The sequence below is a fragment of the Impatiens glandulifera genome, chromosome 2, assembly GCF_907164915.1.
Source record: "Impatiens glandulifera chromosome 2, dImpGla2.1, whole genome shotgun sequence".
Taxonomy (NCBI): domain Eukaryota; kingdom Viridiplantae; phylum Streptophyta; class Magnoliopsida; order Ericales; family Balsaminaceae; genus Impatiens; species Impatiens glandulifera.
In genome coordinates this window covers 53,208,023-53,278,850 of record NC_061863.1, presented here as the reverse complement: position 1 = coordinate 53,278,850, position 70,828 = coordinate 53,208,023, and the positions used below count along the sequence as shown (strand labels likewise).

The 70,828-nt window shown below is 30.5% G+C and overlaps 8 protein-coding genes across 12 annotated transcripts; all 8 read left to right on the top strand.

Annotated features, from left to right (window-relative positions):
- Nucleotides 1–783: 783 nt before the first annotated feature.
- LOC124925899 (F-box/kelch-repeat protein At1g22040) lies at nt 784–3,813 on the top strand. The gene is made up of 2 exons (XM_047466026.1): nt 784–909; nt 2,121–3,813. Exon 2 carries the CDS (start codon nt 2,228–2,230, stop codon nt 3,557–3,559), a length of 1,332 nt encoding a protein of 443 aa, XP_047321982.1. The 5' UTR covers nt 784–909; nt 2,121–2,227; the 3' UTR covers nt 3,560–3,813.
- Nucleotides 3,814–9,333: 5,520 nt separating this feature from the next.
- LOC124923745 (BRASSINOSTEROID INSENSITIVE 1-associated receptor kinase 1-like) lies at nt 9,334–15,851 on the top strand. The gene is made up of 11 exons (XM_047463709.1): nt 9,334–9,824; nt 10,108–10,240; nt 10,323–10,394; nt 10,534–10,677; nt 11,724–11,795; nt 12,087–12,158; nt 12,237–12,313; nt 12,727–12,858; nt 12,941–13,282; nt 13,925–14,319; nt 15,239–15,851. Exons 1-11 carry the CDS (start codon nt 9,731–9,733, stop codon nt 15,554–15,556), a joined length of 1,851 nt encoding a protein of 616 aa, XP_047319665.1. The 5' UTR covers nt 9,334–9,730; the 3' UTR covers nt 15,557–15,851.
- A 6,705-nt stretch (nt 15,852–22,556) lies between these two features.
- On the top strand, nt 22,557–28,614 carry LOC124926463 (regulator of nonsense transcripts UPF3-like). 3 transcript variants are annotated; one of them, XM_047466693.1, is made up of 13 exons: nt 22,557–22,986; nt 23,171–23,277; nt 23,550–23,645; nt 23,731–23,829; nt 23,923–24,002; nt 24,464–24,562; nt 25,080–25,224; nt 26,042–26,109; nt 26,610–27,024; nt 27,201–27,293; nt 27,401–27,519; nt 27,601–27,653; nt 27,935–28,614. In XM_047466693.1, exons 1-12 carry the CDS (start codon nt 22,847–22,849, stop codon nt 27,637–27,639), a joined length of 1,500 nt encoding a protein of 499 aa, XP_047322649.1. In that variant the 5' UTR covers nt 22,557–22,846; the 3' UTR covers nt 27,640–27,653; nt 27,935–28,614. The 3 variants fall into 3 exon arrangements, with proteins under 3 accessions (XP_047322649.1, XP_047322650.1, XP_047322648.1); XM_047466692.1 differs by having other exon boundaries at nt 22,558–22,986; nt 27,940–28,614; XM_047466694.1 differs by lacking the exon at nt 27,201–27,293 and having other exon boundaries at nt 27,940–28,614.
- Nucleotides 28,615–32,874: 4,260 nt separating this feature from the next.
- LOC124926464 (shaggy-related protein kinase kappa) lies at nt 32,875–40,007 on the top strand. The gene is made up of 13 exons (XM_047466695.1): nt 32,875–33,197; nt 34,141–34,386; nt 34,628–34,711; nt 34,825–34,884; nt 34,954–35,226; nt 36,298–36,372; nt 37,380–37,436; nt 37,537–37,677; nt 37,763–37,813; nt 38,210–38,305; nt 38,523–38,606; nt 38,723–38,825; nt 39,629–40,007. The coding sequence occupies exons 2-13, from the start codon at nt 34,225–34,227 to the stop codon at nt 39,715–39,717; spliced, it is 1,275 nt and encodes a 424-aa protein (XP_047322651.1). The 5' UTR covers nt 32,875–33,197; nt 34,141–34,224; the 3' UTR covers nt 39,718–40,007.
- Nucleotides 40,008–41,197: 1,190 nt separating this feature from the next.
- LOC124927135 (nifU-like protein 2, chloroplastic) lies at nt 41,198–42,594 on the top strand. The gene is made up of 4 exons (XM_047467489.1): nt 41,198–41,452; nt 41,529–41,625; nt 41,800–42,110; nt 42,189–42,594. The coding sequence occupies exons 1-4, from the start codon at nt 41,342–41,344 to the stop codon at nt 42,378–42,380; spliced, it is 711 nt and encodes a 236-aa protein (XP_047323445.1). The 5' UTR covers nt 41,198–41,341; the 3' UTR covers nt 42,381–42,594.
- A 1,721-nt stretch (nt 42,595–44,315) lies between these two features.
- On the top strand, nt 44,316–53,364 carry LOC124926473 (probable magnesium transporter NIPA4). 2 transcript variants are annotated; one of them, XM_047466704.1, is made up of 9 exons: nt 44,316–44,790; nt 45,343–45,399; nt 50,378–50,468; nt 50,542–50,702; nt 50,788–50,915; nt 51,007–51,144; nt 51,952–52,044; nt 52,767–52,875; nt 52,985–53,364. In XM_047466704.1, exons 1-9 carry the CDS (start codon nt 44,613–44,615, stop codon nt 53,095–53,097), a joined length of 1,068 nt encoding a protein of 355 aa, XP_047322660.1. In that variant the 5' UTR covers nt 44,316–44,612; the 3' UTR covers nt 53,098–53,364. The 2 variants fall into 2 exon arrangements, with proteins under 2 accessions (XP_047322660.1, XP_047322661.1); XM_047466705.1 differs by having other exon boundaries at nt 44,751–44,790; nt 45,343–45,412.
- Nucleotides 53,365–54,768: 1,404 nt separating this feature from the next.
- Nucleotides 54,769–58,204, top strand: LOC124926768 (zinc finger transcription factor YY1-like). The gene is made up of 6 exons (XM_047467059.1): nt 54,769–55,009; nt 55,285–55,343; nt 55,795–55,994; nt 56,385–56,474; nt 56,547–56,690; nt 57,495–58,204. The coding sequence occupies exons 1-6, from the start codon at nt 54,921–54,923 to the stop codon at nt 58,074–58,076; spliced, it is 1,164 nt and encodes a 387-aa protein (XP_047323015.1). The 5' UTR covers nt 54,769–54,920; the 3' UTR covers nt 58,077–58,204.
- A 7,637-nt stretch (nt 58,205–65,841) lies between these two features.
- On the top strand, nt 65,842–66,788 carry LOC124927815 (probable inactive histone-lysine N-methyltransferase SUVR2). Of its 2 annotated transcripts, XM_047468297.1 has the most exons (3): nt 65,842–65,921; nt 66,211–66,439; nt 66,549–66,788. In XM_047468297.1, exons 2-3 carry the CDS (start codon nt 66,236–66,238, stop codon nt 66,741–66,743), a joined length of 399 nt encoding a protein of 132 aa, XP_047324253.1. In that variant the 5' UTR covers nt 65,842–65,921; nt 66,211–66,235; the 3' UTR covers nt 66,744–66,788. The 2 variants fall into 2 exon arrangements, with proteins under 2 accessions (XP_047324253.1, XP_047324254.1); XM_047468298.1 differs by lacking the exon at nt 65,842–65,921 and having other exon boundaries at nt 66,205–66,439.
- Nucleotides 66,789–70,828: the final 4,040 nt, after the last annotated feature.

Genomic DNA, 70,828 nt, shown 5'->3' with positions numbered 1-70,828 from the left:
TTTGCATTGTCGATGAATGACTAGTATTTAAAGATTTTTGTGGAGTAATACTGAGATTCATTGGATGATGCCCACATCATTAGATAATTACTGAAAAGTTTGGAATGATACGACTATATGACATACCTACATATTTAAGTTACCATCCTAATTATTTTTTGATGAACAATTTAGTTGAAAATAAATCATCAAACTTTCAATGATCGTAGTCTTATGACGTTTTTTTAGATTCATTCAGAAAAGCCAATAAAGTCTGTCGGAAGGAGTTAATCGTTTTTCTCGAAGATTTATGATCTCGATAATTTATTGAGTGCCATTTTTTATTTATTTATTAATTTTATGTCATGCTTTATTCATTTTGATCATTTTGATCCATGATGTTAAAATCTCGAATTGACTATTAAAATATTAAGATTTTAGAGAACGTTAGCTAATCTGAGTTTAAGTAAACTCTTATATAAGTAAATTTTTATAATTTTAAATTTACGATAATAAAATCTTAATAAAATAAATAAATTTATAGTTATAAATTAAAAAAAAAGTTAATATTTACTCAAATAAATAAATTAATATATTTTTTATAGTGTTATTTGTTTATTATTATATTTTTATTATATATAAATTTTTAAAATAGACTATGTATAAAATAAACTGAGGAAGTAAACTCACCCGTTTTGATTGCGCTAAATGGACCATACCCAAAATAAAATTTGCGTGATTGAAAGTAATCCAAATTTTTATGTGATCGTCATTACAATGATTACGGAATAAAATAAAATAAATAAACAAATTGTCAGTGTCTAATAAGATGAGGCTTTCTTCTTCTTCCCTATCACTCTGAATCAACAATCTCTCTCTCTTGATCGAAGAACCCTAATTTCACTCCTACCATTCTTCTTCCGCCAAAGGGTATTTTCTCTTCACACTTTCCTTCCTTGAATAGCATATCAAATCTTCATCATCCCCCTTTTCTAATTGTGTATCTTTGTAATGTTCTAATTCAGTTTCACCTCCAGCGATTTAATTGCTGGTCTTTTTTAATATATATTCTTCCTTGTAGTTTTTTCTAGGACTTTTGTATGTCTGAGAGGGACACAGAGAAATTGTAATTATTTTAATCTGGACTGACTGAGAAGTGGGAAAAAGGTTCAGCCGTAATTGTTCAATTTTCTCCAGGGAAATTACATGAGAGTTTCTTATCCTTAGCTTTTAGTGGAGCATATAGCATTGACTTGGGGTCAATACCCATTTTTTACTTTCTTCCTACTGGTTTGGTTTTTCCACGTCTAGCGGCTAAGACAAGGAATAATAAAACAAAGACCAATAGGTTTTTTTAAGAAAATAAGGTGTGTTTGTGATTGTTACTTATAGTGCTAGGTTTAGTCTTTATCATAATATGGGAGGAGGAAGAGGAAGAGGAGTCATATGATATTTAGTTTTTATCAAGGTCAGTAAAAAAGATTGTTTATGAACTTTCAAATTTTGATCTGTCTTTCCTTTTCCACCAGGTATTTGCTTCTTATCATAAGATAGTCACTGTCTGATTTCATCATTACATTTTTGTCTCCTGCTTTGCTTACCATTTGTCTATGATGAACTTTCTTCAGGTGATTTTGTTGTTTTGTTTTTGTTTGGTTTCAGTTATTTCAGTGTCTATGTTTACCATATATCTGACATGGGAATGCTTTCCCTTATGTATTCATTGATAGTTTTATTTTCCTACATTTTTTGCACCAAATTGAGTATGGACCTAGAGGTATTGTGTCTGAAACTGATCTAGAGACGGGTGTTTTCTAAAACTTGAAGCTATGACTACCGAGTAGGAAATGTCTTGTTTTGTGGATGATTCATTTTGATTCTGTTTCTAAAACATGAAGCTAAGTTTGCAGTGTTCTGCGGGTGATTGACTTTAGCCATTGTTTGTCAATGCTCAATTAGACTATTTTCAACTTCCGTGTTTGCCATGGTAGTTAAACAAGATGATCTGGTGTCGTTTACTTGGTTTTTCTTTGAATCTGAGGTTATTTGATCATTTGACAAAGTGTGATGAGATTTCATGGACATTTGTTTGAGTATATTACCTTTTTGTTCACTCCTTTAATTTACTCTTATTATTTCAGGCTTAATGTTGATAATTTCAAATGAATGGGAGTAGATCCTCTTGAACTATTCCATTGACTTGAAAGTGTCTGACATTTACATTGTCTAAGGTAAGGCTGGATAAGTAATGGGGACTGTACTGAGCTTGAACAGAGGTAGAACTGGCGTGCACCACGAAGTGTTAGTTGGTGAAGTCTGTAAGAGGCAGAAAATAACTTCGAATTCTTTTGAGGCAAGTGAACGTCTCATTCCCAGCCTTCCTGATGAGATATCCATCCAGATTCTGGCAAGAGTCCCTAAAGTTCACTATTTGGGAATGAAGTTAATATCCCAGAACTGGAAATCCACTATAACTAGTCCTGAGCTGTACAAGTGTAGAAAAGAGCTCGGCATCACAGAAGAATGGCTATACATTTTAACCAAAACCTCAGATGACAAATTCAGGTGGTACGCTTTAGATCCTATATCAAGAATATGGCAAAAACTGCCACCTATGCCCATTTCAACGCGAGATGAAGAGTCTAGAAAGGGTCTAGGAATCGGAGACACCATAAGGGCTTGGCTGGGTAGAAAGGATCTATCCACATCAGCTCTATGTGGTTCTGCTGTAGGGGCAGTTGATGGTTGCCTATACGTTTTAGGTGGATTTACTAAAACCTCGTCTGTTAATTCCGTATGGCAATTTGACCCAATTATGAATAGATGGAGTGAAATAAATCCTATGATGACTAATAGAGCCTATTGTAAAACCGGGGTATTGAACAACAAGCTTTATGTTGTCGGAGGTGTATCTAGATGTCGCGGAGGGCTGTTTCCTCTCCAGTCAGCGGAAGTTTTCGATCCAAATACTGGCATGTGGTCCAATTTACCAAACATGCCCTTTTCGAAAGCTCAGATGCCGACTTTCTTATTGGCGGATATGCTCAAGCCTATTGCTACAGGTATGACATCATATAAAGGGAAGTTGTATGTGCCCCAGAGTTTATACTGTTGGCCATTTTCCGTGGATGTTGGAGGTGAAGTATACGATCCCGAATCTAATTCGTGGGTCGAAATGCCAGCTGGCATGGGCGAGGGTTGGCCAGCAAGACAGGCAAGTAATAAGCTGAGTGTTAATCTCGATGGGATCATGTACGCATTGGATCTTTCGAGTTCTTCACTGGAGAGTAGAAGTGTTAGGATAAAAATGTATGATCAAGAGAGCGATGCGTGGAAAGTGGTAGGAGATGATGTACCTGTTTCCGATTACGATGTATCTGAAGGTGATTCGCCTTATTTACTAGCTGGCTTTATTGGGAGATTGCATTTAATTGTTAAAGATGCAAACCATGGTGTTACGGTTATGCAGACTAATCCGAAAGGGTACGAGAATCAGAATAGTGATGATGTTTGGAAGGTTATTGCGTCTAGGGTAGACGATTCGGAGGAGCTGGTGAGCTGTCAAATGCTTGATATTTAGAACTCTTCTGGTATGTATGTCTATCTATCTATTATAACTTCCATATCTCGAGTTTATTATACAACAAATATCATGATCTTGTATATATATGTTTGAATAATATATTGAAAAAAAAAGACCTAGATATTGTACTATGTAAGACAACCGGTGGTATGTATTTTGTTGTCTTAAATATATGTAAGAAGAAAGTTCAACATTTTGTTTGTATTATTACTGGCTTTTGAGTTCATATATTACAAGTGCTAGTTTGATGATTTTTTCACTGAATTTCCAAGGCCTTGTTTAGCCTTGACAACAAAAATTGATCATAAAAGAATATTATCCATGATGAAATTTGCAATATGAAAGAATATAATCTTAATCCAACAAGTTATTAAAACAATCATAGTTATTTAAATAATTCAAATCCCCTTTTTAAATGTTTAATTAATAACATTAAAGTTATACAATAGGAAATATTTGTGTTTCTATGACAATAAAGATGAAAACAAATAAGAGAAAATCCAAATACACGTGTCAAGAATTATTCAACAAACTAAACAAAAACAAATAACAATTTATTAATGATGTATTAAGATATACACATGTTATTTGTTAGTTTATATAATTTTAATCAAATTTATAATTTAAACAACCTGAACTTCATTTTGAATTTACACATACAACTAATCTTTATTAAGCTGAGTTCTCCTGTTGGACTGTCTGTAATTTTAAACAACTCTGTTACAAATAATAAATTTGTGTTTTATCTTATACCTAAATTAACAAAAGAAAAAATTATAACTAAAAGTTATATTGAATCATGACAAAACTAATAACTTAAAATGGCTTAAAAACTAAAATTGGCTTAAGAGTTGTCTTCACCCGTTCTCGGACAACGAGCTCTCCAATCGAGTGTAGCTTCAAATTTGTTAGGGTTCGAACAAATAAGAAGACTTCACGAATGAGAGACAATAAAAAAAATTGTTTATATCCGAATATTTCAAATCGATTTCATCACAATAAAAATAATAGAAAGAGTAATGAATATATTTTTGTAATTCCTCATCTTTGAATTTTTTTTTTAATTAAAACTTGACATGTAAAACTAATTATGACAATTAATTATCTTTGAAACTAATGATGATATAAAATATTCTTCCATATATAGAGAGAGAGATGATCTTCCTTAATTCTGGCTTACAGCTAATGATGTTGACAAAAATAAAAAAACATTGCTGACCGTTATAACGTAAACATTGTGTCCTAATTGGCGGCGTGGTGTAGACTGTATAGTTGACTAAACTTTAGTTATTTTTGTTTTCTTATTAATAATTATACATAATTAAAAACTAAAAAAGTGGAATCCACAATTTTATTTGAAAATGAGAGGAAAGGAATCGGTCAAGTATTAGGTTCTGGGCAATTTTGTTGTTTTCCAGATTATATCATGTCTACGTAGGTGTTTTCTGCTTTTGTTTTGCTTAATTTACACTTTTGATCATATACTGTATGTTAAACTCATGATAATTCTAATTCTAATTATAAGTTTTCTTTCATACTAAATAGGTGATGCCTTGAATGCTCTAAAGACAAACTTGGCTGATCCTAACAATGTTCTGCAAAGCTAGCTGGAATGCTACTCTAATCAATCCCTGCACATTGTTTCACGTCGTGTCACGAGAATGTACGTTGTCACTAACTCCAATGTTCGTATTCAAGTTCCCATTCAAGTATTCGAGTTGCTTACAGCCTAATGAGTATGTCTAATTTTACAATATTAGTGATCTTGGAAATGCAAACTTGTCTGGTCGGCTGGTACCACAATATTAGTAATACTTGTAAGCCTTACTTCTGCAAAGCACTACATATAGAATTCTGTTATTTTTTAAGGAATTTATCTAGTATCTTTTTAAAATCTTTATATTATTTCCCTTTAGTGTGTGAATTTATTTCTTAAGTCTTCTTTGGTGGGACAGAAAACTCTATCCTAACAACATAAGTGGAGGGATTCCAAATGAACTTGGAAAATTGACCAGTTTGGTGAGCTTAGATCTCTACTTGAATAATCTAAATGGACCTATCCCACAGACATTGGGCAACCTTCAGAAGTTGCGTTTCTTGTAAGGACATCATTTCTTCTTCTGTTTTTATTCTTTTTAAGCAATGTATAGATATGCTGCTGCTTGACAATACTAAAAATCTTTAGACAAGCATGATCAAGTGAGGATAGTTTGTTATTGAAGATTACAATTGAAACTTCCTTTAGTCCTTGTGATTTGTAACTTCTACTTAATGTGCAAAGACATGTATACAAAGACATGAAACAAGCGAATTAAGAATCTACATAAAAAGCAAATGGCTGCTACTTAATGTCACAATTGTAGAATTCTGGAGCTGTCTGCTTGATTAAAACTTAACCATTGTCTTGACATGTATTTTGCAAGGATAGACGTCTGAATAACAACAGCTTGTCTGGAGAAATCCCTAGCTAGGAGTTTGACTACTCTTATGTTGCTTCAAGTCCTGTGAGTACAAAATGATTTTTTTAGAATAAGGCCTCGCTTGACAGGGGATGTTCCAGTCAATGGCTCCTTTTCACTTTTTACTCCCATCAGGTTTGTTGGATTGGATCATGCATATTTCATTGTCATGGTGTATTTCTGATCCGTTCTAATGCTTATTTACATCCTTGTTGTATAGTTTTGCCGGAAATCGTCTAAATACTCCTCCACCTTCTCCGCCATCTCCACTTGCTCCTACATCCCCTGCTTCTTCAGGTTTGATGATGTTTCTATATTCTGTCTCATTTTATTGTATGACCACAAATGTCAATAGTGATATCCACTAAAATAAAATGATTTCTTCTAAATAATCATAAGTTTTATTTTTCAAACATAATTAAAAAGATCACAGATAATAATAATCACCAAAATAGTAATAAAGTGCTCAAAATCAAATAAATCTCTCAGGTGACTTAGAAAACTATAGAATCAAGAAAGTTGATTACTACTTCCCTGTTTAGTCGTATGTCAAGAATTTATTTCCGAGGTTAGTGATGAATGATACTTATTAATAAAGAAATTTGTTCTTATTGGATTTGATATATAATATTTTGATGTTATTGTTCACATTATGTTAGGGTGTATTTTTGATTATTTATATTTAATATTGATATAATTGTTTCATGTGTCTCTTTGTATCAGTGAAAATGGGGTGTATAATTGACATTTTGGAAGTTTTTCATGGGATAATGATTGGACAATTTATAATTCTTATTTTGTGTTATTTATATGTAAATTGTAATGTCTGTGTTCTTCTCTATTCTAATGTTTATCGACTTAATTTTCGAAACGAATTTGAAAAATTATTGTAAGAATAACACGATAAATAATACGCATTTGACGACTACATTTCGACTATTTTCTTTCATGCTAGATACTAAAATTAAAATGTATTTCAATTTAATCTTTTATAAGGTGAATTATCTAATTTATCAACTGAATTAATTAATTATTAATCAAATTATGAAAAGCATGAACCTGAATTTCATGTTGGGATAGAATCTCGAATACACACAAATCACCCTCCTCTCTTTTCATGGCCATGCATTTGGGAAAATTCTGTAATTCCAATAATAATTACACATTAAAATCATAATTATGTCACCATTCTCATTCCACTTATATTATAAACTCACCACAATGAAAATTTTGTTGACATTGTAGCTCAACAAACCGTTTGAAAAAATAAGGGTGTTTGATTCCAACTTTCTCTAATATCACATCATCAATTAGTTGTACTTTGTTATTATTAATGTTAGAACATTTGCCATGAAATTGCTCAATTCTCTCTATTCCACTCATTTCAAACACGCACACTTCGAAGTGTGAGTTTCCGTCGTAAGTGTAGATTGTGAATTCCCCGCCTTCAAATCAGGAGTCTTCGTAAAACAATTCTCACCCATCTTCAATCCTTACATAGCCCTCCCAATCTTGGGACAAATCTTGCCATAAAGACCTCTAAGGGTTGCTTCTTGGGCAATTTAACAAAGTTGTTGGTGAAGTAGAATGATCTTAAAAAAGCTGAAATGATTTCATTTTCCATTTTTCTTGTTAGAGAGAATGGAGATGAAAAATCAGTTGTATATATAGATAGATATCCTTTGTTTTTACTAAGTGTACTGTGAATGATCATATTTATGTAGTCAAATTTTTTATATTGAGATGAATAATATTCAAATTTATTGTATATATGTACAAACAAATGCAAAGGAATAGATGATAGTTTTGGAAATACATATTTATTTTAGGGAGGTGGGACATAGGTTTCTTTTTTTAAAATTATCCTTCTTAAAGAATTAGATGAATGCATGACATTTTAGTAAACTATCGTATACTTTTATTTCCAAGTATCCAATGCAACTTTGCTCATGTCAATGCCGTCACCATTTGTCTATAATTTGCCATAGTTAATCAATCTTTTTTATCACCTCAATAACAAATATTTATAGGAAAAAGACACTTGGGAATAAAAAGAAAAGTAAATGTATTTAACTTCGGCCAAATTTTTGGTGATTAGCGCTAAAATGTGTAGTAGTATGACGTGCCAAATTATTTTTTTTAAAATGTATTCCGATTTCAAAATAAATATTCATTTGATATTTTATTATTATTATTATTATTGCTTCATTGTTTTTTCTTGTACATCTTTTCTAACCCTAAACTTTTAAAAACTTCATCTACAATAGTTCAAAAGCTCATTTTTCACTCAATTCCTCCTTTATTAGATGTCCTCTTATTAAATAAATCTAGTCTATGCTATATTGATTTTATTTTTGCAAGTTAATACTTTAATTTTACTGATCAAAATTGTTTTTAATTTATTTTTTGGACAGCATTTAGTCTTGAAACTAATTTACATAAGATTACTTTATAAAGATTATTTATGTTTTAATTCAACACGTTTTTATTTTAGTATTAGTGAAAATTTAGGTGTGATGTCTTAATAAGACTTGTTGACATTTGACCTACTATATTAGAATTAAAATATAATTTTTAAAACAATTTCTTAAAATTTAAAATAATTAAATATTTATAATCTTAATCCAAAAAGTTATTTAAACAACTCGATAAATTATTTAAATAATCCAAATCAATAATCAATAACATTAATTTAATTAAATACTTATGTTTTTATTACACCAATACAAAATAAACAAAATTATTGTTTTAGATTATTCAAATAACCCAAAAATTAACATTTTTCACTTTTTCTCATATTCATTAAATCAATCATTTCATTAAACAAAATACTAAAATATTTTATATTTTAAATTATTAATTTTTATTTTATTTATATATATCAATACTTTTTAAATTATTTTACTAAAAATAAATAAATAAATAAATGAACCGAACAAGGCCAAACAATATGATTTTTGAGCTATGATAATGTGATTGCTAATGATATTGTTCCTTTGACAAAATGGAGATAGTTAATTGATTATTTTAAATGCTAATAATAATCCTTAATTCTGATTTGCAGCTAATGATGTTGACCAAAAAAATCATTGTTGACCGTTAAAACGTAAAATAAACGGAGTATCAAAGTGTCCTAATTGGCGGCGTGTGGGCCCACGCCGTTCGTGTGGTGTAATTGACTGACAGATAACTGTCCGTTATCCCTATATCTCACTTTAGTTATATTTTCTTTTTCTTAATAATTAATAATTAATAATTATACATAATTAAAATAAATAAATAAATAAATAAAGTGGAATCCACAATTTATTTCAACGCCTGTCATGTCCCCCCACCCAGTGAGTTTTAGAGAGAGAAAGAGAAAAAGAGAGAACCTTTGACTAAGTTCGCACAACAACTTCTGGGGGGCGAGTCTAATTTCCACCATACGACCAACAATCGAACGAATTCCACGCTAACTATTCTCGCCGCCGGTCGAGATTTCCGCCGGAGGAACAGTTGCTTGCCGGCAGAAGTGAGAGGAAAGGAATCGATCAAGTATCGGCTCGCCGGAGGTAGTTTTAGTGATTCAGTGTGAATTCACGAGTGCCTAGGGTTTTGCGCCGCTGTTTTAGGGAACCGATTGTGACTGGAGGTGTATTGACTCGCCGAGTGTACTCATCTGATGAGGAATCTAGAGGTTTAGCTGAGTTTGTGAGTGTTCGCGGTGATGGATCGGACGGCCTCGGTGATCTCCTGTTCGGTCTTCTTCTGGGCAATTCTGTTCTTTTCCAGATTATATCATGTCTACGGAAATGCTGAAGGTGTTTTCTGCTCTTCTCTTGCTTTACACTTTTTACAATTTGCTCGATTGTTAGTCACTTTCTATTGTTGTATGATCTAGTATGAATTTCAGCTTGGCTTAGGACTTTGTAGTCTCTGCAATTGGTAATTCTCTAATATTACTTGCCAGTGTTATTAAAACATTTTGCCCTAATTATGGCATTTGGATCAAGTGCTGGTTGATTTAATGATTTGCCTTTTGTAGGTAGAACATATATGTTAAACTGATAATTCTAATTATAAGTTTTCTTTCATATGAAACAGGTGATGCTTTGAATGCTTTAAAGAGCAACTTGGCTGATCCTAACAATGTTCTTCAAAGCTGGGATGCTACTCTGGTCAATCCCTGCACATGGTTTCACGTCACATGCAGTGGTGATAACAGCGTCACGAGAGTGTACGTCACTAACTTCAATGTTTGTATTCAAGTTTTCGAGTTGCTTACAGCCTAATGTGTACGTGTAATTTTACGATATTAGTGATCTTGGAAATGCAAACTTGTCTGGTCGGCTGGTACCACAACTTGGGCTGCTTGTGAATTTACAATACTTGTAAGTCGTACTTCTGCAAAGCACTACATGTGGAATTCTGTTTTTTTTATAAGAAATTTATCTAGTATCTTTTTAAAATCTTTATATTATTTCCCTTTAGTGTGTGAATTTATTTCTTAAGTCTTCTTTGGTGGGACAGGGAACTCTATAGTAACAACATAAGTGGAGGAATTCCAAATGAACTTGGAAATTTGACCAGTTTGGTGAGCTTAGATCTGTACTTGAATAATCTAAATGGACCTATCCCACAGACATTGGGCAACCTGCAGAGGTTGCGTTTCTTGTAAGGACGTCATTTCTTCTCTCCAACACTTTTGGATATTCTGTTATTCTTTTTAAGCAATGTATAGATATGCTGCTTGACAATACTAAAAATCTATAGACAAACATGATCAAGTGAGGATAGTTTGTTATTGAAGATTACACTTGAAACTTTCATATGCAGTTGAAAAGTACGAAGAAGAAGAAGAAGAAAAAAGGAGAGAAACCTTCATTAGAAAAGGAAGCTAATGGTTACATATTCGTGGTTGATTATGAAAAATCTCCATAGTGTCCTAACATACATTGAATTGCCTATTAGTGGAAGTGTTTTTTTATGTTGATAGTTGATGCAATTGTTAAACGTCATGTACATAAGTATTACATAGGAATCAAATTTAATCACGATTTGGCGAACAGTCAGATAAAAGAGTCTTTTTTCCAATAAATGAGTTTATAACAGGTGTTCTGGTTCCTTTTATATAATAAACTTTGGTTTAATATTGTTTCGCAATGTTGGCACAGTACCACTGATATGGACATTAAAATATTGCAACAAGGCACTTCCTTTTGTCCTTGTGATTTGTAACTTCTACTTTTAGCAAGATTGCAACTTGGACAAAGATGTGTTGAGATGACAAAACTTCTTTGGAAAACTAAGCTTATTATAGTTATCTTGAATAATAAGCTATTCGGGGATGTATTACCCCATTTGGAAACACCTAAACACGGAAATTCTAGATCCAGAAATGTATCTGATTGAGATTATGTTAGAAAACTAAACATAGTTAGAGATGAATTAAAAACATTATTGGTTGTTCGTCATCTAAATCCAGATTCGGATACAAAAACAATAATCATTAGTGTTTCCAAATGAATAATTGGATTATCGATTTGGCACTTCCTGTATGTGCAAGACACATGTATACGAAGACATGAAACAAGCGAATTAAGAATCTACATAAAAGCAAATGGCTGCTACTTAATGTCACAATTGTAGAATTCTGGAGCTGTAGTGTTTCTTCTTGATTAAAACTTAACATTATCTTGACATGTATTTTGCAAGGATAGACGTCTGAACAACAACAGCTTGTCTGGAGAAATCCCTAGGAGTTTGACTACTGTTATGTCGCTTCAAGTCCTGTGAGTACAAAAAGATTTTTGGAGAATAAGGCCTTGCTTTGTGAATGGTTATTTGAATTTTATCCAAATAACTCCTCGTTAACTAAATACCCATACTTTTTTTATAACATTTTAAAGTAATAAATACGAAGAATATTTTAGTCATTTAACCCAAATAGTCTACTTTTTCATCAAACAAGTTATTTTCCCAAAAAATCGGGTTACTTTTTTTAAAAAAAAATACGTCAAATAAGCTCTAAGTGATTTTTGGTTGGTATTCAATAATCATGTTTGATTTGGTGTGCAATGCAGTGATCTATCAAACAATCGCTTGACAGGGGATGTTCCAGTCAATGGCTCCTTTTCACTTTTTACTCCCATCAGGTTTGTTAGATCATGCATTTTCATTGTCATGGTGTATTTCTGATCCGTTCTAATGCTTATTTACATCCTGTTGTATAGTTTTGCTGGAAATCGTCTAAATACTCCTCCACCTTCTCCCCCACCTCCACTTGCTCCTACACCCCCTGCTTCTTCAGGTTTGATGATGTTTCTATATTTTGTCTATATCTGTCTCATTTTATTGTATGACCACAAATGTCAATAGTGATATCCACTAAAATAAAAGATTTTTTTCTAAATTATTTATCTTTTGGATTGTAATTTCCCCAACATGACTTATTTTTTTCCCTTTCCTGACTTCTGAATCTAAGTACAAGTCTGATAAATGTTGGTAGCCACTGTAAGTTGCATTTTATTGGGAAAGCAGCTTGCACTGAATGGGTACTATTTTCTGTTGTTGACCTAATGTCAACCCTGTACTGGACAGACATTCTTTATAGATTATGTTTAGCATCTTTTACAGTGGTTATTGTTTTATACTTTGATGGTTACTCAAGAATGTGAATGGATTTAGAACTCCTAATTGACCAAAATAAAACAAAATTCACAGGGGGAAATAGTGCAACTGGAGCAATTGCTGGAGGAGTTGCTGCTGGCGCTGCCCTTCTTTTTGCTGCCCCAGCAATAGCACTTGCGTATTGGCGAAAAAGGAAACCGCAGGATCATTTCTTTGATGTACCTGGTCGGTGGCTAAGATAATTAAATTTCTACTTTTATTGATCACACGTCCAACTGACATGTATACTTCCTGCTTTCCCCTGCAGCTGAGGAGGATCCAGAGGTACATCTTGGTCAGCTCAAGAGGTTTTCTCTTCGTGAGCTAATAGTTGCCACGGATAATTTTAGCCCAAAGCACATACTTGGAAGAGGTGGGTTTGGGAAAGTATATAAGGGACGTTTGGCTGATGGTACTCTTGTGGCAGTTAAGAGACTAAAAGAAGAACGCAACCAAGGTGGGGAGTTACAATTCCAGACAGAAGTGGAGATGATTAGTCTGGCTGTTCATCGAAATCTACTTCGATTACGAGGATTTTGCATGACACCAACTGAACGGGTGCTTGTATATCCATATATGGCTAATGGAAGTGTTGCGTCGTGCTTAAGAGGTATTTCTTTTCTCCTTTCTAGCTTTATATGCTAGTAACGTGGTCTCCACAATATTCCGTTTATCTTTTGTTTTGATGCAAATTATTTTTTCAACTATCATTTATCATTGTATTTGTTAATGGAATTATATTGAAAATACTCTGATTTAAGTAATGATGTTTGTGCCATCAGTATGAAGTTATTAAAAAGAATTACTAAAAATAAACATTACCATTTCTTTTAAGCTTCAAGTTACATATCCATGGTATTGTTTAATATAGAATTCTTTGAATAATCAAGCCGTATTTCCAAATAACCTTTTCTGTTCTAGGTTATGAAAATTAGGTTATTTGGGGGTTATATGAGGTTATTTGGCCATCTTTTATAAATAGATGGTATTTTGGTTGATGATTTGAACGATGAGATGGGTGTAGGTTGCAAATAGTCCATGTTAAACAAAGTCCAAATTGGTGCTTGTTTATTATGATCAATGTAGAATATGAATTTTTTTCAAGTTAAATTGAATTGTTTGCAAAAAAATAGTTTCACAAATTTTGGTTCTTTTATATTTCCTAAGCCTCCATGGATTCTAGACTGATCCCCCTCATGTTCTTGCTTGATTTTGTATTGGCTTTCACATTCTGTTTGATTCTTTGGTGTAGATAGACCTGAGACAAGGCCCCCACTTGATTGGTCAATTCGGAAACGGATATCCTTAGGATCTGCCAGGGGTCTTTCTTACTTGCATGATCACTGTGATCCAAAAATTATTCACCGTGATGTGAAAGCCGCTAATATATTGCTTGATGAAGAGTTCGAAGCTGTAGTTGGAGACTTTGGATTGGCTAAACTTATGGACTACAAGGATACTCACGTTACTACTGCTGTTCGAGGCACAATTGGACACATTGCCCCAGAGTACCTCTCTACTGGCAAATCTTCAGAGAAAACTGATGTTTTCGGCTATGGTGTTATGCTTCTCGAGTTAATCACCGGGCAAAGGGCGTTTGATCTTGCTCGGCTTGCCAATGATGATGATGTCATGTTACTTGATTGGGTAAGCTTTCATCAGCCCTAAAACAATATATATTTTCTATTTTAGGGCTTGTTTGATGTAGTATTTCTTTTAGAAAAACTTTTAAAAATATTAGATTATTTGTGGACTAAACGACTAAATATCTTGTGTTCATTATTTAAAATTGTTAAAGTAAGACATTTTAGTTTTTTAGGTTGATAATCTGATTATTTTGTCCTTGCTCAATCCAACCCAGAATCTCCTCATCAATCACGTTGTTTAAATCATCAGCCAAAATACTCTCAATATTTTTTGAACTATTTTTTCATGGTATATTTATACCCCTACTATCTTTTTACCCAAATAACTTAATTTAAAACAACCTACACAGAACAACATGATGCATGTAGATCTAGAATTAGATAAGAAGTAGTTTTTGTTTCATAGAATTGTATTAATAGGTGAGGCAAACCCTAACTGATTGAGAATTACATTGAGACGAGAATAGAGAGAAATGCGAAGAATGATAATATACTCAACAAACTAATTTTCACCGTGTCTAATTGTAACAACTATTCTCTATTTATACTAGTCTACCCCTCTTCATAACTTCATAATTTGTCTTGAATTCTTCTTTATTCAATTAACCATAACCCTAACCCTCCTATCACAACATTATTTTGAAATTACATAGTTATCCAAATAACCCAAGATCGAACAAGCCCTTGGATTAAATTCAAATAATCCACATCAAACAAGTTGTTAGACCTTGTTTTGAATGAAGGGTTATATGGATTTAATCCAAATAACTCCTTATTCCATCATCAATCAAAATAGGAAATTATACTTTTATTTTGTATAACATTTTAATTTATTACATATTAGTCATTTAACCTAAATAATATCAAGTAATCCATTTTTTCTTCAAATAACCCTTGATGAATATGTTTGAATAATTCAGGTGAAGGCACTCCTGAAAGATAACAAGCTAGACATGCTGGTTGACGAAGATCTGCAGGGAAATTACGATGAAGAAGGGGTAAGGCAACTAATACAGGTGGCACTTCTCTGCACTTTGGGTTCTCCAATGGAGCGACCTAAGATGTCGGAAGTTGTGAGGATGATTGAAGGGGACGGTCTAGCTGAGAGGTGGGAAGAGTGGCAGAAGGAAGAGATGTTCCGTCAAGAGACTACATACCCTCACCACCCGAATACAGATTGGATCATTGCGGATTCCACTTCTAACCTCCGACCAGACGAACTATCTGGTCCAAGGTGATTGATGGTCTTGTCCGATCGATACTCCTGTTTTCTCATTTGGAATTTCAATCAAAGTCGTCATTTGTGCATATTGTTTTTTTTTCTTCTCTTCTCATGTATACTTTCAACATCTTTATAATTTTTTTTATTGAGGTCTAGGTGTTTTTCTCTTAATAAGTGTTTTGCAGATTCTGATTTGTGTTATTGTGTCTGTAATTAGCCAACCCGATATCGGTTGGTAGCAATTTTATGTTGTTTCGTATATGAAATAGTATCATCGCGCTAATATATACACTACAATTTTTTTTCCTACAGACACTTTTTTTGGTTACATAAGATTTGTTTTAGGTTGAAACATGTTCACTTCATGTTTATGTCTTTAGTCATGCATCTTTCCAAGTCTTCATCACATTGTATGGCTTTGTTTGTTCTTGGGTTATTTGAATAACTAAATGGTTATATCTGAATAATTTTGTTTGATGTAGGTCTTTTTAAAATTAAGTTATTTGGATAAAAAATATATGGGGGGTGTAAATAGATTATTTTAAAGAACAATGATAGTAATTGATGATTGTTTAGTCAATTGTAAATCTTCACATTTATATATTAATATAATTTTATAGTGAAACATGATAGGTTGATACAAAATTTAATATGGAAAATATTGTGATCATTATACAATATGAATTTTAACTTATATATTCTTAATTGTTAAATACTATTTTCTATTTCTCCTAAAATGTTATAAAATAAATGAATGATGCTAATATAAAAAAAAAAATTAAGTGGAATATTATTCCATGCTGCATAATACATAACATTAATTTTATTTCTGATTTTAGCACATATATATTACATATTTATTTTAGTTACAGATAAAAATCCCAGTCATGTCAAATCTAATCTAAAGTTTGTGAAATATTTATATTAATGTTTATTTTTCTTAGAAAATTAGTGTAGAAAGTTTTAAGAATGTTTTTTTTTTCTTTTCAACAAGAGAGTATCATAAAAATATTGTAAGAGAAAAGTCATTAGAAGTATACATAAACTACAAAATTAAAGAAAATTGGGATCACAAAACAATTTACTTCAAAGAAAAAAACACTCAAATTGTGTCATTAGATTCAAGTAATCCACATTGTTTCCACCAAAAGATCAAACTGGAGATCAATAAATTAGCTTTAATTGATTTATGGAACACACTTGGATTGATTAATAAGTGATTATCTTTTTTTTAATTGGTTTAAAAGAAATATATATTTTTTTGAAATCAAGGCTAGCTCATGGTCTACCAACATGACTTATTGTGCTTTTTTTTTCGATTCTTATGAAGCTGTTTTAATGGTTTTCATTTGTCGATTTATTTAAAAATAAATAAATTAGGGTTCATACTGCATATTAACAAATATTGTAAAGATTAATTTTAAAGTACAAACAATTTATTTTTTTTAAAATAGTCCATTTACATTAAAAATGATAAAATTGTTTAAACACAACAACAAAACATGACATGAAAAAAAAATTACTCAATAAGTTATCGAGTTTGTAGGGTAACAAACAATTTATTTTTTTAAAAAATAGTCCATATAAGAAAAAACGATTAACTCCTCGACCGACTCTACCGGCTTTCCGAAATGGATATCAGAAAGCGTTTTAATAATAGCATTATGAATCATACGCACCGAACGACTGCGATCATTGAAAGTTCGACGATTTCTCTCCAACCAAATAGTTCACCAAAAAGTAATTTGGATGGTAACTCAATTATGTAGATCTGTCATATCAGGCGCATCAATCCAAACTTCATAGCAACTATCCAAAAACTCGGGCATCACTCAATGAATCTCAGTAATACTCCACAAAAAATTACTCGACAATTCAAAAGTAAATGAGTTACCGATTCAACCTCTTTGTGACACATACGACAACGACTAAACATAATACAACTTTTTTCATTCACATATCATTCGTAAGAATTTCACCGTGAATAACGTTTCATCCAAAAATCAAGATCTTGAATGAAATCTTCGACTCTTAAAGTTTCTCCCAACAAAAATTATATAGAATCATTTTATCGAACAAATTGTAACAATATGCCTCACATGGAAATTATCAATGTATTGCCAACACATAACGTCTTGTTCAGACAAAGACATTTGTTTGCGTCTTATCAAAAGTAAACTCTATTATGAGACAAACTTTTCATAATGTTTAATCTCCTCATATATCTAATTCGACTACTGAAACCACTAAACCGAGGATCAAACATTTCCTTAAATGTAACATTTCAATATATAGTAATAGAACAAAGTTCATGATACGTTGTAGCTAGACTTTTGACACTACATTAAATGTCGTCCCAAAAGTTAATTGAAGAACCACCCCACAATAAATCTAGACTGCTCACGAAAACTTTTCCACATATAATAATTTTTTTCTAAATGCTACACTCCGTTGGATAATTAAACATTTTGGTGAACTAATCAGACCAATTTTGACCATATTAAAATTGATCATCGATGCCCAAAGACTATTCGGCTTCGTTGTAATCTACTACACCATTTTAGTAGAAGAGCCTTATTTTAGGAAACAAGATCTCAAATATCTAGACATTAATCTTTAAAACATTTATTTTATCCTAACTAACTTGATGGCAAAACAATGAGTTATAAAATCCCCATAAAAATTAATCATTTCTCTCTCTGTTTTCACCGTCACACTCTTAGGGAGAATTAATAAAGAAATCATATATGTGGACATATATGACAACACTCTTAATGAAGATTAACCGACCCCCTTTTGAGATTATTTTACTTTTTCATCTAGATAGTTTACATTCTATTTTAGTGATAATTGGGTCCCGAAAAACTTTGAATCGTAATTTAGCACCGAATGGCATACCAAGATAGGTTGACAGAAGACCACAAATTCTGAACTCAAACATATTTGTCAACACCAATATTCGTTTATTCGAAACAGAATCTGAGAAAAAATGTCAGACTTATTAAACTTAACTTGAATATCGAAACATACACTAAATAACCATAAAATATCTCAAATATGTTTAAAATTTCTATAGGTAGCATTAACCCTATAGAGAATGTCATTAGCGAAAAACAAATGTGATATAGAAAAATGATATTTTCTTGATCCACAACTCAACCATGGATGAGTCCCGAGTTTTCTTCTGAAACTATCATTTTTTAGAGAGCTTTCATAACAATGACGAACAAGAAAGGAGAGGGTGGATCACCCGATCCATCGAGAGCTCTCGAAAAATCCTTGAGAGCTTTTATTAACAATTACAGAAAACTTAACCGTCGAGAGGCAAAATCGAATTCAGCAAATATTTTTCGCACTCATTCACATTTTGTCCATTATATCAAACATAAACTCTCAATTGACGTGATAATGAGTTTTTTCGGTGTCTAACTTGACAAAAGCACATTTGTCACCTCTTGAATTAGTTGAGTCAATGCATTTATTGACTATTAATACGGCATCATAGATTTGACGACATTTGATGAACATCGTCTAAATACTATATATGACTGTCTCTAGCACCTTTCGTAACTTGTTGGTCAAACATTTTGTGACAATCTTGTAGAAAGACGAAATGAGACAGATATGCCTAAATTATTTTACATAGTCCTTAGAGCTTTACGAATGAGACATATAAAAGTAGAGTTTCAATTCGTCAAATGATGAGAAACGATAAATGATAAGTTGTCTCCATAATTTCAATCTTAAGGAAATGTCACGCCTTTTAAAAAAGTCAACGTAAACTTGTCACATCCCGTAGCTTTATCACTTCCGTACTCTTTAATGACCTCGTCAACCTCCTCCGTCGAAAAATGAGCCTCCAACATGTCTTTTTACGCTGTACTAATTGAATCAAAAGTAACACCCTTCAATTTAGGTCTGACCTTAAATGACTACTCAAGCAAATCCTTATAGAATTTGACAATATTCGTAGAGATTTCTGGTTCACTATCATGAATTTTCCCCTCGATCGAGATCAAATTAATCACATTATTTCTTGTTTGTGCGTTAGAGATTCAATAGAATAATTTGGTGTTCTATCCCCGACTTTTAACCATGTAGCTCTAGCGTGCCCCGATTTCTTCATCCTTACACATATCAAGCAACTTACTAACAATGTGAATCTGAGAACTAACATCCTTATCGAAAATTCACGAATCTTCTCGGTCCTATTAATGACATGAATTTCATTACATAAGTCATTGATTTTAGCACAAAATAAAACACGATCCCCCAAGAATCCACTTTTGAGAAGTTTACGTAGATTCCTTAAGTTCATAAAAAGATACTCGACGGAGAACTAAATGATGTGTACACGCGGTATAAAGTCTTCATTGATCAACCATTTATTTTCGAATCTAAATGGTCGACATGTTTTCACCATCACTCGACATTCCAGCCAAATCGGTCGGTGATCTGAACAACTCTATGGATGGAACTTTTGAAATATATTAGAAACCTTTCGAAAAATTGATTCAGTAATAGAGAATCTGTCGATACATAAATTAACATGACCCCATTATCATTATCTCTCCTAAATGTGAATAGACACTTAGGTCTGGCTTAGAAACCACTTATTCCTCTTGAGACACATGAATAAAAACTTTTAATTTAATAACATTAATCTCAAAATAAAGATTAATCTCATATTTTACTTAACACATTCATTAGTTTTATATTTATGAATTATGTAAAAAAAAAAAAACATAATTCTGAATAATAAACAAACCATAAAAAGTTCTCTATGTATTTCTAACTTTATGATAAATAAAATAAAAAAAATTGAAAAAAAAATTGTTTGGCCTGTCTTATTCCGCCCTATAAATACACAACTAAACACACATCCATCCATTTTCAACTTAACAAAAAAAAAATGGATTTTTACTCTTTTACTTTGAATACTCTTATTCTCCTCCTCGTCTCCCTTTACTTTGCAAACTGCAATGAGGATGATACCATCATCCCATCGCCAATGACGCCAATGCCAACACAATCATTGGATCCTATATCAACCGAGAACGTCTTAGCTTGGGTATTTATCTTCAAGTTAATCTACGGAGACATGTCATCTGTATCAATCAATATCGAAAGCAATGGAACATCGATTTTAAAAGATTTCACCATGGAATCTTCAAACTCGGAAATATTGAGTATCACAAACAGCAAAATCTACACTGGAACTTTTGTGTGGAAACAGTTAACAGCGAAGATACCAGTGTATGAACCGAGTAGAGATGCAGGCAAGGAATATGTATACTTGAAGATATCTGAAGATGGCCTTTATTTGGGATATGACAAATCTTCCATAAATAAGATAGTGCCATGGACCCCAAAGGGCTTCTAATTTATTGGAGCATGTTATTGAAATAATAATAATAATAATAAAAATGTTACATGTTAGTATTCAGATAATTTTTGTGATTATTTTCAATTTATTGTCTTCTAATCCCAATTATTCAACCCATGTCATCCACATTATTCGAATCTCATCAAGATTTCAAAAATCTGAAAGCTAGAAAAATTAAAGAGGTAAAAAAACACAATAATATCTATGTATAAATAATATTTTTAAGATAATAATAATAATAATAATAATAAAAACTTAAGGAGGTTTCAATTATAACATCTTACAAATATTTTATTTAAATTATTTCTTTTATAATAATAGATTAATGAATTATTTGAATATAATAAATTATATTATAAGAAAGTATTAATTTGTTTAATTTTTTTTTGGGAAAATAATTTGTTTAATATTGTATTGTTGATGAAAGATTAATTTTTAAATATATAGTATTTTTTTTTTTGTCTAGTATAGACTCGGTGACTTATTTTACTTTCTAAGTGTAAAAATGTTTTTAATATTGTACAAATTCATGTTAGAAAATTAATTCATTTGCACTTTTTTCACTAATTTGAATAAATTTGACCTAATTTTATAAAAACATGAATACATACTATATGTTTGTTCTTAGTTAGTAGATAAATGTATCAAGTTAATAGACAAAATCCTCCTAATCGATTTTTTTTTGTGAAACAATAATTAGGGTTTATATATGTAAATTAAAGACTTGAAAATTAAGAACCTTAATGACCTCTAATTATGTTATTTTGTTTGAAGTCCACAAAAATTTATGTTAATCTACCCAAATACTTAATAAATAAATGTTTTAGTAAGTATTGCATAGTTTAACATAAATTTTGAGAGAATGGTTTTATTTTTGAAATATTTTAATAAAAATAAATATTATATATTTTAATAAATACTTAATTAAATATTTTCTCCTCTAAATAAATGACTAAATATGTTATTAATAAATTAAATATGGAAGATAAATTACCTTTATTTTGACTACTACTAACCTTCGTTTAAAAATAACATCATAGATAAAGACCCATATTTTTATTACCGTTATTTTTTTTAAAATTCAATCCACGTCTCTGTCTCGATATAAATCATTAAATCCGTTCAAATTTGACCGGAGACTCCAAATACTTGCCCAACATTATGAATGTAAAAAAAATCTAATCATTTTCACCTCTTTATAATAAATATATACATACTTCATCAATTGAATACCACAATAAAAGACATTTCAACAACAACAACAAAAAAAAATCAAAAGACATTTGTTCTAATAATGGATATTGTTTTTTAAGGTTAAGGATGATGTGGCATATACTAATTAAGGAGAAGATCTAGTAACATGAAAGATTAAAATGTTTCAAATATATACCTGTATTCATTCTAGGTATGACATGGAAATTGAAAAATGTTTATGTGTACATGTGTATTTATAATATAATTATAATATTTTAATTATTTATTATTTATATTTCATCCAGTAAAATCTCAATTTGCAACGAACTCCTTGTACAAAAAAATAAAATAAAAAATAATTTAATGAAAAAAAAACCCTAGTTTTCGTTTTTATGTTGACTAATATTTTGTTTAAGAGGGAAAAAGGTTAAGAAATTGTTGACTATCCTTCAAAGGAGACGATCGAGAGAGAGAGAGTAGAGAAGACTAATGTATGAATTCCACAAGTACGTTGATTTCCAACTCTTTCAGGCGTCATTATTCGTGGCATTGTCGATAGCGATTTGAGTTTTGATTTCAAGATTCCATCTCGATCGAATGATGTGAATTAAGGGGATTCAGATTGCGGATTGCGGATTGCGGAATCGTTCAAGGGTTTAGAAGCATACCCGTGTTTGCTGCTTTCATCCAACGTCTAGGGTTTAATTTTTTTCAGGTAGTTAACGAATGAAGGGTCCTCTGGATCGAAAAAAGGTTGTGGTCCGGCATTTGCCGCCGACAATTACGCAGGACAAGTTCATGGAGCAAGTGGACGTCCGCTTTGCTGGGCTTTACAACTGGGTTTCCTTCTTCCCTGGCAACAACAGGTCCATAATTCCGTTTCTTCTTTATATTCGAAAACCTAGTACTTTTTTCTTGGGAAAATTGATTTGTACAACTTCTATCTTCGTTTATATCTTCAATTGTCTGTTTTTTTTGGGGGGATTTTAAGCCATATGCTTGATTCTCTTATATTTATATTTTTTTTTTCTTCCAATTTTTGATTTACAGCCTGAAGAGCCAGTCAAGTTCTAGAGCATACTTTGATTTTAAGAAGCCAGAGGATGTTATTGATTTTTCTGATTTCTTTAACGGGCATATTTTTGTTAACGAGAAAGGTAACTATTAGGCTTTAAGCTTTAGATAAACTATTCAAGTCCTGGCTTCTGTCTACTAGTATTGCCAGTTTGTTTTACCATTTTGTTTGCATGTGAAGCTTGCTTACTGTAAATATATATAATAAAAAAAACACTTCTTAGAGCATGTCTGTGATCATAATGAGAAAGACAGATGCATTCTGTATGGTTCATGGAGCATCTTTTATGTTGTAATGCTTCTATATGCAGTACTCAAACTTAAGATGTTGGTTTCCCAACCTCGTTCTCTGTAGGAACCCAGTTTAAGTGTGCAGTTGAGTACGCTCCATCTCAACACATTCCAAAGCAATGGTCTAAGCAAGATGGACGTGAAGGATCAATACACAAAGGTACAAAATTTTGCTCTAAAGATGGTCTATTTACATCTAAACCTTACATCATGCGTGCTTACCATTAATCATTAATGTATAATAGATCCTGAATTCATTGAGTTCCTTGAATTTATTTCAAAACCTGTTGAGAATCTTCCGAGTGCTGAGATACAGTTGGAGCGAAGAGAAGCAGAACGAAGTGGTAAGTCATTTTTTAGTCCAGCAAATTTGTTAATAGAGAGAAATTGAATATCACAGCCTTCTTTCAACCTATATGGATTCCCTTTTCTTGTAGGTGCCGCAAAGGAGTCTCCTATTATCACTCCTCTAATGGATTTTATACGCCAAAAAAGGGCTGCCAAGAGTGGATCTCGGGTGAGTGGATATTTCAATATCCAATTGGCTTACTTGTACCTAGTTTTTCAATGCTATTCTAGCGAAGTGAAACTAAAAATTATGTCATGTATGTGAACATGCACAAGAATTACTAATTAAGTAGAATAACAAAATATATCTTGCATAAGTCTTAAGATTAAAGAAGTGGAAATGTAACACGTATGTTTTACTTAATGTTTTTGTCCATCATAAAGAAGTTCATATACATTCCAATATAATTTAGAATTCATTGCATTCTGGTTAGCATAGGCCTGAACATTTTACACCCTAATCTATGTGGACATCTTCTATTGACAAAAGCTATAAACATATTAAGTGTTACTTGTACAGTCTACTCAGGAATTCTAAAATGCCTAAAGTAATCTGCTTATTGATCTTTGTTGAGTTATCCATGTGAGAACTTACTAAGACAAACTTACTGGAATTGCTGCCTTTGACAGAGATCTTTACCCAATGGAAAAATGCACAGGAAAGCTGCTGGACCATCTTCAGCTTCATCAAGACATGGTTCGGACGGGAAAAAGTCTTCCACCAGCAAGGTTATTTCAATATCTCCACACTAGTCTGTTTTATGTCGTCTTTATGATGGATTAAGCAAGTTTGGAAGTTGATACTTCATTCCTTCTTTAAATTTGAACTGAAGTTCTGTAGATTCTAAATTGTGTTATTTGAATAGTTATTTTCTGATTACTTGTACTATTCATGGTCCCTTAAGGAAATAAATTCACATTGTTGGTTGCTTGTACTCTTTGTGGTTCATTGTTTGCTATGTACATGCTCCCTCTTAAGGTTTCTGGTCTAACTCTGGACCAGTTGTGTATTCTGAGAAAACTCAATTAAATTTAGGCTGATTTTTATTTCACACGGTAAACAATTCCTAAATTATCATAGAGCTTGGACAACGTTCAATATTTATGTGTCACGCATATTCCATGTTACAGTGCCATCTAGAGGGATGAACTCCATGTTTCTTTGGCATAGAATGTACTTTTGTGGTGTGCATCATCATTAACAATGGAGGTGCTATTATACTTGTTAACACTTGTTAATACACAGTATGTGCTGAAGGATAATGCAAAGAGCACATGCAGGAGAGATAAAGCAGCATATATCCTGATGCCCAAACGAGATGACCAGGCGCAGTCGAACAAGGCTGTTAATATTGTTGCTGCATCTGGAGAAGTTGCCGAACAGCTTAAGGGTACGATATATAAACTTCTTATCACTTTTTGATTCTGCTTAATTTGCATTCGCACTTGAAGAACATACAGGAATAGGAATGGGGCTGTGAAGAAAGAAATTTCACAAACTTCATCTGCTGGCACCTTTCCTGACACAAAATGAGAAAAATATATATGAAATTCAATAGATATCATTGTGATACTTTGCCCATGTGCGCCCTCTAATTGAATCAAATGAAGGGTCAAATTTAAAACCAGTAACAGTTTGAGTGTGGACATTCACAAATTAGATATATCATATATGGTCTTGCTTGGCTTTTGTTTTGCTAGAAAATAGTACTGAGCTGTGCTAATGATAAGATACAGTGCAAGTCTCTCTTTTCCAGGGAAGCCTACTGTTTGTGTTGGATAAAAAAGACTCAGCAATTTTTTTATACTAGAGGTTATCACCTGGAGAAAGCTAGCACAACATTCCACAACGATGAACCCCCACTTAAATAAAAGTGTTCTTCGTGGGAATTGAACCTGAGACCTCGGCATCTTAGGTCAAAACTCTTTCACTTGTGCTACCATGAGTGGGTGGCTTGCAAGTTTATTCATAGAAATCTTATACTTTTCATCCGGGAAAAATCCATAACATTGCAACTGTTGAATCCCTAATGGAAATATGTATGCAGAGATATATGTGCACACCAACATGGTTAACTTGTAAAAGTACAACCCTTGATAATCCACATTTTGGTTCACTTTTTTTAATGAACTTTTACTTATTGAAAGCATCTACTACAGTTGATTTCTTCTATCGTTAGTCATCTGTATTCATCATGATCTTCTCAGGAACTTCAGGGGCTGGTGGGAAGAAAAAGATCATTCTGTTGAAGGGAAAAGAAAAAGAGATTTATCATGTAAGCCTTCTAATTCTTAAGTAAAATTTGCTTTAGTCTTAATGTTAGAAGGAATTATGTAAAAAGTTCTGCACTGTCAGAGGTTTTTTTGGCAACACGTGGTCAAATTGATTAATCTAGTTGAAACACCAGGATATGGATATAGCTATATAGTCTCTCCATCCTTTGTTAAAGTTGGATGGACCTTTGGGTCAGTATCTTTGTAGGAATTTGTTGTTTCTTATAAACAATTGAATAATGGATCATAGAAAATCTGCCATGGTCCCACGTGTGTTTATAAGCTAGCCTCTATGCCCTATGAACTTGGTAGATAGCTGTGGTCCTTGTTTGGATTGTATTTTCAACTGTTTGTTCAATCTCAGTCTAGTGTTCCTGGTGATCAATAGACAATATTTTTGTTCTGCCATAGAGATAGATACCGCGAGTTCTACTTTCATGATTTTAGCAATCGTCTTATATAATATTTTTATGGCCATGCTGGCCACTGGTGGTTTGAACAGAGCGATACATCTGCAGTTAAAGATTCACTTGGGCCAGCTACTGATAAATCCAATCTGCAAAATGAAGCTAATGGGAGGATAATAAGAAGCATACTTTTAAACAAAGATGCAAGGCTAAGCACACCAAGTCAATCACTTGATCAGCAAAACCAGGACTCTATTGTGGATAGGGATAGAAGGCCCCCTAGACCACATACCATACAATCATCTATTGGAGCACACGAAGGAAAGATTATTGCTAGTGATTTGCATGGTTTCCCTAATGAAAAGCAAGGGAAACGAATGAGGAATAGGGACAGACCTGATCGTGGTGTTTGGACTCCTCTTCCACGTTCAGACGGATCACATGCTAGTGATGGATCTCTGCCATCTGCTACTACCCGTTCAACAAAGTTGCAGTCAGATTTTGGTGAAGGTGTGTACTATTATATTGTATAGATTTCTGCACTCGAATACAAACAACATGTGCTCACGTGATCTAAAATAGAATAAAATACGAGTAAAAACAGAAAATTAAAATAGAATTGTTACATGCTTCTGGCGAAATATACAGTATCTGTACTAGTGTGATTTATTATGCTTGCATTTTAGGATATCACAGAGAAATTAAGGCTGGTGTATCAAGGGGTGAAGAGGGAAAATATGTTGGAAATGGGAACAATGGTCGTTATTTGCTTGATAATGGTTAGTTTGCTATGGGAGCTGAAATGTTGACTGACAAAGCTATTAAATCCCTGTTTAACTCAATCACTTATGCTGGTTTCTTTGTAACACTTTTGAGGTATGTGCAGGATCCCATAAACATAATGGGCGTCGGGGTGTGGTACATAATGTTAAAGATGCAGATGCTGCCTCCATTGTGATTGAAGGGAAAGTTTTGAAACGTGGCGTTGCATATGGTCCTCATGAGGTTTGTATGTCATTTTAAATGAGGGTCATTCTTCTTGTGGAATCTCATTCGTTGACTAGCTTTATTGTCATGTACATGCAGAAACAAGTATGGGTTCAAAAATCAGGTTCTGGTTCCTAATGTCGTTTGAAGATGTAAGTTTCCATGTCTACTGATCCAGTCTACTTTTTTCAATAAAGTTTTTGTAACTAGGTAGGTGATGATGGAGGACCATCATATTTCAAATAAAACTTCCTTTTATGTTCATCATTAACCAACAAGTTTGATCCTTTTTTTACTTTGCTAGCCAACTTTTCTGATTCATTGATGATGATGTCTATCAGTTGATTTATTTAGCTTTGTTTTTAAAATTTCCTGTATGCTTTATCCTTGTTTTTCATGTTCATTCATAGTTTGCTTAATTTGTTGTTTCAAGTGCAGTATGGAGTCAGTTTCCATAATTTGGAGTGTACATCTGGCTGCAACAGGAGTTCTTATAACTGGATTGTGTAACTGCTTTTGTACAATGGAAGCAAATAAAAGGGTACAGGTTTTGTCGAGACATTTCCACTTTGCAGAAGTGATTTGTGTAACTACTAGTCCTATAAGTAAGAAAGATATACAGTACAGATCCTACGTAATGAAATATCAGAATGGAGTGTGATGGCTTTATGGTGTCATTTTATCATCAAGGTGCCCGCCCATTGAAAGGTAGGGTTCGTCCTGCTGACAAATACTAAAATTGAAGACTGGATGCCATTGGCTCTGGGTCGGGTTTCCAGATATGTTGGTTTTTAGTCTGCTTCTTTTTTACTTATTAATGAACTTGTAAATATGAAGCAGGAATTATTAACACGCCTCGTCATAGTATATTGAGTTTGGGTAGTAGTGTGTTTTGAAATGCACTTTCTGTCTGGAAGGCAGGCCTCTTGGTTTATTTATTGGGTTGTCTCTCTAATTATGATATTTATTAGGGCTGGATGCTTATTGGGAACAATATTATATGTTTTTATGGCTGACTCTTGGATGAAAGAAAAGCCAGAGTAATAGGTAAAGCTTTGTTGTATGAAGAGATTGGGTTTTGGGTTTGGTGAAACTGATGTTGCTTTTGTTCTTGGGTTGTGTTATTGTTGTTGGAATAGAATATGAATGAATCTTCTTCCTTCATATAGAAAGGAATAATAATTTCTGCAAAAGCTACTTTGTAGTTTTGAGTGTGCCTCAGATCCAAGAGTTGGTAATAATGATTTTTATTGTGGGAGAAGAGAAAGAAGGAAAGGGCTAGTGGAAAATATAGAAAAAGAAAAGGGATAGTAGAACCATTAAGTGTATTGATTATAAGGAACAACTTTGATGAATTTCTGGGTCAATTATTGATTGATTCATTTTTAGGTCTTGTGGAGGACCATTTCTTTCTTAGGATTACTTATTACATACATTATACATGTCACTACTATTATTATTTTATCATATAATAGTCTCATCTTCTTAAATGCTATTTGTTGTAACATGGTATTCATTTTATAATATATATCTGATTTGTAGATAAATAATAATAACCAATGAAATGCACATCCCAAGATCTCATTAAATTTGGAATGATATCTGATAACCAACTTAAAAAATCAGTTTCCTTATAATCAATCTCTTAATATTTTGGTTCACAATTTTTTGATAAGCTTATTTAGTTTTATAACAAAAATCCAAATTTGTAGCAATTTAGGATTAGTCAACTAATGAGATATTATCTAGAATTTCAGCAGGTTATATCCCTTTCAATTTTTGATTAAACAACCCTAAATTCATATTAATTTGTCCTCTTAAATGTTGTGTCTTTTTTAGCTCCCATAAAGTCAAATTTCATATTTGAAATACTTTATCAATGACATGTTCTCTCAAACAAATACATCATTATAATAATATATATTTATAATTTTACTTAAAATAAAATAAATATTTATTTAGGGTACCAACAAATTTGAGGCCCTGTTGGGAATAGGTAAACAACAAAATAGTGTATATAAAATTTAAGATTTATTTTGGAAGGGTGTTTTTATTATTTTATATTTAAAAATAAGAGTAATTTAATATATTAATTGATGATCTGAAATATGTAAATCAAACAAGACCTTAAAATAACTGAATAAGCGACAACAAAGTCAAAAGAATGAGTGGTCCCAATATTGCCTCTGATATGCAAGGGACCCACCACCTCTAAGCGTGACGCATCTTCCACGTGGCAGGCTATTTATGGACCGTCTGCTTAGCTGGCACCTATATGGCACTTTATCTTCTTTCTTTTTAATAATCCTTTTAAAAAATAATTCATATTTTAATTTTATTATATAATTTTTCTCATTTTTATATTCATACATATTGAATTTGGTGTCAGTTTTGAGAAAATATTTGTTTTTTAAAAATAAAATATATTTTAATATTTTAATTAATAAATTAAATAATATAATTAATGAAGAATAGATTAAATATTGTTTAATTATATTAAAATGAATAAAGGAAAAATGAATACTGTCGTCTTCATCAATCATCATGCAGGCGCAATTTGACCAGTCTTCTTTTACCGAAAGTACCCTTCTGTGGGCCTTTTATATAGAAGTTGTTTTAATGTAGTCAATTTTATTTTTAATTATTATAAAATTTAAATTATTAGAACTCATTTGATTTTGAGTATTTAAATTTCAGTTAGTTTGAGTTTTTAAAAGAATTCAAATAAAATTAATTTTTTAATTAATTATTTTTTAAGAATTAATACCATTTATTTTAAATTATTATTTTTTATTTTAATTATATATATCAATCCTTTAAATTTTTTTTACTAAAAATAATTATCACCTCTTCAAAAAATATTCTCCTTCTAAGTTTTTCAAAAAATCCCAATTCAAACCAGGCCTAAAATTTCCTTTAGTTTTTTTGGAGTTTTCTTAAGAAAATTATATCATCCTCATTTTATTTAGACAATTAAATTACTTAATTTATAAATTAATTTTATTAAATTTTAATTTTAAATAAAAAAGTTTGTAATTCTTTATCTTAATTAATTTTTTTTCAAAATAATTTGTTTGAAGAGATCTCTCAAGAATGTAAATGATTCAAATAAATATTTATAGTTAACACTTTTGAATATTTTAATTTAATTTTCATTTAAAACATTTTAAGTTTATGTAAAGATAGATAATAATAGAGTGAGGCTAACTAAAAAATTAATTTTTATCTCTATAATTTTCTGATGGATTATTTGGTTGTAAAAAAATCGAAAGATTTTAACAACTAACTAACAATGTGAGAAATTAGTTCTAAAAACTTGTTAATTCGAATGGAGTTACTATTATTAAGATTTTCGAGTCAATTAATTATCTTAATGTATTTAATTTGTACATAACTTTGTTTTTTATGTTGTGTTTATACGATTTTTTATTAAAATAATTATTTTTAAAAAATAAAAAATAATAATAGAATGAGAGGCTAACTTCCAATTAAAAAAAATGAATATTTTAATATAAAAAATGACATAAGACATGAGAATGGCCCATTATGCCGTATTCGCTTTTGTTTGCTTATGTGATTTATTTAGAATCACACATATGGCATTTATAGGCTTAGTTTTTATTATATAGTTGGTAAAACTTAAATGTTTTAGTTATTTAATTATGAGTCCTTTTTTAGACCATTTTACTGTTGGTGATCCCATCACTCGAAGCTCCATTTGGGAATAAACTCTTTAGACCAAATCTTATGAAAATGTCATGTTCAACTATATTTAATATTAAACTTTTATATTATTTATTGAAATTATTTTCTATAAATTTGAGAGTTTAATGAATTTAATATTTAAAATTAGTATCCATACAAATAATTTAACAAGTGTCTTTGTCTAAAATATTAAAATTTTTATTAAAAACTAGAAAGATTCTCGTGCGATGCACACAGATAAAAATATATTGTTATAATGTTCCGCGTTCATAAAATTTTGTGTTGAACTAAAATTATAAAGTGTTATTAATTTAATTGGTTAGAGAGTTGTACTTATTTTTGTTAGGTTGCCTATAGCATTTTTTATTTTATTTTTAACTGTTTTAAGTTTATGGGCGAGTTAACCCAGAATCTGACCAAAATATTCATTTACTCACATATATATCAAAATAGCTCTTAACCTAGCAATCCATACACTTTCAAAATTAAGTATATATATATATATCTTAAATTAAAGTTAACGATCATGATAATGTTAATTTATTTAAAAAATAAAAACTATACCATCATCATAGTTAAATTTAATGTTTAACAACTTAATAAAAAATGAATGTTCTATAGTTAGTCCAAAAATCAGTTAAAGTAGTCAACAAATAATCAACAAAATGAATTGAAAAAAATATAGTCCAGGAATATTTTGCTAATAATCATCAACTCAATAATTTTGAAATTTATTTTAATTTGGTGAGGGAATATTCTTCAGATCCCCATGCTAGAACGGAATATTCCATAATTATATTTTTACCTAAAAAATATCATATAAATTATAATGTTTATAATATTAACAAAATTATTTTAATATATTAGTAATAAAAGAGATTCAAAAGATCATTATAATATATATTGATGATAAAAGTAAATATACGATTAAAAGTGATGGAACTATTCTACTTTCTTTTTGTTAGGACCAATAACATACAAAAACATAAAAATACAATCACAATTTAACTATTTACTTGTTACCTAAAATACTAATAAAATTATTCAAATAAACCTATGAGCTTAATGTTAAAGAAGTTATAGAGACCATTTTTTTCACTTGAATAGAATTATTTAAATAATTTATTGTATTTTCTTCATTAATTAAATTATAAAAAAAAAACAAGTGAAGTCAATGGAGCATTTACTTCATCCACACATTTAAAGCTTGTTTGATATGTTTTTCATATGATGATAATAAAATTATTAAAATATTATTTAATATTAAAATATATAAATTAATTTATTAATACCAAATTATATTTACTTTATTTTTTATATAATTTAAATATTAAATAAAAAATAGATAGAGATATTTGGGCTTAAGAGACCAAAATGTCACCATCTGAAAGCGTTTGACGATAAGACCAAAATGTTACAGGTTCGATTCAATCTAGAAACACTTTAAGCGAAAATTATAATTCTCGATAGAAGTAAAAATCACGTCATTCATCCCTCGTTTCCTCCTCTTATCACTCTTTTTTGTTTTTTGTTTTTTGTTTAAACAATATTTAAAAATTGTAAATCAATTTGTTTGAAATAAACCCTAAAACTTAAGAAATGTAAATAGGATCAAAGTAGAGATTATGGATGATTTCTTCTTTCTTCTTTCTTCTTCAGGGAAGCAAAGGAAGTGAAAGAACGTTCACTTGTCAGTGAAGACTGGCCACAGGAGCAGTGAAAAGGCAAAAGCCCCCACACAGGAAGATAACTAGAGAGAGAGAGAGAGAAAGAAACTGATCAGATCGATATTGATATTGATATTGCTCTTGTTCTTGCTGCATCTTCTGTACAATATATCTCAGTCAGCTCATCTTCTTGAACCGAATATTTATATATATTCGATTTTAATCTGTTAATTCAACAACTCTGTTCAAGCAACAACCAATTCAGCATTCATAGCTCAAAATATGCACCAAGGCTCCCTTCAATTTCATCCTAGATTACTCCAGGTCAGTTCAATATATATCCCCTATCATTCTCGCACTACTAGTAGCTCTACAAATGCTCGCCGATTGTTTATTTGAAATCTTTGAAGTGGCTTCATCATGCACTTTTTTCATTATTGATATGTAAAATGGACCCCTCCTAGCCCTAGATCTGATCAGAATCAACTAGTAAATGATTGATCAACTCTTTAACTTATCTTCAGAAACTCAATCAGTTCTGGAAAATCAAATACTGATAAAGTATATGGGTTTCAATTGCATGAAGACCGATTCGTTGCTTGCTTGAGAAAAAAAATAGCTTGATCCAGTATCAGATACCTTTTTTCAGCTTCTTGTTTGCTTAAAGGCTAGAAGCCAAAGCCTAAATATTCTCAGTCGCTTGTGTTTAAAACTTGATTATAAGACTTATAATGAATCATTCTTTTGGAAGTTTAGGTAGTTCTGCAATTTGATCACTTACAATCAATCAATCAACATGAACATTGGCAAAATGAATCTTACAAATATTTGACCAGAGTATATATAAACCAAACAGTAAACTACTGCTTAGGTAGGGAGTTGAGGGCATCTCATGTTTGTTTGAGTGTACAACTTCCAAATCATCATAAACAAAAATGATGAAGCTTTTACTAGAGTTCATACGATATTTTAACACTTGAACTACTTCTCAAGGACCATGATATATCTTTGCAAAATTTGTTACATATGGCATCTTAGGGAAGCGCAAAATGTATCATACTCTAGGCTAGAGAATCATATGTAATGCTGGAAAATCATTTATTTTCTCCTAAAATAAATATCTGCTGTTATATATTTGTTATTGCTTTGTATCTCCATACATTTATTCTCATGGAAGTTTAGAATTTACATTCCCTAGACATGGCTTCAATCTCATGTTCATTACTTAAGCTTTTGTTGAAAATTCTCTTCTTCTTTATCTTCTTAGGGAATTATGTGCTTGGGAAGTATCCAGTGCCAATTCAGGGAGAGTTATATGGAGGTTGAAAAGAATTAGCATCCTTGATCTCCAATGGACAAATATATGGCTTCTGCTACTTTAGGAAATGGTGGAGCTGGTAGTTCTAGGACCGCTAACGGCTTGAAAGGGTCATCCAGTTCTGTTGACTGGCTTGGAAGAGAGATGCATGAAATGAAATTAAGGGACAAAGTAGACCAAGAGGATGATGATAAGGTAATTTTTAAGTGTTCTCCATCTTGGACTAAAAACTAATTTCTCAGTCATCACTCTCCTTTGGTTAATTATTTCCTATATTCAAAGGCAGTAAATCTGTTTTATAGCATTTTTTAATTTGAACTATAAAAAATGCATCCGACCTTTGTAATAATTTTGGGCAGTGAATTTTTTACGGGTAACTCGTTATGATGTTTACTGTATATTTGATCCTCAAGGAGAGATATTTGATGCAATGCAGGATAGTGAGCCTGATATAATCGATGGGGTGGGTGCTGAAGCAGGACATGTTATAAGGACAACAATGGGTGGCCATACTGGACAGGTGAAAAAGTTCTCTAACACATTTACTTATATATGTTGAACCTTTTATAGAAGCAAACTGATTAAGCTTGTTGATCAATTTTACGAGATTGATTGTGCCTTACTTGTTAGCAGGCTGTCAGTTTTATTGCAGAACATGTGGTTGGCACTGGTTCTTTTGGCACAGTTTTCCAAGTAAGTACTGTTGTTTGTTCTTTTTGGCATTTACTTGGAGCATCAAGATATATAAAGTGGTTGGTGCAGGCAAAATGTAGAGAGACTGGAGAGATTGTTGCTATCAAGAAAGTTCTCCAAGACAAACGCTATAAGAATAGAGAATTACAATTAATGCAAATGCTGGACCATCCTAATATTGTTGCTCTTAAGCATTGTTTCTTTTCAACAACTGATAAAGAAGAGCTTTACCTCAATCTTGTGCTTGAATATGTTCCTGAAACTGTTAGCCGTGTTGCAAGGCAGTACAGCAGGATGCATCAGCGGATGCCGTTGATATATGTCAAACTATATACCTATCAGGCATGGAAAACTTAATCATCTGTTTTACTACTTTAGAAAGTCGTCTCTAATTTGTTTCTATAGAATACCACTGATATGTTATCTGTTGCTGGATACATGGGAATCAAGCCTTTGTAGTATACTTGGTATCTTTTTTATAAGTCTTAATGTTAATGCATATTTTGTGTGCACTTGATACTCAGCCTTCTGTTTCTTTCATTAGTGTGAAAAATCATTGTAAGTGGAGAAAACTTGCTTCCCCTGAATTATTCTAGAACGTATATTGGGTTTTGAGTAGCTATTTGATAAAATATAATTTATTGGAAAATTTCAATCATCTTTATCTAATGTTTCCAAACATATTTTCTTATCTCTTCTCTATTTATCAGATTCACTCTATTTGTGGATGCCCTTATGATAGATTTCTGTTGATAACATGTCAGCATGCCATTAGGAACTGGGATAGCAGAGTTAATTTCTGGATTATGTTATACATATCATATATTTAAATCTGACTAAGTTTGACCTATTAGCTTGACATCTAACTTAGGCCTTGTTCAAAATCTGGTTATTTCAATAACCAATGGTGGTTGTTCAAATAGCCTTTTTCGTTTTGGGTTATGAAAAAATGAGTTGCTTGGGGTTATTTGGCTAAAAATACTTAAAAGAGTATAAATATATTTAAAAAAAGAGAGGGTGTTTTGGTTGATGATTTGAATGATGTGATTGATGAGGAAATATAAGATGAGATTGTGGGTTATTTGAGATTATTTTCAAATAACCCAAAACAAACAAGGCCTAAGTCTTTCTTGTCTTCAATAGTGCTGCATTAAACTTGCTTTATGCAATGATATGAGAAGGAAATGGTTATAGAAGTGGTTCATAAACATGTCTATTGATGGTTACTTGGACGGTTCTTCAGGTTGTTTTAAGGCGCATACAGGTGGATTCAATCTGCTAATTTCACTCAATTCTTTCCTTTTTGTGAAATTTACTTACATGTATACAACTTATGAGTCTATGTGTAGTCTTGTGTGGCTTATAGAGCAGATTTAATTCACTTTTAATGTTTATCACTCACTTTGGCTGCAGATATGCAGAGCACTTGCTTATATCCATAATTGCATTGGAATTTGTCACCGAGACATTAAACCCCAGAATTTACTTGTAAGGTTCTTCTTCTTTCAGAATCAAGGATTATCATTAGAAGCCTTTTCACTGTGTAATAATAAAATACTTCTACTCAGTTTGACATGATAACCCCTACTCAAAGTTGTTGGAGTGATTTAATATTAGTTGAATGGTAACCTTTAGTGTTATGTTTAGATCATACACCTGGCAATTTATATATTCGAAAACATTATTCATTTATGACCCGAATATATCAGTATTAATGAAATTGGATAGACATCATTCTGAAAACATCTCCATAGACTTTGGATAGTCATTAAATTTAGGAGTATACTTGCCAGCTTGTAAATTTCGATCAGAATGCTCTTAGTGGAGGGTTGGAAAAGTTCCTATTGATGTTTATGCTCCCAAAATATTTTGACACCGATTACTAAATGGATGAAGATAGGTGTGATGAAACAATGTCTATAATTATAAACTTGATTGAGCATCATAACTATTTTGTCTAGGATTAAATCCAAGCTTAATGGCTACGGTGTTTGCTGTTTAAGATCCAGAAGCAGACAAGAAAACATAAACAACTGTTAAGACATTTATATTGATTGAATTATTCCAAATGATAATATGATATATTGCTTATGTATGAACGAGTTTGTTTGATGTAGTCTTTTACTTTTATTTTCAAACAAACAAATTTTTGGATTTTTTTTTTGTTTATTGGAAAAGTGGATTATTTGGGCTAGATAACTAAATATCCTCAATATTTTAAAATGTTAAAAATATATCCTTAGTACTTAATGTTTTAAAATGTAAAAAAAAAAAATAAAGTAAGGATATTTTAATATTTTAGTTGATGATTGAATGATTTGACGATGATGTAAAGGGTTATTTGGATTAAATCCAAATAACTCTTCATTTAACAAGGCCAACAACTTAATGAGTTAAAAGAAGAAACTTCAGTGATATATATTTTTTTATATATGTGCATCAGACCAATCTCCATTTAAACCCTTTTGACCATTATCCCTAATGTTCATATCTAGGTGAATCCACATACACACCAGCTGAAAATTTGTGATTTTGGAAGTGCAAAAGTTCTGGTAAGTCTCCAGAGGACTAGTAGAATATAAATGATTTGATGGCTAATAATATTGCAGTTTACATGTTCATTTGGTGTATGATGATATTACATTATGACAGGTTAAAGGAGAACCCAATGTTTCCTATATATGTTCAAGGTACTACAGAGCACCAGAACTCATTTTTGGTGCTACTGAGTATACAACGGCTATAGATATATGGTCTACAGGCTGTGTGATGGCTGAACTAATTCTTGGTCAGGTAGTGTCTTGTGTATACATTTATGCTTTTTTTTTTGTTTGAGTTTTTTTTGTTTGAGGTTATTCATTTTAACCCGACTATGCAGCCTTTATTTCCTGGAGAAAGTGGAGTAGATCAACTAGTTGAGATAATCAAGGTATATCATCTAACTATATTTCATTTTCTTATCATTATTAGTACATTAAATTACATAGAGGCATCTCATGAATTAATTTAATGTTTTCCACTTATATTCAAGCTTATTAGACTTTAGTCATCTGATCCAGATACAGATACAAAAATTGTAAGTATTTCCAAATAGGTATGTTTTTCTCATGAAGATCTAATAGAGGAACTTAAATAAAAGAGGGTAATGGATTTGCTAACATCTTAAGAATAGAAACCAACAAGAATCATTAAAAATGGTTTCCGAAACTTTACATTTTTGAAAGGGATTTGGATAGTTCCTCAGCTACTGGAAACAGAAATTCCATACACCTTGATGTTCCTATGCAATTCTTATCATATCTCTCTCCTTCAAATTGACAATCAGGTCTTGGGAACACCCACTAGAGAAGAGATAAAATGCATGAACCCAAATTATACAGAGTTCAAGTTTCCACAGATCAAGGCTCACCCGTGGCACAAGGTTGGTCTGAACTTTGTAATTTTTGCTTCTACTATCTTTGTTAATGAACTAGATCATACGGATTTCATTTTACCTTATGTTTGTTGGAGTTCTTGTCATATGTTTCTAGTGGTGTTCCTCTTTTCTCTTTCACAATCCAAAGTAGTATTTTTAGGATTGAGTGAATGTAGTATTTTTTTTAGTTTGTGGTGGAGTTAAGACACTTCTTTTTATACAGGTTTTTCAAAAGCGCTTACCTCCAGAGGCTGTGGATCTAGTCTGCAGGTTTTTCCAGTATTCACCGAATTTAAGATGTACTGCTGTAAGTTCAGTTCTTTACATGGTTATCCATAATGTCTTCTTTAAGTAGTATAATACTACAAAAAGGACTAAGCCTGACTAAGACTTCCTTCTTCTTCTTCTTTGTACAAAATGCAGCTTGAAGCTTGTGTCCATCCTTTCTTTGATGAACTCAGAGATCCCAATACTCGCCTTCCTAACGGCAGGCCCCTTCCTCCTCTCTTTAATTTTAAATCACAAGGTAAAGTTTCTTTCTTGTCAACACGCTTAAAGTTTCATTTTGCATGAGGGGTTTGAGATTAGGTATTGGTGAAAATGCTCTTGTGAAGCAACACATTCAGCATATAGTCACATCAGTGCCATGTTAGGAAAACAAAGGAAATCCTTCTTCCATTATGTAAAACTGAGGAAATTCCATTATTGGTTTCTTCCAAAATTCTATTTCCTTAATTCTAAAGAAATAGAGCTAATGCTTATCAAAATCGTGTACAAAATGTCTTGTTTGGTCTAGGGTTATTTGAATAACCAAGTGGTTATTTTCAAATAACCTCGTATGATGCAAGTTGGAGCTTGTTTGATCTTGGGTTATTTTATTATTTAAAAAATAAATGTTTACCAGATCACCTTTTTTTACCCTGTCATTTCATTAACTAAAATAAATTTTAAATACAAGATGACACTTTATTAATTTAACCCAGATAATATATTTTTTCATCAAACAAGATTTTGAATTCATAACCCAACTTTTTTCACACAACCCAAGATTAATACTGAAAATTAGGTTTATTTTTTTCTTGAATCAAGAAACTGAGTTCTTTCAGAATTATTCGCCAGGAAAAACTTGCTTAAGCAGCGAAAACATGAAAACCGTTAAGCCTAGAAATGTCCGATGCAATCCATATAATTTCAGAAACATAAAATTGAATCTGAGTCTGACTGGCATAGTTAATTTCATCCAGATATGTTTTTAGATCCAGAATTTTTGTATATATGTGTTTCCAAATGTGTAAATTGTGTCTGTCTCTCTTTGATTGTTACTCGCAGAGCTTTCAGGGATTCCACCCGATATCCTGAACCGACTGATTCCAGAACATGCGAGGAAGCAGAATTTATTTATGGCTCTGCACACCTGAATACCTATTTGGTACTTCTTCTATTGTGCTTGTCTTGTGGCAGTTTGATTCCCTGTGGCTGTAAAGTTCTTGTCTATTATTAATATCCCTTATCGTCGTTATCTTTTTCCGAAACTCCTAAGAAATTTCAAAATCACACTTGGTTAGTTTGGAGTTTATGAGGGTTTGATGAGTACCATATTGAATGCATATTCTCTTGAATTTTCCCAATTACACAAAATGGTTCATGTTAATAGTGTATATTGATGTTACTTTTATGTCTCATTTGGTTGCAAACTAAGAATTGGGTTAATTTACAGTGATTGATGTTAGCTTTATGAAACAAGAATGAGTGACTCAAAATACTATTGCAATTAGTTTATAAATATAATGTTTATCATAAATCTAGACAATTTTGTATTTGTATTAAATTCTTATTCAATTATATCTATTTCACAATTTTATGATATATATATTTCAATTTTCTACAAGGAGATTAAGAAATATAATTATTATATTTTATTTTATTTAGTCATATTAAATTTACTTTATAAAAAAAATAGTGTCAGGATCAGTTTTAGTTAAAAACCTTTTAATTTAAAGTGTGAGGTTGTGTTAATCTATTAAATAAAAAAAAATTAACTCAATTTATTTAGACAAATCTGATGATATAATATAAGATTAATCACAAAATATATTTAAATGTGATTTTTAAACTTATATTACATTCAATCAATTACAAAATAAGGATGTTGTCACTCCTTTTTAATTAATTAAATCATATGGTATCATGACAATAATAATGGTGGCTTTACAAGATAATAAGAAGTCACGAACAATTTTGTATTGTTATGATACTTTTTTTTTTTTTTTTTTATCAAATTTTTATTTATTTTGGGTATGGTGTCTAAGACTCTTTATTGGGTTAATTAAAATTTTGGACATTTTCTTCAAATTTCACTATATAAGGCTAATTATTGTTAAAATTATACCGACGAGATTTTGTCTTAACAATTTCAAATATCGTTAAAATATTCATTTCACTTATTTAACTATCTAATTTTAACAAATTGTGAAATCATTAAAACTCTTAATCATCTAAAATTAGATAATGAAATTAGTGATATTAATCTTTTATTTATTTATAAATTTTACAAATAGAATAATAAATTAACAACGTTTAAATCTCATTTTGTATAACTATAACAATCAATAATCAAAATGGTGAGATTCTTATTTCAATCTCATTTTGTATAACTATAACAATCAATAATCAAAATGGTGAAATTTGAAATAAGAAGTCCAAAATTTCAATTGCTTTAAGGAACTCAATTTGAAAATTTGACTTTTATTTAATTAATCTTCCTAAACTATTTCCCAAATTAACCGTAAATCTTGGGTACACAAAATTTTCACTCGTAATTTATTAATCAATAAATCAGTTCTTTAATCAAAATACTAAAATAATCTTCCTTTTAAATTATTATTTTTTATTTTGAAAAACTATATTCTTCGTCTCACAAGCAGTCAACAATGGGGGAGGAGTAAGAGCAGATTGCAAAAATATTGTTGTGAAGAAGAAGCAGCCGCCCTATTGATCCAGTTCTTATCTCATCCGAGCTCGGCAAGTTCTGATTACAGAGAGATGCAAACCGCGGTGTTGAATCCTATCTATTCTTCATGCATCAGAAGAACTCAACAAGCCCTAGACCCTCCTTCAACAACCGCATTATTCCATGCCCGCTTATCCCTCACGGTATCCATCTCTCTCCCACCCCACCCACCAAATCTGATCGAAATTCCAAACTAATCCAATGATTTTACCTTTTCAGAACTCCATTTTCCTTGCCCGTCAACAAATTGAGCGACGATGGAGCAGCTCGGCTCATTTGATGAGAACCCATTTCTCTAACAGAAAACGCACAGGAGGTAAAATGCCATCCATTCTGTAAAATCGAGTTAAAAAGCAAGCTTTATATCTTCTTCTGCAATGTCTTTTTTGTGAATCAGCCAAATTTTGCTATAAATTCAAAGAAATGCTTTTTATTCTTGGTAATTGTTCTTGTCACTAATTCTTTGGATGTGGGTTCTTGCTGCTGCTAGATATAAAGGCTGTTGCTACCCCAGGTTCCACAGTGGAATTGTCATTAACAGCAGGAAACGTGGAGAGTGTACTGGATGAAGTTCGGCCTTATCTCATTGCAGATGGGGGTAATGTAGAATTACTTGAAATTGATGGCAATATTGTGAGGTTGAAGCTACAAGGAGCATGCGGTTCTTGCCCAAGTTCTGCAATGACTATGAAAATGGGAATTGAACGCCGCCTGATGGAAAAGATTCCTCAAATAGTTGCAGTGGAACCTATAGCAGATGAGGAAATTGGGTTAGAGTTGAATGAAGAAAATATCGAGAATGTAATGCACACACACTTTTTCATATCACATGTTCATAATTTTGTTAAACCTCATATCTAATGTTTTATGGTTGTGTAGGTTCTTGAGGAACTAAGACCTTACCTGGTGGGTGCAGCGGGTGGAAGGCTTGAACTAGTGAAAATAGAGGAGGCGATTGTGAAAGTAAGGATAACTGGTCCGGCAGCAGGGGTAATGACGGTTAGAGTGGCTGTTACACAGAAGCTTAAGGAGAAGATTCCGACCATTGCAGCTGTTCAGCTTTTATCATAAGCTGGTCACATTAAGATATTCTATAAGACTATAATCTATGTTATGTTGGTTATTACACCCTTTCATTGTTGGTTGTAAAATGTGTTAACATAACCTTCAAGACATAGAAAATTCTTTGGAGAATAACTCATTTTTTGAGTTGTGAATACTGAAATTGGTTTCTTGGATTACATGATGATCCATAGAATAAAGTTTAAGGAACTATTTGATATTACTTAGTTTTTAATTGTTCGACAGCAAGAGTTTTTGAATCTAATCGCAAAAAAGGCGTGTTTTTGTTACATAAGCTCTATATTTTCTTGCTAATTCTGAAAGGGTTTGAATGATAGATTTTGCTTCATTTCGAGTTTTCTTTGATGCTCTCTAAACAATTAATCATAGAGATTGATGAATTTTGATTATAATAAAAAGAATTTATTTAATAATTTAACGTATTTCATAAAAAAAACCTTGAATTGCAATTTTATTATTTTTAGCCAGTTTTTTTTTTGAGGTGATAAAATTACAAAATTTTCAAATAATTCCAAATCAAATGACCTCACTGTATCTTTTTATATTTCTCTGAAAGTACAAAATGCCCATAATGCCCATTGGTATAAACTAGTAAATGATTAAGTTATTTTTATTAAAAGTTGTTTATGTACTGTTACAACATTTAAAAAAAGTATCTCTAAAAATTAACTTAATATTTATCAAAAATAATAAATTAATTTTTTATTTAAAAAAAAGAAAAAGATAAGAAGATATATATAGAAAATATTTCCATCATCAAATATAAACCGCATTACAAAAATATCCAAATATATCTAACAACTGGGACCATTTGCACACCTAAAATAATTATTTTAGGAAGCTAGAATAACATTATTTTATTATTACCACTGTGGCTTCCCCTTTTAATATAATGCTTTTTATTTTATTAGTTTTTTTCAGAATTTGGTGATGAACTATCATTATCATGGCTGTCGTTCTCCTTATTTTTTTTTTCTATTTGTCATATTAACAACATAAAATAAATGAAAATTCTTATGGATTCTTTTTGAAAAATAGTTATTATTATTACTTTTAAATATTTATAGAAGCTAACAATTTTGATTGTATATAATAAAAAAAATGGTGATGAAACTTTTCAAAATTATATCAATTGTAATAATAATTTTTTACTCAAATCATAACCATAAAAATGAGTTTATGTTTTTACTACTCATTAAATTAGGAGTCTCCACTAATTATAATTATATTTGTCAAATTAGAGCTCTTTATTGGGTTAATTAAAATTTGAAGTTTTTACGGTTAAAATTATAATAAACTAGATTTTATCAACGAATTCAAATGACATTAACTTATTGTCGATGTGTTATTTATAAATAAATAAAAAATCATACAACTATTTAACTACCGAATTTTAAAAATAAAGAGTTTTTTTTTATAAAATTCTGTAGTCAAAACTCTTAATTAATTAAAATTCGATAATTAAATTAGTGACATCAATATTTAATTAATTAATTAATTTATAAATATCACTTAACTATTTATAAAATCGTTAAACTTAACTATTTATAAAATCGTTAAAGACAAAATCTCATTTTATATAATTTAATAATAAAAAATCTAAAATAAAAAATTTGTAAGAAAATTCTATTTATCCCGATAAATAATTGACAAATAACTCATCACTTCAATCTAAAGAATATTTATGATTTTTGTTCTTTTAAACTACTTTTTAAGTTAACCCAAAATAATAATATTAAAAAAAATAAAAGAAAAAGAGAGTGACAACGAAATATAAGAAAAATGGCAAATAAAAAAGAGGAATAAAACAAAGCATAAAGAACATTTACGAAAAACAAGTTAAGTATAGAAATTAACTGTCTTTATTATTTAACCCTTAAAAATAAATAAATAAAAATACTTTACTCTTTCTCTCTCTCTCTCTCTCTCTCTCTCTCTCTCTCTCTCTTCCATTTTGCATTTTCTTTCACCGGTCACCACCAGTCTCAGCTATTCACACCACCGTTCATTCCATCTTTCTCCGCCTCCACGTCGACAGATCTTCTCCGTTCTGGGTCTCATCGGCTGATACTTTTTTGGTATCCCCTGCAACCTATAAAAGCCATATATACTCCTTCTTCACCTGCTAAGATCTACTGGAAGTGTTAGTCGCCGTCGAAGTTGCAGTCTTTCGGTACAGATGACCTGTTAAGAGCTGGGTTTATCTTGCTTTGCTTTGATATGGCAGCGGTGACATCGCCGGAAGCGCATCACAGCTGGACGGACTCTTACAAAGGGATGTCCGCTGATAACATCAAAGGATTAGTGTTGGCATTGTCTTCTAGCTTCTTTATTGGTGCAAGCTTCATTGTGAAGAAAAAGGGTCTGAAAAAGGCCGGCGCTTGTGGAGTTAGGGCAGGTATAGTTGACTCAATTTGACTTGTTTTAGTTAGATTCTTGAAAATGAGTGATCTTTTGTTTGGAGAATTGATTACTCAGTCTATTCGTTTTCTTTGTCGTTGAATTTCTGATGCCATCTGAGAATTTACAACCAATAGAACAAAGGGTAGGGTTCCATCTTTACCAAAAGCACTTGTTGATCAAACTGACAAAACACCTTATATTTGGTTTATGATTATTTCTGGTTTTGTGATGCTCGTATCTGTAAATGTGAGTTTGATGCTATCATCTAGTGAGTGATTTTCTTCCCTTTTTGTCATGTTGGTTTCTAACTTCTAAATTTCTAATGCTAGGCTCAGTTATGTTTATGAATAAGTACAAGCTCACAGCTTATTCATTTGCTTATGGTACAGAATTCTTGATCATCTGGAAAAGCAAGGTTGACTAGTTTACAAAATTGTACATGGAATGAATGTTGCTATTGTGCTTACTGCTTAGCCTGTATGGCGATGCTTAGAGGAAGAGCTTTATTAGCTGATTAACTGAAATTATTTGTTTTCTCTTTTGACAGGTGTGGGAGGTTACTCATACTTATATGAACCACTATGGTGGATTGGCTTGATCACAAGTAAGCTGTGCAAGTAATGAATATTATTGGACTCAGCTATTATGGTTATGTCTTATTCTTTAAGGAATCCTACTGTTCTTTGCACAATAGTCTTCTAAATAGAATAGTAACAATATGGTTTATTTTCATGTTTCACTTCCTACAATGCCTTATATACACAAATATGAAGAGATAATTCATTTTGGGCATCTTAATGAAAAAAAATGATCACGAATCTGCAATGCTAGCAAGTATTTTGTGTGAACTGGGTTTATTACTAGCATGACCCCCTAGCGTTATATGCTAGCAAGTATTATCAAAATAGTAACGGTGATTTCATGAGAGCTTGTGACTCAGGATTAGTGCTCTATGCTTTTGTATCTTAGTCTTATATATTGACTCTATCTAGTTTTCATAGGTCATATGATGTAATTCAAATTTGGAAGTTTTAGTTTTCAGATCTTTAGTTTACTAGTATTTGTTATATTAATGATAGATAGTATCTTTAGTTTTAATATATAGTTACTAAAATGTTAGGATTAGATAATTGTAGGTAGCTTTTTTTTTTATCTTCCTTTTTTTTAAAGTTAAGTTTGATTGCGACATGTCAGATAAGCGACTTCTTGCAATACAAACGATGTCAAGGAAAGGGACATGAAAAGACCTCGACATCCATGAGATAAACTAAAAAACATAAAATTAAAAGAACTACCCAATAATAGAATCTTAGCGAGCCCAATTAAAAGAACTACCCAATAAGACATTGTGAACCAAAAGAAAACTTAATTGGATATCTTTATGGTTGAGTTGATCCCCTTTTCTACAATTCCTCTATTTCTCCTATCACCATATCTGTTTCACATTATTATACCTAGCCAAAGAAGGCTTCCCATGTCTAATATAGCTTAAATCACTTATTTATTTCCCTCAAGAAATCCAAGTAGAAAAGGTGATAGTTGTGTGCAAGGATAGGTTGGACACACTTCATTGGGTATAACTAGTAATTAGTATGTTTAGAAAAACAATAAAAAGTTACGATTTATCACTTTTTCTTAAGTTAACATTTATACAAATTGAAGTATAGCTTATATAACATTTATATAAGCTAAAGTAGCTGAAATAAATGAAGCAAAAAGAAGGGCATTACATTGAATCAAATCAACAAGTATAATCAATTGCAATATCACAGAAGGGGAGAGAACACCATACTAAAACAAAGTCAATTGTCATCCACCCCATTGTTGTCCCAATTTAGCCACACCATCTCCCCAACCTTTCTCCACATAGTTTCCGCCTCTTTTTTCACGCAATAAAAGACTTTTCATTTATCTGAAGCCAAATATGCCATAATTCACTATAAAAAACAACCCATGGGATTCTTCTATCTCTTTCCATGTTGGCAAAGATGAACCATGTTTTGAAGAAATTTTGCAAGGAATTAGTCATCCTTCCCACCCATATCATTGATGCCGCCATCTTCCAAACTTCCTAGGAGAAAGGGAATCGTAGACACATGCAGAACTCATCATGTTCGTCATTATGACATATATGGCATCTGCTTGCTAGCCTTTGAAGACCTTTTTCTTGAAGCATCAACTCCACATTAACTTATGAAGGACAAACCATGAATGCAGAGATACCTTAAATGGAAATAAAAGTGATGATATATCACTACTTCTAATAAATTTTTGGAAGAAGTCTTCCACCGAAAGAGGCATCCTTCCTAGTTCCCAACCATATCTTTTGATAATACTAGCTTCCAAACTTCCAAGGAGAAAGGACACCATAATAAACACATACGCAACTCATCATCTTCGTCAATATGGGCGTATATGACATCTACTTGCAAGTGGGGGAAAACTTTTTTCTCGGTGCACCTTCTCCACAATAATCACATTATGATGGACAAGCCATGAATGCAAAGATACCTTAATTGACTATAAAGTTTCGATATATCGCTACTTTTAATAAATGTTTTGAAGAAGTCTTCCAAAAAAGGAGTCACCCTAATGAGTTCCCACTTATCTTTGATGATGTCAGCCTCCAAACTTCTAAGGAGAAATGACACCATAAACACATACGCAACTCATTCTCTTCATCGTTATGACATAAATGATATCAATTTGCTAGTTCTTAAAGATCTTTTCTTGGAGCATCTTTTCCACAATAATCGCCGTATGAAGGATAAGCCATGAATGTAGAGATACCTTTAATGGAACAAAATGTTACTACACATATGTATTGAAGTCTTCCAATGAAGAATGGGCCGTCCTTCCTAGTTCCCACCCACATCTTTGATACCACCTTCTTCCAAACTTCCTAGGAGAAAGGACACCATAAATACGCAATTCATCCTCTTCATTATAAAGACTTTTTTCTTGGAGGACAATGAATGCGGAGGTACCTTAAATGGACAAAAAGTTACGATATATCACCACATTTAATAAATGCTTACAACAAGTCTTCCTACGAAGAAGGATTCATGCTTTTCAGTTCCCACCCAAATCTTTGATGCCGCCAACTTCCACACTTGTGAGAAAAGAGATCATAGACACATATGCAACTCATCCTCTTCGTTATTATGGCATAGAGGACATGTGCTTGCTAGTTGCTAAGGAAATTTTTCTTGGAGCATTTTCTCCACGTTAATCACGTTAAGAAGGACAAGCCATGAATGCAAAGAACCTTTAATGGAAATAAAAGTGATGATATATCACTACTTCTAATAAATTTTTGGAAGAAGTCTTCCACCGAAAGAGGCATCCTTCCTAGCTCCCAACCATACCTTTGATAATACTAGCTTCCAAACTTCCAAGGAGAAAGGACACCATAATAAATACATACGCAACTCGTCATCTTCGTCAATATGGGCGTATATGACATCTACTTGCAAGTTGGGGAAAACTTTTTTCTCGGTGCATCTTCTCCACATTAATCACCTTATGATGAACAAGCCACGAATGCAAAGATACCTTAATTGACTATAAAGTTTCGATATATCGCTACTTTTAATAAATGTTTTTGAAGAAGTCTTCCAAAAAAGGAGTCATCCTAATGAGTTCCCACTTATATTTGATGTTGTCAGCCTCCAAACTTCTAAGGAGAAAGGACACCATAAACATATATGCAACTCATTCTCTTCATCGTTATGGCATAAATGATATCAATTTGCTAGTTGTTATAGATCTTTTTCTTGGAGCATCTTTTCCACAATAATCGCCTTATGAAGGATAAGCCATGAATGTAGAGATACCTTTAATGGAACAAAATGTTACTACACATGTATTGAAGAAGTCTTCCAATGAAGAATGGGCCGTCTTTCCCGTTCCCACCCACATCTTTGATACCACCTTCTTCCAAACTTCCTAGGAGAAAGGACTCCATAATCAAATACGCAATTCATCCTCTTCATTATTAAGACCTTTTTCTTGGAGGACAATGAATGCGGAGGTACCTTAAATGGATAAAAAGTTACAATATATCATTACGTTTAATAAATGTTTACAACAAGTCTTCCTACAAAGAAGGATTCATGCTTTTCAGTTCCCACCCACATCTTTGATGCCGTCAACTTCCACACTTGAGAAAAGATATCATAGATACATATGCAACTCATCCTCTTTGTTATTATGGCATAGAGGACATGTGCTTGCTAGTTGCTAAATAAATTTTTCTTGGAGCATTTTCTCCACGTTAATCACCTTAAGAAGGACAAGCCATGAATGCAAAGATACCTTAAATGAAATAATATGTTACAATCTATCACTACTTCTGATATATGTTTTGAAGTAGTCTTTCAACGAAGAATGAGTCATCCTTCCTAGTTCCCACCCACATCTTTGATGTGGCCAACTTCTAAACTAGTTAGGTGAAAGGACACCATAAACAGCTCATCCTCTTCGTCATTATGGCATAAAGGACATCTATTTGCTAGCTGTTGAAGATCTTTTTCTTGAAGCATCTTCTCCACGTTAATCGCCTTTTGAAGGAAGCCATGAATGCGGCAATACCTTAAATGTAATCGAAAGTTACGATAAATATTAAAATCTTGTGAGGAAGTCTTACACAAAGGAGTCATCCTTCTCAGTTCCCACCCACATCTTTGATGCAGCCATCTTCCCAACTTCCAAGGAGAAAGGACACCATAGACACATACGCAACTCATCCTCTACGTGGTATATATGACATCTACTTGCAAGCTGTTGAAGATCTTTTTCTTGGAGCATCTTCTCCACATTAATCGCCTTATGAAGGACGAGCCATGAATGCAGAGATACCTTAAATGGAAAAACAAGTTGTGATATATCTTACTACTTCCAATAATGTTCTCAAGGGCTTTCATTTTCCTTAGGGAAAATGAGGTAGAGATGGAATTGGACTTTGTTTGATCTAAACATTTTCCTGTAATGTAGTAAATAATTCACTTTTCAAGATGTATTGGTGTATCTAGTTAATTTGACAGATTTGAGGTTTTCTCTTTTGATAAGAAAAAAATCAATAAAATGTTAGTCAGTGAAGATAGTGTTCTGAGGGAGAAATGAAAATGCTGAAGGTGTACAAGAACCAAAGGAATTGTTGAAAAGATTAATTGTTAAATGATACCAATAGGGCTGAAGGAAGTTCTTTATACCTATGGCTCAGCTAGTTGATCATCTTAGCTTGCAGCCTAAAGTAAGTTGGTTAAATTGGGCAATTTTCCTCTCACATATGCTTGAACAAGCTCAGCCTAAATTGGGGTTATTTAAAATGTTATCTTCTGTTCCATATTATGTCTAAAGTTTTCCTTTCTAAAAGAAAAAAAAGCTTCCAGTTTGTGTGGCTTATACTCATGTCAGAGAATGAGAAGGAAAATGACAAAAATATTTTGTTTTATGTTCTGTATAATCATTTCATTTGAAGTAGTTCAGTGGTGAATTGCTCACTAATTGAATTCATATATTTTCTTCATATTTTGTCTTATGAAGGAAGTTCTAACAATTCATATTTACTTTTGGAACAGTGATTGTCGGAGAAATTGCTAATTTCGCAGCTTATGCATTTGCACCTGCTATATTGGTAACTCCACTTGGTGCACTCAGCATTATAATCAGGCATGACATAAATTACGGGATTTCCTTTTTTAGAACTTCCATTTTGCACCATCACTGACCATTTTCTTAACAGTGCTGCACTTGCTCATGTTATGTTAAAGGAAAAGCTACATATCTTTGGGATTCTTGGTTGTGTTCTCTGTGTGGTGGGTTCTACCACAATTGTTCTACATGCCCCTCAGGAACGTACAATCGAATCAGTCCCAGAAGTATGGCATCTTGCAACAGAGCCTGGTAACTTCTTCTTAGATGATAATCCTGTTTGTTTCATTATGTTGTTTTATCTTCCCTCTAACATAATTGCATATTGATGTGGCAGGTTTTCTTCTCTATTTTGTTATTGTACTGACAACTGTTTTTGTACTCATATTCCATTATATCCCTCAATATGGACAAACGCATATAATGTGTTACATTGGAGTTTGTTCGTTGGTTGGTTCTTTGTCTGTAAGTACTGTGCAGAGATTCAACTCTACATCCTACAGTATGTTTTCCTAAATAGTTGATTCAGAGGACTGAAGAGGGTGTTGTCTCACAGGTGATGAGTGTGAAAGCTCTAGGAATTGCCTTGAAGCTGACCTTATCAGGAATTAATCAACTAATATATCCCCAAACATGGGTCTTTGCCATTGTTGTTGCTACATGTGTGATTACCCAAATGAATTATCTGAATAAGGTAACAAGTTTTTTTTTTCGGACTTTCCTTTTTCAAACCTGTCTTCTTGTTTTATGAAGCAACTGGTCTTTGATAGATATATCTAGAGTTACAACTAGTTTGTTGATCTATGAAAAATATTCATTACTTATGTATGAAGAGCAAGTTTTCAATTTTCTACCCGGAGGAAGATGTAGCAAAAGTAAAAGCAACTCATGTTCATGATAGGAAATCTTCTCATTTTGCTTCCTAAACTTGTATCAAATGCTCGTTTTGCTTTTGTGAACTTGCAGCGGGCTCGTTTTGCTTCTTGATCTTTAAAAGTTTGCTCAAATTACTTCTTGTGGCTGCGTCATTTCATGGCTAACTCCGTTAAGTTTTTAAATCATTTGTACACAATTGTTGCAACTCCTTAATCATTATTCTTGGTTGAGATATTATTATCTTTCTAAAGTGCATAGCAAGAACTTATTGGAGTTAACCAAGTAATGATTGTGAAAAGTAATTTGATTCATTTTTGAAACTGAGTGCAAAATGTGTCCAACATAAGGAAGCAAAACGAGTTTTTGATGTTTACGAAGCAAAATGACTTATTCCATGATACTATACTGAAATTTACATGATTTTTCTTTTTTTAAATACTTGCCAGTTAGCTCTAATTTTAGCTCACAGTTGTTGCTGATCTGAGATATTGTATATCAAACTTTGTGACGTACTTTGTTGCCTATATTGCATGCTGGTGTCATTATAATATGTATCCTTTTATTTGGATATTCTATACTGGTTCCTAAAATGTTGTTTCCTAATTCTTATTTTCTTTTTATGCAGGCTCTTGACACATTCAACACCGCTGTTGTATCTCCCATCTACTATGTTATGTTTACATCTCTAACCATACTAGCTAGTGTAATCATGTTCAAGGTGATCTCTCTTTTCAAGAGAAACTAGATACTTTTGCATGACAATAATATACACGATCTCTTAAGTAAACTTAAGAAGAAGACCATTACTCATTGACTTACCCCTGGTTCATCACTGATCACTTGCCTCATATTATTACATGCTTATGAGGTTATCTTGCAAATGACTTATTGCTAGTGAGGACATGTTCCAACTATTGGTTTAACATTTTCCTTATAAATAGTTGGATTGTATAACTGTTTTTGTTAGTAGTCCTTGGCGCTGGGCAATGCATGTTTTAAACTATTTTGATACTGTCATATTTTAAATATGACCATTAGAGACTAGTGAGTCCTTCCCTTGAAGCTACTTAAAGGGATATTGTGTAAACAATTTCTCAAGAGTAATGCCCTTGAAGCTACTTAATCTCGGCTATTATCCAAGAGCTTGTTTGATTAAGTTTTCTTTCTGAAAAAATCCTTGTTTGATGAAAAAGTAGATTACTTGGATTAAATGACTAAAATATCTTTTGTGTTTAATATTTTAAAATGTTATAAAAAAAAAGTAAAGTGTATTTTAGTTGGCGATTTAATTGATGATACGAAAATGGGTTATCTGGATTCAAATAAGGCCTCAATGTCTGTTATTAATCTTTTATATTTCTGGTTTTGGTTGTTTATGATGTACTTTTTTTCTTTTCGCCTTGAATATGAATTCTTACTTGTGAAGCTCATGATATGTAGGATTGGGATAGACAGAATCCTACCCAAATTGTGACAGAAATGTGTGGTTTTGTGACAATCCTTTCTGGGACATTTCTTCTCCACAAAACTAAGGACATGGGTGACAGTGGTATTCTTTTAACCTTCATCTCGAAAAACTAGAAAATTATTTGCCCCCAAACCGTTTCTTCATTTCAGACAGATCTTAAAGTCATCATCTTATGTTATGATATAATCAGGACTGAGCACCTCTCCATCGATGAGGCTTCTGAAGCATGCAGACGATGAAGAGGCTTTTATGCAAGAAGGTATTCAGCTGAGAAAGCAAGATTCATTGAGATTGCCGTTATAAGAATTTCTTATAATGGAACAAAAGCGCACTCATTTGAGGTACAACATTGGCTTCTTATTCTTATTATTTTCTCTTTTTGATATGTAATATACAACAGAGAGAAGACAAGGGAGAGTGGGATATCACAAATATAGTTATAATAGAGAAATGTAATTTCATGATTGAGAATAATAGTGTTGGATTATTGATTTTATTTAGGTCAGAATTCAGAACCATAGTTGTTCGAGATCAAAATTCTTTTCTTTTTATGGCAAAGCAAACCAATTAGTTTATGAATGAAGTCATGAGCAATAGTAGATAGATTCCCTTCTACTTGTTCTTGCAAGATAGAGTGGTGCTAACTTGTTATGTGAATGAATGAACAGATTTGTTATTTGGTTTGAATTTAGGAAGTTAAAACGATTCTTTATTGTCATTTTTCTACCTCAATTTAAGACGTTTTAAGTAAATATAATTTTCAACCACAATCCATTTTAAATAATCTTGTGTTATAGCTAAATTTATATTTAGATAAAAAGTTATTTTCACTAAAATCGGTTTAAAATTGAGATTTTTTATTTTCACTAAAATCGGTTTAAAATTGAGATTTTTATTTTAAATTATAAATTTTTTTAAAGAAGAAAATAAGTTATGTATTATTATTATTTTTATATATAATTGAATATAAAATTAATTTAAAAAATAATAAAAGATAAATGTTACTATAAAAATTATATATAAAAAATCAATTATATAAGTTTATTTATTTATCTGAATAAGTAATTATTTGTTTAGAAGGTAAAATTGTTTAAAAGTGTAAAATCAAAATAATTTATAAATTTATTAGATTTTAAATTAATAATTATAAAAATTTAATTAGTTCAAGAGTTAACCTAATAATCACAAATTGTTAGGCTCTTTTTAATTTTTTTAAAATTAAATTGAGATTTTAATTATTTTATTAAAAGAAATAATAAAAAATATTTAATCTCTAGTCACAATTGTTAGACTCTTTTCAAAATTTTAGGATTTTAAGAATTAAATTAAAATTAAAATTATTTTATTATAAAAGAAAGAATTAATAAAAAGACAAATATTTAATCTCTAATTTTAATTTAGAGAATATTTCTTTTAATAATTTATGACAAAAATAATATATGTATATATAGAAGAGTAATAGAGGGACGGAATGAGAATAATGTGTCATTATGGAAAAATGATAAAATGTGAGGAGAGAAAGAAGATAGAGAAATTGTTATTTTTTTTTTTTTTTTTTTTTTTTTTTGACTAATCACGTCCTTTTCTCTCTCAAATTTTTCTTCCAATCCTTCTCATATATATATATATATAAAATAGTCAAATAAAAATTTATTTAAATATTTGTAATTTATAAATATTGAGAAATTATATAGTCTGGATTAAATTGGAAGGATATCAGCTGGTACAAGATCAAGATGTCTTAGTGGAGGGTGGAAAAAAAAAATTAAATATGTGGTTTAAGGTTTATATCATATATATATATATATATATATATATATATATATATTTGTTTCATTTATATGACATCAAATCTCTTGGGACAGCAAGTCTTTTGGGACAACAGGAATACCTTCTAAGTTTCTTCCAGGTGGCGTTACCACCGTTTACCAATCAATCATGTACTTAAACCAACCGGGCCGGTTCGATTATTTTCGTCCATCTACTCCGGTCTACCTGCTTTCAAGCAATTGAATCACCAGACAAATGTTCCCCAGTCAGTCGAAACCCTAATTCTTAATAATCCATAAACATGGAACCATACATTCTTCAAACTGCGTTCTCGATTTGCGACTGAATCATCGAGGATGGACATGCAACACAATCACAATAATCTGTTTGAGAGACGATCCATTACCAATTCCAAGGCCCCCACCATCAAGTGGTTCAAAGAATGGTATGTATGATCTTTAACCCTTCTTTTTGGATTTCTTGATACTAGTTTAGTTTATTTGGGAGTTTCGGGTTTAGATTTAGATCAACCAATAGTTGTTCTTGTTCTAGTTATTTCTGGGTACTTGAAATACACACTGTTTATATAATGGAGCGATTAGGTTTTACTTTCATTCCACCATGACATGACCGAACCATGATGTTCTATGAGTGGTTTACTTCAATTCTAGATCATTCTTCAAAGTTTTGTATACTAATTGAACCTTGCTATTTTTTCAGGGTTCCACAAGATGTTGTGACAACTGGAGGAAAATGCTTGATTTTGAAATGGGTCAATGGTAAGTTTTTGTAAGTTAGTATTAATAAATCAAACAGAGTGCAGGATGATGATTTGGAGTTTTGAGTCGTTTTCGGGAATTTTGTCCCTTATGTATTTCTTTGGAATGTTGTATCTTGTCTTGATTAACTCATGGTCTTGGATTTGTTTTTTTATGGCTGTTTCACTATGATTGAATTAATGAAAAAATTCATTATTGATTTGGAATAGCTTTGAAGCTTTGTTTATATTATTATTGACTGATTCAATAAATGAATTACAATGAAGTTTGTGATTCCTTTGTAAACATAATTTCCCTGGTTTTATCTTTACTGGTTTGTGCAGATTTGTTTTTCTTATATCCCTTTTTGGTCCATACTAGTGAAAGAATAATTCATTGTTCTATTCTGTGATAATTCTATGCTTCTTCTATTCAAGCCTTGTATTAATATTTCTGCTTATGGTTCCCTTAGAGGCTACATTGAAGGCTTTGAGGGAGCAGCCGAAAGAACCAGAGACGGTAGAGCCAGAGCCAGAACCAACTACTGAAGTTCTTTTCCTTTGTAGCTTTGAGAATTGTGGAAAGACATTTATTGATGCGGGGGCTTTGAGAAAACATTCTCATATTCATGGAGAAAGGCAATATGTTTGTCACTATGAGGGTTGTGGAAAGGTAAAGAGGCTAACTTTGAGTGTTTGTCAGAACTTATCGTTTAGATTGTGAAAGATGGTATCCTAAGCTATAACGGGTCCATTTGGAAACACGTTTTGTTATCCATATGAGAAACTACTAATAATATTTTGTATTGTGTCTGACTAAGCTCTAATATTCAAACATGATGGATCCAAATAAAAAAGGCCGACAATATTGAAAAAGGGAATTTTGTTTTCAATTTAAGGGTTTGTCTCCAAAGATGGTTTTGAAACATCCTATTTCACTTTGACCTATGATGTTTAACATTTTACTTTTTTCTCTTGTCCTGTATTAATTAGTTTGTATATTTTTTTTCATTATTATTATATTTTGAAATCACATAATGATTATTCACTCCTTCTGTTGCAGAAATTTTTAGATAGTTCAAAGCTGAAAAGACACTTTCTTATTCATACAGGGGAGAGAGATTTTATATGTCCACATGAAGGCTGTGGTAAGGTGAGTTTTGTACACACATAAATTCTGATTCTCAGTCATAGAAGTTTTACTTTATGGTATGAATAACTGCAGGCATTCTCACTAGATTTCAATTTAAGGTCGCACATGAAAACGCATTCGCAGGAGAATTACCACATTTGCCCATACAACGATTGTGGAAAACGATATGCTCATGAGTACAAACTGAAGAACCATATCTCATCTCAACATGAAAAGGTAAATTAGGTAGCAAAGTATGCCATTCAAATGCTCTTTTTAATAAGATCCGAACAAACTCAACTAACAAGCCACACATGCCATGCAGAATTGGTTATGCGATTATAATGGTGTTGTTTTTGTTAGAAAGTGAGAGTTTGAAGGATTTGATGTTAAATAAAGGGTTGATTTCATTATTGAAAAAGTTATGAGAATGAAATTTGTGATTTATGTCACATTTAGATGAAATGAGTCTATTTAAAAACTAGTATTTTTCACCATCACAATTTTCTTGGAAAATTGTCCAAAGTTAAAATTGAGTGCTTCTTTATTTTTTATTTCATTTGGTATAAGATTTTTTCTCAAGCATCATTAAGAACTTGTTTGATCTTTTTTGTTTTTTTTTTTCAAAGAAACCTCTTTATCACATATTCTTTCAACTATCAAATCACTTAATTCAACTTAAAATATCCTTACTTCATGTTTTATAAATTTTAAATATAAAAGACATTTTAGTAATTTAACCAAATAATCCCAAAATTCACGCTTTCATCAAACTATATTTTAATTTCATAACTTTCAAACATCAAACAAGCTCCAAAATATTTTTTGGATCATGATCCAAATTATATTGTAATCTTTGTAGCTTTATTTAGTTACAAATTATCTTATTGGTCATGATCTAAATTATAATACAATTCTTGTTTCATTTGGTATAAGATTTCTTTTCTGGGTAGATATTTCAGATCACGATAGTTGATAACAAAATCTTGAATTTTTTCTTCTTCGAGCTATCTAATTTTTATTGTCTTGATCTTTACAAAGAATGCGGTTGAAATGATGGTGCCCGTGCCTGTGCCTGTGTTGAAGTATTCTCAGCCTCCAGAGAAGCCAGTGAGAACTCCGAAGGCAAGCAGTACTCACGCTCCAGTCTCATCAGACAGGCCTTTTGGTTGTCCATACGATGGATGTGAAAAGGCCTATATCCATGAATACAAGCTGAAACTTCATTTAAAGCGAGAGCATTCAGGCCATTTCTCCGATGAGAATGCAAAGAACATGCTAGTTGATCAACACGATATGATGAATGAAGGTAGCGATCAAGATGTTTATACTGGGAAACGTGCAAGTAGCAAAGCTGTTCAGAAACGAAGCAAGCCCAAGCCCAACTTGAAGCAGCTGCCTCCTATGAAAGTTGGGCGGAAAGGGACTAGCACATCTGCTAATGTGAATGTGGTGAGAAAACCGTGGCCTGTCATGAAGGATGATAATGTATATGAGGAAGAAGACAGTGAAGAAACGGAAGAAGACATGGATAATAATGTTGAGGGTGGTGCTGGATGGAGGTATGGAGAGAACATTGAGGATGATGACGACGATGATGAAGAGACTGAGGACGAGGATTAGGCTCTTACATTTTCATTTGTACTGCTGTTTCTTCTATTTTGTGTTTGACAATTATTTTATGAAGAAAAATTATCTTGTAATTTCTTCTTCTTCTTCTCCAAGGTTTCAACCTCTTTTGATCTCCAACATTTTTCAGTTCTTGTTCTCATCCTCTGCTTTAAGGGTTATTTAAATTCTTTCTGCTGATAAATAGGTTCAGATTCTTCTATATACTCACCAATTTGATCCATTGCAGTCAAGGATTTTATTTTTGTTTTCTCTGATACAGTTGTTTTTGAGATATAAAAAAATTGATTCTTAAAAAAAAAAAGGGTTTAATCATTAAATCATTTAATTTATTTATAAAAATAATCTTATTTTGTTTTTAATTATATTTTAAATTTAATTACTAAAAAAATTAAAATATTATTTTAAATAAATATTAAATAACCCATTATAAAAATTCTTAAAAAAAAAAAACAATATCAACAATTTAATGGGTAACATTATTTTTTTAAGAAGAGTAGTGTACAAGGGTAGCATTATTTTTTAATAAGTGATAAATTAACTTTTCATTATTCACTCTATCCATAAAGTAGAATTTCAAGAGTATATATCTATCCTTTCTCATATATATATATATATATATTGAACATAAAAAAAATATGATTAAGTGATTGAAAAAATAATGAAAAATGTAAAATAAATTGGCTTAATTTGACTCACTCTTGCGCTATTAAAATTGTAGAGCACTGATACTATATATATTTAATTTGTTTATTTATAATTAAGGCCTTACTCATTGAGATTTGGCACAGTTGAATATTTAAATAATCTTGATTAGATTATGATAATATAAAAAGTTAAAATTATTTGATGAACACACTTAATTAACAAATATTAATATATAATAAAAAATAATATATCAGAATGTATAAATATTTTGGTTAATAATTTTATTAAGTGATTGATGAGAATATATTTGAAAAAATAATTAATCATTTAAAAGTTATTTAAATAAATTAAAATAGGATAAAACCTAATAATTAGACTTTTATTCTACTTAATTTATTAATAGATTCCTTAAATAAATTAGGATGCCTATAGTTAAAACAAAATTAACTATAACAATTATATGGGTACTTGAACAAAACCATGATTTGTTTTTGTGTCTTTTGGCAGGTAAATTCTTTTAGCTCTTTATTTATTTTTCTTGGGTACTTTCTTCTTATTATCAGGCTTTTTTTTTTTTTTTTTACGAATTTTGTAAATTATTATTTTGTTTTATAAAAAAACATATTTAAGATAGGATTATAAAAATCAAAGTTAGTAGACTGTCTACCCATTAAAATACCCAAAAAAAATAGTATTTACTTAAGAAGAAAAATAATTTAAAAGTTTGAACAAACCATTAAATATTAATGACCTTGGTATTTTTGGAAGTAAATTGATAGAACAACATTTAATATTTTGTTAAAATAAGCGGGAGAGTAAAAACTTACCTTTTTTTTTTTTTTTTTTTTAGATTACAGTAATATCGTAAATTTGTAAGAATCCTCATTTAAAAATAATACTATGTAATACTGTAAGGATCTGTTTGGTATAGTACAATTATATATATATTTAAAAAAAAGATAATATGCTATAAACAAGGCTCGTTTAATTTTAAAATAATCATAAAACATTATAAAAACACCATTGTCTACTATGTCATAAAACATAACGAGCTTAACAATTTGGAGAAAAACAATGAAAACACAAATACTCTTTTTGTATGAATTATATAAAATTTTAAGTTATAAATAACCGAAACAAAAATTTCTACGCGCCATTTACCGTTTATTGATACTATAAAGTTTGGCGCGTAATTTCATCTTATATACATATATATCATTAAAGAGATTATACAAATAAAATAAACATTTGAAAATTAGTATTAGAATGAACAATTTCTTACCAATCAAACATTCATAACTTATTTTTTAATGTTTTGGATTTATTAGATGTTTACTTATTATAAGAATTCATCTATTCTACCGCAAATACAACTTTAACCAATTTTATCGGGTGAAAATCAAGTAATACAAAATTGATTCGATACAAATAAAAGGAGACATTAGAACATTAAGATAGATTCCAACGGTAAAATAGAACATAGAAAGGTCTTTCTAGATATCTCTTCCTAGGTTGACTTAATTTGTTGACTCTCTCATGGATGTCCTTTTCTTGGGAGGCAGTAAACAGTCTAGGAGTGGACGGCGGCTGGTGGTGGTGGTGGTGGTGCTAGGGTTGGTTGTCTGGTCGCAGGCGGCGCAGGTGAAGACGTCGGGCTCAGGTGTACGGAATCGGAGAGATCCGTTGGGAGATTCGCATTTGTTGATATTAAGGTTAAAACAACAATATTCACTTATGGGAGGACTATTATTAACTTCTCCTTCTTCTTCGACCGGATTCTTCATCGATACTTTCGCAGCCATATCTCAATATTTTTTACTCTCACAGATGACCCTTATTTATAACCCCATATCAATAGACAGATATTAAACCCTAATACAATATCATAAAACTATTTCCTTTTCCTTTCTTCTCTTTATTTTCTTCCTATTCTGTTATTTTACCGTTAGTCTATATATTATACATTTTTAATATTTTAATTTAATTTAAATGTATAATTAAGAAATTGAGAAAATATATATATATATATGGAATAAGATCTTGTTTTGGGCTGCAGATTCAATTGTTCACATTTTACTTAAAAACTTTTAGAGGTCTGCCTCACTAATAAATGAGAACTCTCATGTATGTTGATGAATTCTAAACATTGAATTCTCTTTCATCGTCAGTTATTCAACAACCATTTTCATAAAGAATGGAGAACATTTGATCGAGAAAGTCTCTACCACTTATATGTTCTCATGAGGGTGAAACACATTTAGGGTCATTAATACTCTCACCAAAAATGAGAAATCCATGAATTGGGAGAAATACTCTGAAAAAAAATCACAAAATGGTAGACATGACGTTTGTGGATAAAGAAATAAAATTTCACTGATAAGAGAACTTATATAAAAACTTTTATAAAAAAATGATGATGATACAACTAAAAGAGACAAAATGAGGCTACCGAAGCCATTGAAAAAAAATAATTGAAGATAACTGAATCAAAATATTAGAGAAAATGAAGAGAAATCTCCCCAACTAACAAAGTTAGGATAGAAAAAATGAAATATAATAATTTATTCTAGAGGAACCGAAGAAAATAAAAGAAAATCCGTTTAAGTGCATATGATGCACTTTTGTTAACTTTTACGTGGAACACTTAGAATTTTAGACATCACACTTTCATTAATTTTCAAGTAGAATAATTAATTCTTTGGATATAACACTTTTGTTAATTACGTGGAGATATCACACTTTCATTAACTTTCATGCGGAACAATTAAATTTTTAGACGTTACACTTTCGATAATTTTCACGTTGAACAATTAGATAGATTTTTGGACAATTTTCACGTTGAACAATTAGATAGATTTTTGGACATCATACTTCCACGTTAACTTTAACGTGAAATAGCGAAATTTTTGGACATTATACATACGTTAACTTTTACGTGGAGCAATTAAATTTTTGAAAATCACACTTTTATCAACTTTCACATGAAATAATTCGATTTTTGGATATCACACTTTTGTTAACTTTCACTTAAAACCATTAGATTTTTTTGGCCATCACAAGTTTTTTTTTTTTTTTTATGTTGAGAAACTAATTTATGGTAACTCAAGTTATAATTTAATTATATTGATTTTAATTCCATCTTTATTAAATATGAAAAAAACTTATATTACAATTTTTAATGAAAATACAATATTTGTGTCTCAATATTATTAATGAAAACATACTTATTTTAGAAATGAAACAAATGATTATTTAAAGAAAACAAATATAATATATATATATATAATAATGCTTAAATTTAAATGGTCGTCCATAAATGTGATTAATTTAATCTTAGTGTTAGTTAAAATAGGTAAGACGTTAAACCGTTGAAATATTTGAATAAAAACTGATAATTTTTTTTTATATCTTCTCTCATTTATTTTTATAATTAATAAATAAAATATATAATAACCTTAACAATCCAAGAATTAATAAATTTTATAAACAATAATTTAATTTAATTATACTAAAATAATAAATATTTATTATATATATATATATATATTTAAATAATTAATAATATAAAAAGTTGAATATCTAAAACTTAAATAAAATACATTATCAATTGTAACAAATAATTAATAAATTTTAAAAATAAAAACATTAATTATATTAAAATAATAAATGTTTATTATATATTTTAAAAATAAAAAATATATATTTAAATAATTAATAAATATAAAAAAATTAAACATTTTTTCTATAACTTATATTTATGAAGAGAGAGTTTAATTAATTAGGTAAAGAATTAAATTTTTTTTATATTAAATAATTTTTTATTTTAATTATAAATATAAATAAATTAAATTAATAAAATATTTTATTCTATTCTATCATTTATCTCTGAAATATATAATAATCTAAAAAAATTTAAGAATTAATAAATTTTAAAAATAAATATTTAATTTAATTTAATTATATTAAAATAATAAATATTTATTATATATCATAAAATTACAAATAAATATATTATTTTATTTTAATAATAATATATATAAATTAATTAATTAATATTTCAAAATTTTTATAAAAATAATATTAAAAAACCAACATTAATATTAAAATAATAATAATTCATTCATATATATATTAAATGCATACATAAAATTTTAAATTAAATCTAATAATTAAAAGTGGTTCAATGGTTAACATTTCACACTCATAAAACCAACATTTCAAACTCATAAAACTAAGGGAGTTCCACACAATATAATATGAAAGAAGGGCGGTTCAAATTCGGGGGAAAGTTGAGAATAAAAGATGGGTGATTCGAATGTCATTATAAAATTCTGGATAATTCAAATTCCGTTAATAATGGACTCATTAAATAAAATTTTGAAAGATAATATACGATGAAATATGTAAATTCGAATTAGAGTGGGATTAAATGTATTGTGATTCGAATTCGATCTATAATAGAAATTCTTGAAGGATAAAATATAAGGTCTTCTTCTCTTTAGGTTTTTAAAAAAAACTCAACGAAAATCAAATTTTCAATCAATCACTTTTTAACAATTACATCAGTTATTTCATTAATCAAAATACTAAAATATCTTTTATTTTAAATTATTGTTTTTTATTTTATTTATATATATTAATACCCTTTAAATTTTTTTATTAAAAATAATCATCACTTCCTTAAAATCATCACCAATTATTATTATTTTTTATCCTTCTAAATTTTTTAAAACACCCCAATCCAAATAAGGCTTAAAGGAATATATAAATTTGAATTATAGATGAATTGAGGAGAGAAATTTGAGGATGAAAAAAGGTAGTTTGAATGCCATTATCAATTTTTAAAGGATAATATATGTTAAAATGATTAATATTTCAAACACAACATTTCAAATAATTTGATAATGATTTGCATAGTTGGATGCATATTTTAGTTATGATCTCAACTTGATTATGGTTATTTTTATAAAATTTTTCATCATTTGTTTTTTCTTGAGGATAGAAAACTGTAACACCGACATCATCCTTAAATGACGGTAGATAAGCTTTAATATGTATTTTAGTTATGCAATTAAACACTAATAGATAATCATCCAGACACTTATTTTTTCTTATGAATTTTATTTAAACAATGTTGATAAATGATTTTAAGGATTTGAATATTTTAAAAAAAATTTTAATTGTATTTAAATAAAATATATTTAAATTAATGAAATGTTGAATCTATTATAAGATGAATTTATAAAATGATATTTAATTGTGATTTGATTAAAAATATAACTAAACAAAGCCTAGTATTATAAAATAAATTTAACTAAACCAAACTAGTATTATAATATTTTTTTTTATTCTCAAGTGTTTTTTAACCCTCTCCTTTAAAGTATAAGGAGGGATATGGAGGAAACTTGGCTAATGATAGAAAAAGTAAAAAATGGAAAGAAAAGAAACATGTCATTTTTTCCCTAAATTTTCTCTTATATATTATAAATGACAATATTTTATTATAACATAATTTTATTAATTTAATATATATATATATATATATATATATATATATATATATATATATATATATATATATATATGAGAAGAGAGAAAAAATAAATTATTTTGTTTTATCAATTAATATATTAATAAAAATTTATGTTTTATATATTTTCACTAAGTTGTCTTATTTATTTTTATCTGTTTACTAACCTATCTTCTAATTTAATAATTATTTCTTGTCAGTACAAAACCAACACATTTTGGCACAAGTGTCAAGCATATGTCTACATGTCATGACCACTAGAATTTAATAAAAAAAAGTTTAATCAACATTTATATATATTTTATTAGAAAATATATTAATAGATTATTTAATAAATATTTTAATTATAGAAAAAACAATATATTTGTAATAACTAAATTTTCTATAATTATTAAAATTTTTAAAAATATATGTATTAATATTTTTTAAATTATAAATTAATATATAAGTATAATAATTATGAAAATATATAAAATTTATTTTAAATTATATATATTTATATATTTGAATCAAATTAATATTGTAAAATAATTATTAAGAGATATAATATAAAATTACTCAATTAAAAAAATTAATTTACATTAATGAATAAAATGAAAAATAATTTAAAAGTTAAAGTAATTAAATCAAAGATATTAATAAGATATTTATCTTTAAATATTTAAATAGCGTCAAAATAAAATTTAAAATAATTTTTGAATATTTTACATTTTAATAATTTAGCGGCATAAAATAATTTAGCGGTATAAATAATTTAGCGTGATAAATAACTTTTGAATATATTTTTCTATTTTAATATAAATAAATTAGAGGGATAAATAATTTTTGAATATATTTTTCTATTTTAATATAAATAAATTAGCTGGAGATAAATAATTTTTTAATATATTGTTTGATTTTAATATAAATAAATTAACGGGATAAATAATTTTGAATATATATTTCTATTTTAATATAAATAAATTAGGGGTAAATATCCTTTTGAATGCAATTTTTTATTTTATTTTAGAGAAATAATTTTTGAATATATTTTTCTATTTTAATACAAATAAATTAGCTGAATAAATAATTTTGAATATATTTTTCTATTTTAATACAAATAAATTATCTGTATAAATAATTTTGAATATATTTTTCTATTTTAATACAAATAAATTAACGGGATAAATAATTTTTGAATATATTTTTCTATTTTAATACAATTAAATTAGCTGGATAAATATTTTTGAATATATTTTCTATTTTAATATAAATAATTTAGCGGGATAAATAAAAGTTTTGAAAATATATTTCTATTTTAATACAAATAAATTCGCTGAATAAATAATTTTGAATATATTTTTCTATTTTAATACAAATAAATTATCTGAATAAATAATTTTGAATATATTTTTCTATTTTAATACAAATAAATTAACGGGATAAATAGTTTTTGAATATATTTCCATTTTAATACAAATAAATTAGCGGGATAAATAATGTTAGAATATAATTTTCTATTTTAATATAAATAATTTAGCGGGATAAATAATTTGTAAATCAAACAAGGCATTATAACTTCTACAACAACTAGTATTTAAGAAAAACTAAGGCACTTGAATCTTCACTCTCTATCCTCTCTGCGTCTTTTACGAAAGTTTCTCGTCTTTCTCCTCCGATTGGTACGCTTTGTTCTTCAATTTTTTTTTTCTAATCATAATCTTATTTCGTATTCTCTAAATTGCCATGTTTTTTTCATTTGTTTACTCATCAGTTTCAATTTGCATTTTAGACTAGTCACGTTGATTTGATTAACTGCGTGCTGTCTCAAAAAAAGTTCATACGAAATGAATCTCTTCTAGTCACTTGAACTTTTTTCAGATTTCACTCTGCGTCTGGGTTTGTTGTTATTTCATTTTGTTGTTACCCTCACATACATCAATTATAATGACCCACGTGATTTTTTTGCAGAAAAAAATAGTTCAAAGAAAAGGTAATGGCACCAAACTCAAGGACTGCAAGAGCACTTGGGGCAATGAAGGATTTGGGTATCCCTGAGGATAAAACAAAACCAGTATTAAAAAGACTCCTACAAATCTATAAAAGAAAATGGGAGTTTATTGAGCAAGAAAACTATAGAGCCCTGGCTGATTGTATATTTGATGAAGATGCAGAGCAGGTCACTCCTGAAACCAATGATGTATGTTTATGTTTCTCATGTTTTGTTAAGATATTTATCTCCATAAGTTACTGAAAACTTGTGCATTTATTTTATTTATGGTTAACATGTTATTATTTTAAATGTGAAGGAATCTGATGAGACTGGTCAAAGACCATTGAAGAAACTATGTACACAACATTCAGACAATCCTAAAGTCTCGACGAATGAAAATCGTATATATTGGACAAGAAGTAGAGGAAAACAAGTCTCGTCCAATACATTTCAGAAAGGTGTGTCTAACAGAAGTAAACTAGTTTTCATAAGGGTAACATCACCTGATTAAGTTTGTACTATAGCAGGCTACAGGAGCAATAGCAATGGCAATGACAAGGGAAAGGGAAAGGTAGTTCTTACTGATGATGAAGATGAAGCTGGGCTGGCAGAAATTGAAGAAGCCACCGATGGCAGGGTCCAAATGATTCTTCCAGTTTCTGTGATTCATTCAGGTGCATTTAATGAGATCTCATTGTTTAGACTGCTCACACTTATTTGCTCTTTCGGGACATTAAAACTGTGCTTGTGTAGTTATAATTTATTGATATTTTTTTTATGAAGATGGGGACATTTCAAACCTAAGTCCCCCAATGCCCCAGAGTATCGAAGATGCCCAAGTTCTCGGAAAGCTTGATAAAGTTTCCATCAACGAAAAACTAACGGCAGATCTTGTATTTTGTGAAGAACTGGATCCAATGTAAAGTTCCCTCAAAATATCTATTTTTTAAAATTTTGTAATACCAAGTAAAGTAATGTAGGTTCTTAATATGTTTTTTTAGGGAAAAACTTTACGTCGGCCCAAATTCCAGTTTATCACGTCAAGCTTTTAGAACACTACAAGAAAATGTCGAAGTTGACAGTGAAGTAGTTGATGTTTGGGCCAATATTTTAAACATCAATTTTACAAGACAGCCAAGACATGAAACACGAAAATTTTGTTTCACAACAATGTCCTATGTAAGTAATTATAATATTATAATGGCTCTATTTTATGTTTTATGCTCAATGTTCATTTGATTGATATTTAGAATTTATTTGTAGGTGATGCAACAATATGATCTTAGTTTATTTAATAGGATACTCGATGCCGAAATGACTCAGTTTAACATATCAAGAGAATTTCTCGATTATACTGACCTTGTAAGTAAAAATTTTAAATAACGAATTTAGTTTATGTTTTATGCACTGATAAGCAATAACTCTGTTTTTTCAGATATTTCTTCCGGTAATCCGCAACGAACATTTTTATATTATTTGTATAAATATGATTAAACAGAAAATAGAAATAATTGACAACAGGCCACTTCCACGTGGTATTAAGTACATGGATAAGTATACTAATATAAGTCAGCATATAGATCTATTTGTTAGATTTTTAGCTGAAAAAGGTTCTCCCTTAGCTGTTCTAGTCAAGAAATTCAAAATAAAGGTCGTGAAAATGCCGTGGCAAGATGCTTCAAACAACACATGCTGTGGAGTCTATTGTATGAGGCATCTGGAAACATATACAGGCGATGCCACAAAATGGGAATGTGACATCACTCTCGAAAATGTAAGTGTAAAACATATTGTTTATTGTCACTTCTTTATTGATGTTCTTATATATTTTTATTGTTATTTTGAAGGCCTCAGAAGCACTAAGTACTCTACGGATAAAATACATTCATAGGATTCTAAACTCGGAGTTGAACAGTAAAAGAGAAAATATATTTAAATTATCTAAAGATTTGTACCATGATTATTCATGATTATGTATCAACAAAATATTATGTTATTATATTTTAGTCTTGTTATTTATTAAATTATTAATTGTATATATTTTTATTATTCAATCAATTTTATATTAACATAATATGTTGTTATTAAATTTCTGTCTTGTTAATTTTAAATTATAAAAAAAATGAATGATAACAATATTATTTATAGGCTATACAATTACTATAATTAAATAATTAAATAAATGAATAATGAATAATCATTATTGAGTCGTAATTAACACCTAACAACCTATTTAAAAAGAAAAAAAGACATAGCTTTTTTTTTATTAATACTATCTTCAAACTAATGATTTACATGAGTGCGAATCGTTTTACATGAATGTGTAAATTATTGTAAACACGATAATTGTTGTACAACGCTCTCGTGTAAAATGCGCATTACACGAGAACAATTACATCGATCTTGTGTAAAACGCACATTACACGAGAGTTGTTATACAGAGCTCTCGTGTAAAACGTGTAAAGCGCGCATTACACGATACCTGTAAAACGTTCTCGTGTAAAACGTGCATTACAGTATATTTGTTGTATAAAAGAATTTCCCGTTCGCACAATTCCCATTTCATCTTGCATTGTCTCTCTATGCGCTCGGTCGTGTCTCTTCGATTTTTCTTCTTCTCTTTCGTTTGATCACGGGTTCTTTTCCTTCCGTCAACCTATGATCCTCGACTGAAGCTCTTTTAAAGCAAAAATGATACGTTTAATCACAATCGTTTCAGTTTTTTTCTCATTTCAATTGTCTTTTGAAGCTTTAGGTTTTATTTCTAATTTCTTTTGAAGCTTTACGTTTATCTCTCATTTGATAATTAGTAATCACATAAACAAATCATTGTGTTCGATGAAGAAATCGAAAGATAAAAATGAGAGGTAATTTTCAAACTGTATTTATGTACCATCAATAAATAAAACTGGAATTCTGTATTGTAGTTTAAAATTGTATTTATGTAAAGCGTCTCACACCTTTGTTTATGTAAATCTTTTAACACTTTCTTCTATTTATTTGATTTCATTTGTAGTGTTTAAGTAAAAAATACATGAATAGAAGTAATTAAGCAAACCCTCTCCATCAAATAAGCATTCTGTTAGTATTCTTGTATTGAAATAACAGAAAATATATATAAAATGGTGTTACAAATAAATAAAAATAAATAAGATATACAAAGAACGAAATCACCGATTGAGATGTTGATTCGAGGCATGTGCTTAGCACATTTCCCTTAAAACAGTTCCACCGTCTCCTGTTTGTGTTGGAGCTTATCGTAGATGGCTGTCTCCCAGGGTACAACGAATCTAGTAGTGATTCAGCACCAGAATCACTACACAACGAACTTGACCAACGTACCTGAACTATCACCGGGATCAAAGCAGAATTGTGTGAAGTCACAATTAAAATGATCAATGGAAGGTTTTTCTGAAAAACTAAGAAGTAGCTAGCTTCTTGTGATGTTGAAAATAAAACCAATTAAAATTCATTTAGGGTGATTGAAAGATATAAACTATGTAATTCTGCAATTGTTATATCTCTTCTTCACAACGTGTGATCAATTGAGATATATAAAGATAAATTAGTCAATCAACATAATGACTAATTTTTTAACGTAGGAATAAAATCAATTAATGCAATCAATTGCATTTTCATCAATTGCATGTTAAAGGTTTCAAACGTATGCATTTATCATTGCATTTGATTGAAAATTTCTCATTTGCACATTGATATTAATACCCATTTAACTGACTCATTCAATTAATATTTAATCCAAATATATTATTTATTTTTATGAAATAGAATGCATTATGAAAATAAATTAAACCCCACTTGGATTAATGGAAAAATGCTACATTTTGCTATTTTTCCAATGTGGACAAATCCACTAACTCGATTTTATTCTTGGGACTCACCCATTCTCATTTCCATTCATATAATGGAAATAATCTACATAGTCTAAATTCCAACAATCCCCCACATGAATGGAAATTGAAAGATTAACCTGGTGAAGGTTCAACAGTTGAATTCTACATAGGATAGGTAGGTGTAACCCTTTGAACCTTCCCTTGTGAAAGCATATAACTTTACTAGCTGATTAGTAGACTCGATGTCCTTGAACTATTCTGCCTTTGTGTAAACGATTACACACTTTCACATAAAATTCTCTCTGATACATGTCAAGCTCTCATGGTTGTGTCCATTTTGGCCATGAAACACGTGCCTGGTTCTGTGAGAGGGTTTAGAATTGAGCTGTGCAATTCTTTCGAAGCGGCCCCACTTCTCCCTCACATAGGTGATCTCTTTGCTCACAAAGAATCATTAAAAGCGATATGCTTATCCTCGTCAAAATATATATTGTTTCGTTATAGGATTAATCCTCAACAATAACTTTCCAAGTTAGTACAATTAGGTTGTCCCATTGAACCTAGTTCTTGGGATCTCCAGTCTGCATAGGTTGTGTTTCCTTCATACCAACTTATAGTAGGCTAATGTCTCACAAGACTTCAAACTAGCTATATCTCTATTCAATAATCTGATTAGTGGATCCACAATGTTATCTTTGACTTACATAGTCAAATTTGATAACTTCATTAGAGAGTATAGTCTAAT

What these genes read in the sequence shown, in the direction of transcription:
- LOC124923745 (XM_047463709.1), top strand. Translation starts at nt 9,731, where the DNA reads ATGGATCGGACGGCCTCGGTGATCTCCTGTTCGGTCTTCTTCTGGGCA. An exon ending in TGTCTACGGAAATGCTGAAG is followed by an intron (nt 9,825 to 10,107) that starts GTGTTTTCTGCT and finishes CATATGAAACAG; the next exon opens with GTGATGCTTTGAATGCTTTA. An exon ending in TGTTGCGTCGTGCTTAAGAG is followed by an intron (nt 13,283 to 13,924) that starts GTATTTCTTTTC and finishes TCTTTGGTGTAG; the next exon opens with ATAGACCTGAGACAAGGCCC.
- LOC124926464 (XM_047466695.1), top strand. Translation starts at nt 34,225, where the DNA reads ATGGACAAATATATGGCTTCTGCTACTTTAGGAAATGGTGGAGCTGGT. An exon ending in CTTTTGGCACAGTTTTCCAA is followed by an intron (nt 34,885 to 34,953) that starts GTAAGTACTGTT and finishes TGGTTGGTGCAG; the next exon opens with GCAAAATGTAGAGAGACTGG. An exon ending in AACTAGTTGAGATAATCAAG is followed by an intron (nt 37,814 to 38,209) that starts GTATATCATCTA and finishes ATTGACAATCAG; the next exon opens with GTCTTGGGAACACCCACTAG.
- LOC124926768 (XM_047467059.1), top strand. Translation starts at nt 54,921, where the DNA reads ATGGACATGCAACACAATCACAATAATCTGTTTGAGAGACGATCCATT. An exon ending in GATTTTGAAATGGGTCAATG is followed by an intron (nt 55,344 to 55,794) that starts GTAAGTTTTTGT and finishes TGGTTCCCTTAG; the next exon opens with AGGCTACATTGAAGGCTTTG. An exon ending in TCTCATCTCAACATGAAAAG is followed by an intron (nt 56,691 to 57,494) that starts GTAAATTAGGTA and finishes ATCTTTACAAAG; the next exon opens with AATGCGGTTGAAATGATGGT.
- LOC124926463 (XM_047466693.1), top strand. Translation starts at nt 22,847, where the DNA reads ATGAAGGGTCCTCTGGATCGAAAAAAGGTTGTGGTCCGGCATTTGCCG. An exon ending in TTCTTCCCTGGCAACAACAG is followed by an intron (nt 22,987 to 23,170) that starts GTCCATAATTCC and finishes TTTGATTTACAG; the next exon opens with CCTGAAGAGCCAGTCAAGTT. An exon ending in AAGAAAAAGAGATTTATCAT is followed by an intron (nt 26,110 to 26,609) that starts GTAAGCCTTCTA and finishes TGGTTTGAACAG; the next exon opens with AGCGATACATCTGCAGTTAA.
- LOC124927135 (XM_047467489.1), top strand. Translation starts at nt 41,342, where the DNA reads ATGCAAACCGCGGTGTTGAATCCTATCTATTCTTCATGCATCAGAAGA. An exon ending in ATGCCCGCTTATCCCTCACG is followed by an intron (nt 41,453 to 41,528) that starts GTATCCATCTCT and finishes TTACCTTTTCAG; the next exon opens with AACTCCATTTTCCTTGCCCG. An exon ending in ATGAAGAAAATATCGAGAAT is followed by an intron (nt 42,111 to 42,188) that starts GTAATGCACACA and finishes ATGGTTGTGTAG; the next exon opens with GTTCTTGAGGAACTAAGACC.
- LOC124927815 (XM_047468297.1), top strand. Translation starts at nt 66,236, where the DNA reads ATGGCACCAAACTCAAGGACTGCAAGAGCACTTGGGGCAATGAAGGAT. An exon ending in TCACTCCTGAAACCAATGAT is followed by an intron (nt 66,440 to 66,548) that starts GTATGTTTATGT and finishes TTAAATGTGAAG; the next exon opens with GAATCTGATGAGACTGGTCA.
- LOC124925899 (XM_047466026.1), top strand. Translation starts at nt 2,228, where the DNA reads ATGGGGACTGTACTGAGCTTGAACAGAGGTAGAACTGGCGTGCACCAC.
- LOC124926473 (XM_047466704.1), top strand. Translation starts at nt 44,613, where the DNA reads ATGGCAGCGGTGACATCGCCGGAAGCGCATCACAGCTGGACGGACTCT. An exon ending in GCACTCAGCATTATAATCAG is followed by an intron (nt 50,469 to 50,541) that starts GCATGACATAAA and finishes TTTTCTTAACAG; the next exon opens with TGCTGCACTTGCTCATGTTA. An exon ending in TAAGGACATGGGTGACAGTG is followed by an intron (nt 52,876 to 52,984) that starts GTATTCTTTTAA and finishes TGATATAATCAG; the next exon opens with GACTGAGCACCTCTCCATCG.